This window comes from Schistocerca serialis, chromosome 3, assembly GCF_023864345.2.
Source record: "Schistocerca serialis cubense isolate TAMUIC-IGC-003099 chromosome 3, iqSchSeri2.2, whole genome shotgun sequence".
Classification (NCBI taxonomy): Eukaryota; Metazoa; Arthropoda; class Insecta; order Orthoptera; family Acrididae; genus Schistocerca; species Schistocerca serialis.
This window is the reverse complement of record NC_064640.1, coordinates 196772335-196844423: the sequence shown is the minus strand read 5'-3', so window position 1 is coordinate 196844423 and position 72089 is coordinate 196772335. Positions and strand designations below refer to the sequence as shown.

At 45.9% G+C, this 72089-nt stretch overlaps 1 non-coding gene and 1 pseudogene across 1 annotated transcript; one reads left to right on the top strand and one right to left on the bottom strand.

The window, feature by feature from the left end:
* Positions 1 to 41066: 41066 nt before the first annotated feature.
* On the top strand, positions 41067 to 41141 carry Trnat-ugu (transfer RNA threonine (anticodon UGU)). The gene has a single exon. It is a non-coding gene; the product is annotated as a tRNA-Thr (tRNA).
* A 23452-nt stretch (positions 41142 to 64593) lies between these two features.
* On the bottom strand, positions 64594 to 64744 carry LOC126472229 (U2 spliceosomal RNA; annotated as a pseudogene).
* Positions 64745 to 72089: the final 7345 nt, after the last annotated feature.

Here is a 72089-nt window from a genome sequence, read left to right as displayed (position 1 = left end):
TGCCTTATGAGTATAAAATGTTAGTCCATTGGCGTGCCGCTGTCTGGCCTAGATGTTTGGTGCTCGGACTCTTATATGCCAGAGGTTCTATTCCTCCTCTGGCACTTTTTTTTCTTCTGTTTCATTTTCTTTTGTTATTCCACCAATTATTCAGAAAGTTTCCCTAACCTGCATTATCTTTAACAAATTAGTTACATTATTGAATAAAAATTATTTTTTTTTGTCCAACAACACAATTCATGGCGGTGGATTTTCCATTTTTCATTGTAAAGTATACAAGGAGAATCATTGGGTTTTTAATCAGAATAACAAATTCGATTGGGAAACATTCAATTTTTATACATATAATAATTATAAACAAGAACCGCAGTGGTAATTATTGTAAAAACAAACAAAGCAATAATTTTTGCGACATTTTGCACAATGTATAAAAGCGGATGTTTTACAATCACAGGGCGTTTGCAATAAATCTGTTGAAAAATATGCCCCATTAACATTTACGAAAATGTTTTGATTTTCTGATAATTTTGAGGCAAACCAGGCATACTGAATCATGTCTCGGAATATTGGTGACGATAACTGATGGTGAATTATAGAATGAATTTTTATGGAGTCTTCCCAGGAATTAATTTCACTATTCTCCCGTAACAATGCGCTCCAATTTTGCAAGCAACAGAAGAAAAAAAAAGTGCCAGAGGAGAAATAGAACCCGAGACCTCTGGCGTAAACGTCCGAGCGCTAACCATGTTGGCCAGACGGCGGCTCAGCAATGGTCTAACATTTTATACTTATAAGGCACATAAGAAACTTTGGATCGATTTTTCTCGGGATTTTCCAAGTAGTGCGCCCTAATATTTTAACCATGTGAGGTGTTAGGGGTTCTATTTATCCACACAAAATATCGGAAAAATCTCAGACCCCACGGTCGTGCCGTCTCCTTGTAAGATAAATACCGCTAGCAGAGGCGTAAACTTGTTGGTTCACCAGCTTGCGTCCACTGTGAAGTCGAGCAACCTTGAGTAATCTTTCGCTCAGCTTGTCACAAAAACTAACCATCCTCCATAGACTTGACTGTCCTCCTAAATAATACCGAACTTAGAACCGGAATCGGATGATTTGTCGTAATATTGGCCAACTTCACTATGTAGTAGTACAAATAATTTTGTAGAAAACCTTCTGGTTAAAACTTGATATTGTTATGTTCAGAGTTATTCGATTAAACAGGACGAAATGCTTTATCTTGACAACTGTCTTAACATTGTCAAGTTACAACCTATGTAAATTCGTGTACTTCTGTGACAATAGTCTTGAATTAAAACAATTTGTGTACAGATGTAACTCTTCAGGCTTTCCGGGCGAGATCTTGACATGTGGAGTAATCGGGTCTACTGCCGGATGTTTGTGTCGCTCTGGCACAATATTTCGGCCACGTAACTCTTTGCCTTCTTCAGGTGCTACCTGAGACTGCCGTGTTGGAATAAAGGATGGGGCCCCTCCACGCCCACACCAACGTGGTGACCAAACCAAAAGTTCTACTGTCACCTTCGTAAACATGTTAGTTTTTGAATCAGGCGTCACAGGATGCGGGTTGTGATGTTATCCATGCGTCTGGGTAAGACTACTCATTAACATGGTCCATCAGGAGATAGAAGTGGTCGAAAACGATCGAAGGGTAGCGGTTGTAAGAGCAGAGAAAAAAAAGTGCCAAGGCCAGCGCCAAGGGAAAAAAAACTCTGCGACAGTAGGACGGGTAGTAAGGGCAGTAGCGGCTTGCTAGCTGCGACAGAGCATGCAAGGTGAGGCAAGGTTAGCGTGAGGTATCGTGCATCGTTACCTATGTGCTGCGTGTTTGTTAGCTGGGTCAGTCCGGGTTCTGCGGCTGGGCTGGCTTGTAGTCTCCTGGGCCGGCCGCAGTGGCTTCCTCCCTGTAACATAAGAGTTCGGCGCGGCAACTCATGCGTTGCTGTTAGGCCCTCTGCTGCGCCTTGTCGTCGGTGACTTGGTGCAGCTTCATCAGGCTGGTGCAGAACGGCAGCGATCGGCTACCGTTCAGCGTCCTCCTCTACTGCACGCAACAGCCCTTCCGTAATGTAGCTTCCATGAGCTCCGCTTGTTCGGAGAGCTGCGTCAGTTCAGCGTCGGAGGAAGTATTACCGTTCGCTCGCGCTTGTGCGATGAAGGCTGCCCTTTTGGCTTCTCGATCCCTTGCGGGGCCCGCTCCCGCAGCAGTCGGCGTTGCCACCGGTTCAGCTGGGGCGGCGGTTTTCTTCTTTGCATCTTTCACCTGCGGTGCTGCTGGGGCAACCGCTGGGACAGGCGCGCGAACGTCCTTCTGCGAGGTCGCAGGAGTGTTCGCAGGTACTGCTGCGCTGGGGCCTTGGGCGAAGACTGCACGCAGTTGCCTCAAGGCCTCCTCCGTCTCTGCAGCCACGGCGGCTGCGAAGGCAGCCCTCTCTGCCGCAGTGAGGGCTTTGAGGGCTGCAGTGGCCTCCTTCACGGCGGTGCCGAGTTCGAGGTCACGTATCTTCTCGGGAGCGCGGGCTGCGTCCTGGCCGCCCGTTTCCGAGCGGTCGTCCCTGCCCCTGGCAGGTGGAGCTGCTGCTGCGCCGTCCCTCTGCTGCGCCGGGCTGTTCTGCGCCCTATGCCGTTTCCGACGTCGTCTTCGCTTCTGCCGCTGCGTCGGTGCGGCCGCGGCCGCCTCGCCGCCCCCGGCACGGTTGCGGCTTGAGAAAGCCGCACAACCGTGCCAACTGGCGACGTGCGGGCCACCAGACCGGACACAAGTCGGCAGAACGTTGCTGCCGCGGTCGCAGGCGCGGCTGTCGTGCTCCCCTGAGCACTTGATGCACCGCGCCGCGTTGCGGCAATACTTCGCAACATGGCCCTCGCCCTGGCACCTAAAGCACTGGGGCTGGGGGTCCATGGCGGTCGGGAGAGCCTCTGTCGTCACCGGGAAGCCCAGCAGCTTCTGCAAGTCGAATATGTTGCTCCCGCCGTCGACCGTCTGCACGGTCACGGCATAGAGCGGCACCCTCTTCCTGTTGGTCCGGTTGTGCAACCTTGCGGTTGCATTACCAAACCCGGGGCGCAGCAGCCCTTCCCGGACCGCTGCCTCATCACAGCACCAAGATAGCCCCCTGAGGAGTGCCTTGGTCGTCTTCAACCTTCCTACGGAAGGTGCCATCACATGCGCGGGCGGCGCGTCGACGATGTGGTCGGCCACTGCGACCTTGATCGCCCTGTGGTCGGCCACGTTTGCAGCACAAACGCAGATCAGCGAGTCTGTATCGACAGACTCGTAGACCACCTCGTTCCGAGCGCAATTCGTCATGGTGTCGAACAGCGCTGTCCACCCGCCCTTGCACTTGACGTACAAAGGGGGGACAAGCCGCGACTCGTCTTCTCGGGAGTTCCTTGCATGGTCTGCAGACTCAGTGAGTTGCACAACCGAAGGACCCTTCGTAGCGGCAGGTTTCCTCTGCGCACCCTTCTTTCCCATGCTGCGAGGCGCGGAACACGACAATCTGCACGCGTTGTAAAAACAACGCACGACAATTTGCTCTTTTTGGCGCCCACAGCACAGAAACCTGTTCACGAGCTCTCAATGGCCGAGTAAGCGTAGCGCGCAACGGCAGCGATGCGCTCGCCTCGCTAGCTCAGGCCGCGCCGTGTTGGAGGATCTTGTCCAGTATTTATGCCCAGAGGGCGCTGGGTGTTCTCTTTGCCGTCCGCGCCCGCCTTGCGCTGCTTGTAAGGTGTTGTCTCTTCCCCGGTGTTCCATCGGACGTCCACACCAGACTTGGGCGCCATCTGTGGCAGCTCTCTGAGGCCTGTCCTGTGTCGGGCGTTCCGTTCGCGGTCCGCGCCCACCAGGTGCTGCTCCTGAGGTTTTTCCCCCTCCCTGGAGCTCCCACGGACGTCCGCGCCCGGCTCGTCCACCATCTGTGGTCGTGGCAGTTGTCTGGGGCCGGACCCGCATGTGGCGTTCCGTTCGTGGCCCGCGCCCGCTTGGCGCTGCTCCCGATGTGTTGGCACTTCCCAGGTGCTCCGATGGACGTCCGCGCCCGCCTAGTCCACCATCTGAAGTTGTGGCAGCTGTCTGAGGCCCATCTCGCGTGGAGGACTCTGTTCGCAGTCCGCGCCCGCCTGGCGCTGCTTGTAAGGTGTTGTTTCTTCCCCGGTGCTCCCTCGGACGTCCGCGCCCGACTTGGTCTCCATCTGTGGCAGCTGCGTGGCTTCTTCGCGAAGAAACTTCAGTGTTCGAGTAAAGCGGAGTTCACAACATATACATGTTTTGCCTCCTATTTATTCTGGTGGTGCGTCTTCTAGAGGTGATTGGCTTCTGGTTGTTTCCACTCTGTCGTCTTCTTCAGTTACAGCCTATGCCGTAAGGAGCTGGGGCCAGCGTGTGTTGGCATTGCGCCGTATCTTCTGCCCCAGAGAGCGTATGTACCGGTTCTCGGATTGCCGCGCCTGTTCATAGAAGCGGCGGGCAACCATACGGACATGGTCCTTGACTTTACGGACCTCTGCGGGGTCGTGCAGTAGTCCAGATGGGAAGTCCCGCGGCAGGTGCAGCGCGAGGCGGAGAGCCCTGTTCTGCAGAGATTGTAGTTTCTTCAGGTGGTCGTCTGCCGCATTCCCCCAGACGACAGCCGCGTAATCGAAGACAGGGCGGACTAGCGCCCTGTACAACGTGACGCCCAGTCGCGGAGGAAGAGTCGACGTCGGGTTGAGCAGGGGGTAGAGCTGGAGAAGTCGACCCCTTGCTTTGTTTACGACGCCCTTCACGTGTGGACCCCAGGTGAGGCGGCGATCTATGGTGACCCCAAGATACTGCGCTGTCGGTCGCCAGTTGACAGGACTGCCTCCAACGACGAGTGGGGGCAGAGCGGCTGGGATGACACGACGGGTTGCAATGAAAAATTGCGTCTTGGTGCCATTGAACTGCAGTTTCCACTTGACGGCCCAATCGGCTAGGGTGTCGACAGCGTGCTGCAATCGCTGGCGAAGTGTGTCCGCGCGCATACTTCGTGAGTAGAGCGCAGTGTCGTCGGCGTACAGTGCTAGATGCACACGAGGGACCGTCGGCGTATCAGCCGTGTAGAGCGTGTACAGGATCGGCCCCAAGACCGACCCTTGTGGCACGCCTGCTCTGATGGGACGGACTGTCGACAGGCCAATTTCTGCACGGACGTGAAAAGTCCATCCATCGAGGAAGGACCGTAGCAGACGGATGTGGGATCCAGGGACCCCCATTCCGAGAAGTTTGAAGAGCAGCCCATCGTGCCAGACGCTGTCAAAAGCGCGCGAGACATCAAGGAAGACTGCTCCGAAGTATTCGCGCCTCTCCAGGGAATCGAAGGCTTCCTCCACGAGTCGGAGAAGTTGGTGCTCCGTAGAGTGGCCCTTACGGAAGCCGAACTGGGCATCCGGTAGTAGAGCTTCGGTGGTGACGTGTTGCTGTAGCCTCTTCAGGGAGATGCGCTCGAAAACTGTCGAGATGGCAGGCAGCAGACTAATCGGGCGATAGCTCTTCGGCTGCCGGAGATCTTTTCCCATCTTAGGAATAGCCACAATCTCAGCATGCTTCCACTGCAGGGGAAAGTGACCGGTGCGAAATATCTTGTTGAAGATTGCAGCCAGGTCAGTAGAGGCGTCCTCAGGGAGTTGTTTCAGCATGGCACTGGAGACGTTGTCAGGGCCTGCAGCTCTCTTTGGATTGAGGGCCTTCAGAGCCGCCGAGACTTCTTCAGGAGTTGTGGCCTCGATGTCATCATCGCCCTCCGTTTCCAGATAGCGAGGGAGCCGGTCAGCAACCATCTCTTCATGTTCTGCGTCCAGTGGATCCTCTACAGGCTTGAAGTTCTCTTCAAAAACATCGGCGAGGGCATCAGCCTTCGCGTTAGGTTCACAGACAGTTCCGGTTGCAGTTCGGAGAGGCGGCATACGCTGCGTTCGCCGTAGGAAGTGTTTCGCGGTCCTCCAGGCAGACCCGTCGTCAAGCTGAAGAGTCGCCACACGGCTAGCCCACTCCCGGTTGCGGTGATTGTCCACAGCCACCGCGATTTCGCGCCACATACGGTTGAGTTGCCGTTTGGTGGTGGGGTTCCGTGTACGCTGCCATTCGCGGTACACTCTGTTCTTCTCGGCAATTTGTGCAAGGAGATCGGGGGGCAGCTGTCGAGAGTGGTCCTGGCGCTCGCGTCTGGGCGGAGCCGCTTCATTGACTGCAGCGAGGGCGGCGTCCGTGAAGTGGAGGAGGGAATCTTCAGCTTCTGCGTCGTCTACAGGTGGCATCCCAGCTAGGGACTCGGTCAGAGTGTGGCGAAAGAGATCCCAGTTGACTCCAGAGAGTGACACCCCACGCCTGGGTAACTGCAGTGGGTCGAGGTCGACGTCAAAAACAACTGGCACATGGTCAGAGGAGAGAACATTCCGTGTCGAGGCGAGGATGCGGTGCGGAATGCCTTTCACGACCGCGAAGTCGACGATGTCCGGTTGTCCATTAGCGGGGAAGATGGTGGGATCATAGGGACCCACTACCACGGCGTCATTGCGATCCACGATTCGGAGGACGCGGCGTCCGTCTCTGTTGGTGAGTCGTGAACGCCAAGCGACGTGCTTGGAGTTATAGTCTCCAGCGATGAACAGCTTGCCTCCGATGGAGAGAAGAGATTCTAAGTCCGCATCTACCCATGGATGCGACGGTGGTTTGTAGATGGCAATGAAGGTTATGGCTCCCGCTCACGTGTGCGCGACAACTCCAATCGCCTCCAGAGTCACGAGCGGCGGCAGTTGAATCTGGTGGTGACGGATCCCATTCCATATGTAGATGGCCATTCCTCCGCCGGCAGTTGGCCTGTCAGCACGGTAACAGGAGTAGTTCGGCGCTTTGACGGCAATGCCTGGTTTAAGGCGGGTTTCGCTGAGCAGACAGATGTCCACGACTTCATCACGAAGAAATTGACGAAATTCGCCAGCTTGTGTGCGTAGACAGAGGGTGTTCCACGCGACGACCGTGAGTCCTCTAACACTTCCCATAATGAGTAGTGGTGGAGCGTCTGGTGGCTGCCGGAGCGGCAATCTTCTGTGCAGCGGTCAGGTGCTGCGTGAGGACATCAAGCAGTTTTGTTGTGCTCGCCACAAGTGCGGTGAGTTGAGTAATCAGACTGGCGATGTCCGTGGCGGAGGCGGCAGGAGCCGTATCTTCTCTGGCGCCGATGGAAGTGGCCACCTCTTCGCCATTATGTGTGGCTTCTTCTGGGGCGTTGGTTGTGCGACCCCCCGTCTTGCTCCGGCCGCCGCGGCGTTGGGAGCGCGTACCAGACGTCACGGGTAGGGCAGCAGAGGAGGGGCCTGATTCCGGGTCCGACGAATTCTGCACAGGTGGAGTGGCGCAGTTTAGTGGTGGATGTCGTGCCTCTGCGTCTTCAGAAACATCGCGGGTGTGGGAGTCTTCATTGCGGCGACGTGCCTGTGGGCCTGCATGGTCGGCGTCATCGCTGTTGGGTCGGCGGGGCGCCAGTCCTCTGGCGACAACCGTGGCGTGGGAGATTGTAGGGTCAGCCTTGGCAGACTTCTTCTGTTTCGCGGCGACTGGCTGGCCTCGCTGACGAGCACTGGCGCGTCTCCAAGCTTCACAGCCGCGGTAGCTGGCAACGTGAGCGCCCCCACAGAGAGCGCACGTTGGCTGCTGCTTCTGAGGGATGGGGCAGTCCTTCGCTGGGTGCGCACCGGCGCACTTCACACATTTTTCAGGCATGGAGCAATGCCGGGCGACATGGTTGATGCCCTGGCACCGGTAGCACTGAACAGGGCCTCTCTTGGCGCGCAAGTCTTCTGTGGTCACCGAGACGTTGGCGAGTCGGGTGAGCTGGTAGAGCTTCCTGTTCTCGATGGTATCGGTTGCGATGACTAGAAACAGGGGCATGTAGTCACGTGATTTGGGCTGCTTCATCTTGACCACAGTTCTGACACTGAAGTCGAGCTCTTCGAGTTCTTCTTTAATGTGATCCGGCTCCATGTTGAAGGGCAGATGCCGGATGACAATCTTCAGGACGCGGTCCGGTGTGGTGGCGTGAGTGAAGAAAGGGATTGCCCTTTCAGACGCCTCCTGCGTCACGCGTCGGTAGTCGTCCGCTGAGCGCAGCGTAATCTTGTACATGTCTCGTCCGGCGACCTTCCCATTGTAGACTGCCGTCGTCCAGCTATTGAGAAGCTGTTGCAGCTGCCGGAAGGTCCCTTCGTATTTCAGAACGATCGGCGGAAGTGGCGCATCCCTCCTTGGCGCCGTGGAAGGGCGCGGTGGTTCCTCTGGGGCGTCCTCAAGGGCAGCAAAAGTGTTGGCAGTGGATGCCGGCTCGTGAGTGGACAGCACCCGTCGTCGCGCTATATGGCGTCGCTTCGGGCGAGTGAATCCGTCAGCATCGTCAGCAGGCGTTCGTTTCGATCGCTTCTCAGCCGGTGAGCTGCGCCCGCCGGTAGGGGCCGTATCGTCTTCTCTTCTACTTTTGCCGGATTGCCGACTAGGTGGTGGTACGGCAGACGGCTCGTCTTCTTCCGACTCCGGAAGCGGAACTGTAAGCGCATCCATAGCGATATCCATCATGTCCTCATTCGTTGCGTGGTCCGTCATAAGTGGGGGGCCAGATGGGGCCGCCGACGTAGCAAGCTCCGCCGGACGGCGATCTGCCACACCCTTCGCAATACGTAACTCCGTTCGCTTCGACATCTCTCGCGCGAAACGAGCCGCGGCTCTGCGTGTCCTGACGACGTCTCTGCGCGTCCATCTGTGGCAGCTCTCTGAGGCCTGTCCTTTGTTGGGCGCTTCATTCACGGTCCGCGCCCACCTGGCGCTGATCCTGCGGTGTTGGCACTTCCCTGGTGCTCCGACGGTCGTCCGTGCTCGGCTCGTCCATCATCTGCGGTCGTGGCGGCTGTCAGAGGCTCGTCCTGCGTCGGGAGTTGCATTCGCAGTCCACACCCGCCTGGCGCTGCTCCTGCAGTGTTACTACTTCTTGAGGAGTTTGTTGGTTCATTTCGTTGAGCCCTGATAAGCTCCAGAGCTGGACTCCACGCCGAGCTGAGCTGGTAACCGCTGTCTCGGTTTATTAGATTGTCTGTGACCTTGATCTCGATGGCCTCCTTTATGACACTGTCCCAAAATCTTGGTGTCTGTGTCACAATTTTGGTGTTGTTATAGTCAATTGAGTGGCCGAGCTCCAGACAGTGCTCCGCTATGGCAGATTTTGTTGCCTGTCCGAGTCTGATGTGCCTCTGGTGTTCTTTGCACCTGATGTCCAACGTCCTGGTTGTCTGGCCAATGTATGACTTTCCACACTGGCACAGGATGTTGTAAATGCCTGGTTTACATAGCCCTAGGTCGTCCTTCACATTCCCTAGCATGGTCTCAATTTTGGAGGGTGGACAGAAGATACTCTTTATATCATATTTTGAAAGAATTCTGCTGATCTTTGCAGAAATAGGTCCAGCATATGGCAGGTATGCCACCTTCTTCGCCTCCTCTGGCTCCTCTTGTGTACCCTGTGGTTGACTGGTAGTACAAAGTGCCCTTTGGATGTCTGTGGAGGAGTATCCATTTCTGCTGAACACCAGCTGTAGATGTTCTATCTCTGTGGCCGGACTTTCTGTATCTGACAGAGCTCGAGCCCTGTGAACTAATGTTTTCAAGACTCCATTCTTCTGTGCCGGGTGGTGGCAGCTACTGGCTTGAAGGTATAAGTCAGTGTGGGTGGGCTTATGATACGCACTGTGCCCCAAAGTTCCATCTGCCTTCCTCTTGACCAGGATATCCAGGAATGAGAGTTGTCTATCCTGTTCTAGCTCCATACTAAATTTTATACTTGGGTGGTGTGAATGTAGATGTTCCAAAAAGTCATCTAGCTTCTCCCTACTATGTGGTCAAATGACAAAAGTGTCATCAACATACCTAAGAAAGCACTTCGGTTGGTAAGTGGCTGATGCAAGTGCCTCCTCTTCGTACCTTTCCATGAAAAGGTTGGCTACCATTGGTGATAAAGGGCTGCCCATTGCCACTCCTTCCGTTTGCTCATAAAATTGACCACCATAAAGAAAATATGTTGAGGTCAGTACATGCTTGAACAGGTCGAGCAGGGCACCATCGAACTTCTCTCCAATGATATTGGGTGAATCGGTGAGTGGCACTCATGTGAAGAGCGACACCACATCGAAACTGACCATGATATCAGAGTCCACAATGTGTAGCTGCCTTAGCCATTGTAGGAAGTCCTCCGAGTTCCGAATGTGGTGTGCACATTTGTCCACATATGGTGCCAATATCTTCTACAGGTATTGTGGAGTGAGGTATGTTGCTGCGCCGATGTTACTGATAATAGGTCGAAGAGGGACCCCCTCCTTATGGACCTTGACGAGTCCATAGAGTCTGGGTCGTGCAGGTGCTTTGGGATAAAGCTTCTTGGTGACCTGTTCAGGTAGACCTGTCTCCTTCAGCAACTTCTGGGTCTTCTTGTCCACCTTGTCAGTGCGGTCACCATCTAGTGGTTTGTAAGCAGTGTCATCCAGAAGTTGTTACCAACACCACAGGATCAGTGCCAGGCAGGCATGGACCGTGAATGGAGCGCCCAACAAAGGACAGGCCTCAGAGAGCTGCCACAGATGGAGACCAAGTCGGGCGCAGACGTCCCAGGGATCACCGGGGAAGAAACAACACCTTACAAGCAGCGCCAGGTGGGTGTGGATGGCAAAGAGAACACCCAACGCACTCTGGGCATAAATACCGGACAAGATCCTCCATCACAGCAGTCTCAGGTAGCACCTGAAGAAGGCAACGAGTTACGTGGCCAATATATTGTGCCAGAGCGACACAAACATCCAGCAGTAGACCCGATTACTCCACATGTCAAGATCTCGCCGGGAAAGCCTGAAGAGTTACATCAGAAGACTCTATGGGGAGGAGATGTACCTTAATATCAAGAAGCTGGATAAGCTTCGACAGAGGAAGGGGAGGATGCTGAGTTCTCTCAGTTTCCTTCTGAGATGCCGAGAGGGGGATATAGTTCCTGTCATCGCCAGGTTCAAGCATCATGTTAACACCAGAATGGCGAACAGAATCAAACACCGAGCCAGCCTCGCGCTGGTAAGAGAAAGAGTGCGTGACATGCGCCACCACCTAGATGTCACGTCCAGGGATTTGCTGTATATCCACCTTTCCATAGCGGCCACCCTAACCCGTGAAGACTGGGACCAGGTTGATGGTGCCTCCTGATCCTTGGCGGAATGCACCATGAGGAAATCAACAGCATGTCAACAGGCCAAGTTTGAGCGCCTTAACAAGAACGTACAACAGGATGGGGACACACGGACAGTGGTCAAACTGAGCGACAAGCAGCTCAATGAGACCACCTCAAAAGCACTCAGCAAGGGCCTCAACTTTGCAGTGACTCCCAGAAGCGTACCTGTTGCAGCCTTCATCAGTTCAGTTGAGCGAGTCGTCAACACGCTACCTTCCAACGTGTCTGAAGAGATCCTCAGGGAGACCTGCAGGGTGCTCACCAGGATGAAGCCCCCCAAATCCAACATCTCGAGCCAGGAGAGGGTGGCACTCAGGCAGCTACGGGAGGATGACAGCATTGTAGTTCTGCCAGCTGATAAGGGTACTCCACGGTCATCTTAAACAAGTTGGAGTATGATAGGAAGGTGCAACAACTTCTGGAATACACTGCTTACAAGCCACTAGATGGTGACCCCACTGACAAGGTGGACAAGAAGACCCGGAAGTTGCTGAAGGAGACAGGTCTACCTGAACAGGTCACCAAGAAGCTTTATTCCATAGCACCTGTACCACCCAGACTCTATAGACTCCCCAAGGTCCATAGGGAGGGGGTCTCTCTTCGACCTATTGTCAGGAACATCGGCGCAGCGACATACCTCACTGCACAATACCTGGAGAAGATATTGGCACCATATGTGGGCAAATGTGCACACCACATTCGGAACTCGGAGGACTTCCTACAACGGCTAAGGCAGCTACACATCGTGGACTCTGACATCGTGGTCAGTTTCGATGTGGTGTCGCTCTTCACACGAGTGCCACTCACCAATTCACTCAATATCATTGAAGAGAAGTTCGATGGTGCCCTGCTCGACCTGTTCAAGCACGTACTGACCTCAACATATTTTCTTTATGGGGGTCAATTTTATGAGCAAACGGAAGGAGTGGCAATGGGCAGCCCTTTATCACCAATGGTAGTCAACCTTTTCATGGAAAGGTACGAAGAGGAGGCACTTGCATCAGCCACTTACCAATCCAAGTGCTTTCTTAGGTATTTTGATGACACTTTTGTCATATGGCCCCACGGTAGGGAGAAGCTAGATGACTTTTTGGAACATCTAAATTCACGCCACTCAAGTATAAAATTTACTATGGAGCTAGAGAAGGATGGACAACTCTCATTCCTGGATGTCCTGGTCAAGAGGAAGGCAGATGGCACTCTGGGGCACAGTGTGTATCATAAGCCCACCCACACTGACTTATACCTTCAAGCCAGTAGCTGCCACCACCCGGCACAGAAGAATGGAGTCTTGAAAACATTAGTTCACAGGGCTCGAGCTCTGTCAGATACAGAAAGTCCGGCCACAGAGATAGAACATCTACAGCTGGTGTTCAGCAGAAATGGATACTCCTCCACAGACATCCAAAGGGCACTTTGTACTACCAGTCAACCACAGGGTACACAAGAGGAGCCAGAGGAGGCGAAGAAGGTGGCATACCTGCCATATGCTGGACCTATTTCTGCAAAGATCAGCAGAATTCTTTCAAAATATGATATAAAGAGTATCTTCTGTCCACCCTCCAAAATTGGGACCATGCTAGGGAGTGTGGAGGACGACCTGGGGCTACGTAAACCAGGCATTTACAACATCCTGTGCCAGTGTGGAAAGTCATACATTGGCCAGACAACCAGGACGTTGGACGTCAGGTGCAAAGAACACCAGAGGCACATCAGACTCGGACAGGCAACAAAATCTGCCATAGCGGAGCACTGTCTGGAGCTCGGCCACTCAATTGACTATAACAACACCAAAATTGTGACACAGACACCAAGATTTTGGGACAGTGTCATAAAGGAGGCCATCGAGATCAAGGTCACAGACAACCTAATAAACCGAGACAGCGGTTACCAGCTCAGCTCGGCGTGGAGTCCAGCTCTGGAGCTTATCAGGGCTCAACGAAATGAACCAACAAACTCCTCAAGAAGTAGTAACACTGCAGGAGTAGCGCCAGGCGGGTGTGGACTGCGAATGCAACTCCCGACGCAGGACGAGCCTCTGACAGCCGCCACGACCGCAGATGATGGACGAGCCGAGCACGGACGACCGTCGGAGCACCAGGGAAGTGCCAACACTGCAGGATCAGCGCCAGGCGGGCGCGGACCGCGAATGGAGCGCCCAACAAAGGACAGGCCTCAGAGAGCTGCCACAGATGGCAAGAAACAACACCTTACAAGCAGCGCCAGGCGGGCGCGGACCGCAAACAGAGCCCCCGACGCGAGACGGGCCTCAGACAGCTGCCACAACTGCAGATGGTGGACTAGGCGGGCGCGGACGTCCATCGGAGCACCAGGGAAGTGCCAACACGTCGAAGCAGCGCCAAGCGGGAGCGGACCACGAACGGAACGCCACATGCGGTGCCGGCCCCAGACAACTGCCACGACCACAGATGGTGGACGAGCCGGGCGCGGACGTCCGTGGGAGCACCAGGGAGGGGGAAAAACTTCAGGAGCAGCACCTGGTGGGCGCGGTCCGCGAACGGAACGCCCGACACAGGACAGGCCTCAGAGAGCTGCCACAGATGGCGCCCAAGTCGGGTGTGGACGTCCGAGGGAACACCGGGGAAGAGACAACACCTTACAAGCAGCGCCAGGCGGGCGCGGACGGCAAAGAGAACACCCATCGCCCTCTGGGCATAAATACTGGACAAGATCCTCCAACACGGCAGTCTCAGGTAGCACCTGAAGAAGGCAACGAGTTATGTGGCCGAAATATTGTGCCAGAGCGACACAAACATCCAGCAGTAGACTCGATTATTCCACATGTCAATTTGTGTATAGCTAAACACCGTTGTTCTCTGTCATAAAATAAGGGTCCACTCGTAACTCCAATTATTTAATAGACGATAACGCGCTGACAGGGTGTTTTTTGCTGATGTGTCACGATAGAGAAAAGGAGTGGAGTGTCAGAAACTGTCTGTTTATTTCGAAGAGTCACTAAACGACGTTCCCTATCTAAGTCAGCCCTGGATGATGATCTATAACCAAGTGGACGAGAGCTGCTCTTCTGTCTTCCGAGTAGGTTTCTATCCGTTGTCGTCCGGTTATTGGCGGATTGTATTCGGCCGGCAACTGCCCGAGGCAATGTCGATATCTTCGTCCCCAGCGCCGTACATGGCGCTGGTGGAACTCACGCAAATAGCCAGTCTTTATGCACTGGCACCAGCTCACATCTTTGCGCCTGTGGTCCTTTTCCCCTGGCTGTGTCTTGTCCAGACGACACTGCAGAGTGGGCACACTCTGAATTCATATTGTGAGGCTCTGCACCAATTATGACGCGGTTTTAAGCATATGTCAAGATAAATCTGCCACAACTACAAAAGTATCTATGTGTGAATTAGTTTAAATATGTATATTTCTCTTTCTGTCTTTTCATAGTCTAGGACTGCAGGTCCATAGGTTCATTGCTTTGGAATTATTGATTCAAGTTAATGGGTAGTGACTCATTAACTAAAAAAATTCGATTCAAGACAATGAATCTTACCTATTTAATCTGTACACAACTAAACACACGTCACTATGCTAAACAATAACAGACACACGTGCATTTCGTACTGCTACTCAACGCCAGCTAACTTTCTATCTGGAGCGGTTTTTCTGAAAAAAAAAGAAAAATGCAAAGTCAAAAGATTGTTTAAATAATTTTCGTTTCTAAAGTTTCACGCATTAAGGGATACTCTAAAATTTTAAATAGTGTCACTTGGAGATTGCGAAATAACTGTTTTTAATTATTTCATTGAACTGACATTTTCAATAAGAAGACGATTTGTATGACATTAAAAACTATAAATACCTCATTTTGTCCCAAAATTTAAAAGTGACTGATAACATATTGATTCAAGTCATTTGTTTGGATTGAGTGTGCAAAGGTTATTTCTGTAATCAAAATTTTCCTTTGGTGAATGTTAATGAAATAATTAATGATTTGATGTGACTGATTTAATTAATTGGTGTTGATTTAAAAATCTTTTTGCTTGGAATCAATAGCCTGTGTCGTCTGAAAGAGTTATCTAATAAAAGTTGAGCGAAATGTGGACAAGACGATCAATGTGTCACAGTTACATTCAGTCACGTCGTACTATCAGGGAATAACAACGCTTGGGGATATGAAGTAGATGGCACTGTGATATACTACTGTTGAATTTCCGCTCTTTTTGGACATCTAAGATCGATAGCAGGCCGAATAAATTGCTTCAGATTGAAAGCTGTTCGTTTGTTCATTATAATATAAATTTTCACTGCTCTGATTTAAAACAACAGACAACTTTGGCTACTACATAAAATATGCATAGAATTATCCGTCCCTTTCTCATATTAATCATTTTACTAATATTTACTGAGTCAAGTTCCATTGTGTCATTCAAGTTTTCGTTTTTGATTTACTTTTTAGTTATTATGTTAAAAGCAACTTCGCCCTGTTTATGCCTAGTGTATAATACTGATATAGAATGAAATTTTCACTCTGCAGCGGAGTGTGCACTGATATGAAACTTCCTGGTAGATTAAAACTGTGTGCCGGACCGACACTCGAAAAAATGGTTCAAATGGCTCTGAGCACTATGGGACTTAACATCTGAGGTCATCAGTCCCCTAGAACTTAGAACTACTTAAATCTAACTAACCTAAGGACATCACACACATCCATGCCCGAGGCAGGATTCGAACCTGCAACCGTAGCGGTCGCGTGGTTCCAGACTGAAGCGCCTATAACCGCTCGACCGGACCGACACTCGAACTTGGGATATTTACCTTTCACGGACAAGTGCTCTGCCATCTGAGCTACACAAGGTCGACTCACGCCTATTCCTCGCAGCTTTACTTCCGCCAGTACCTCGTCTCCTACCTGCCAAACTTCACAGAAGCTCTCCTGCGAACCTTGCAATATCCTTTCTTCCAGAAGTGCTAGTCTTGCAAGGTTCGCAGGAGAGCTTCTGCGAAGTTTGGAAGGTAGGAGCCGAGGTACTGGCGGAAGTTAAGCTGTGAGCACTAGCCGTGAGTCGTGCTGCGGTAGCTCAGTTGGCAGAGCGCTTGCTTTCGAAAGGCAAAGGTCCGAATGTCGAATGTCAGTCCGGCACACAGTTTTAATCTGTCAGGAACTTTCAACATTGATTTGTTTATTCGTTCTTCGAAATAAGTTATTTCATAATGTAAAATAATACTGCTTCGATGTTCGCTCATTTCACAACACCAATTACTGCACACATTATACGCTCTGTTTCATAATGTAAGACGCTGGAGTTCCACAGTTCATTTATACTCGTACGTCAATACTAGCCACTACATACACTACACATTCCTCCTGTAAATGTAAGAGGAAGAAACATGCTACAATAAAATGCATCCTCGTCCTACGTCTAGGAATGATTCGTGGAGTACAGGTACAGATGTAGAAAGAAGAGATTATCAGCGTGTTTGGGAGAGCTTGTAGCTGCTTTCAGGAGAGGCGCGCTGCCTGCCGGCGGTACGTGGTGCCCTAGACAATGAAATAAATAGAGCATTTACAATTCTACGTCCTGTCTAAGCCGAAATCGAGGTCATTGCAAGCCGGTCCATGCCTGGAATGAGAAATAATGGAGAAGGAAATCGTATGTGACCTAATTTGGGAAACCAACCTGGATTTCGCTTCAAGAGACATTAAAAAAGAAATGAGGATTTGAATGTTTCTCCAGTTTAGTGTGTTAATCACTGTGTCAGTTGGCTTTCGCTGGACACCAGCTTAGCCGAGCCATAAGATGATACAATTCTTTTGCATGTGAACATAAAAGAATGAAAAGCATCCGTATGAAGTGACACCAAGGCGTACGTTTCTTTTCTCTGTGGAAGATCGTGTTCTTAGGAGTCCAGTAAGCAGACAACGCTTGAGTCATATCAGTGACTTGGAGCACATGTGTCAGCAATCTGTGACGCCTGTGGTACTCGTCGTCTTCAGCGGATGAGTCACAAAGGCGGAAGCAAGAACTCCAGCACGCTGCCATTATATCATCTTGCACTAGTTGTAATAATACAGGCGTAACATCAGTCATGAGTGACACTGGCAAGTTGAATTTAGTCTACAATACATTTGCAATTTTAAAATTCATTTCACAAAATTTCATCAACTGCGGCTGACTAGGTAAAAATAGATACTTACGATTCTGCAGTTTCTTGCTACTGCTTCCACGGATCTAAGGATGTTCACACAGACTGAACCCAGTCATAGAGCACACGACATGTCCCACTGTCACTACAAAATAAAACGTAATTAAGATACTGTAGAGAAATGCCTCCACAGACTCGATAAGACACGTTTTGTTTCAGACAGAGAGGAATTCTATCGGTATTAATTAGAAAGAGTATTATTATTCATCGCCGAGCGTAGGAGAAACAAGTTACTGTAATATTAATTAACTGCAGGAACTTCTATGGAAAGGTCACAGAACGAACCTATTAAAGGTAACAATGTCCACATATTACTAGAGACAGAGACCAGGTTGGTGGGTTGGTTGGTTTGGGGGAAGAGACCAAACAGCGAGGTCATCGGATTAGAGAAGGAAGTCGGCCGTGCCCTTTCAAAGGAACGATCCCAGCATTTGCCTGAAGCGATTTAGGGAAATCACAGAAAAACTAAATCAGGATGGCCGGATGTGGGTCTGAACCGTCGTCCACCCGAATGCGACTCCAGTGTGCTAACCACTGCACCACCTCGCTCGGTCAGAAACCTCGCTGAAACCAGATGTTAATAGCAAAACAATTCGGATCGGAATGTATATGACAAAGATAGGTTGAACGCCGATGGTGGTGACGTGTTTATACCAGTAAAAACAGTTTGATGAAGATAAGTGTTTAAGGTGGATTAAACACGGGCATCGGACGGTTTCGTAGACCGCCCGCCTCAGGAGCAGTAGAGCGAAACATGTGAGGGGAAACTTGGTAACGTTATAGTACTAGGTGGAGATTTCAACTTACCAACTATAGACTGGGAGATAAAAGTAATCAAGGCGTGTAGTAGGGATAGGGAATCGAGTGAAATCGTTCTAAATGACTTATCTGAAAATAATCCCGAACAGCCAATCGTAGAATCAACCCGCGAAAATAACATATTAGGTCTCCCGGTCACCAACGGACTCAGTGTACATCAGGGAATGAGTGATTAGAAGGCCATTACAGCACCGCTAACACGCCTGTAGAATGGAATATAAGGAAACGTTGGAAGATATTTCTACTTAGCAAGAGTTACAAGAAACAGATTTAAAATTACATGAAAATTTCATCTCCAGCACGGACACCGATGAGTATCAATGAACAAAGTTCAGGAGCATTGTATAATATGCCATACACAGGTACGTATCGAGCAGTTATGAGGGATGGGAAAGACCTGTTGTGCTTCGACAGCCATGCTAGAAATCTTCTCCGAAAGCAGAGAGAGCTTCACTCCAAATTTAACCACAGCCTCACAGATAAAAAAAAAAAATTGAATGAAACTGAATTTAAGGCAAGAAAAGCCATGCGTGAAGCGTTCAACGAATACGAAAGCAAAATTCTATCTACCGACTTGACAGAAAATCCTAAGAAATTTTGCTCTCTTTTTAAATTAGTGGACTGATCGATCGTCTACATCCATTCACTGTGTGACAATAGTGACGTCGACACGGAGGATGGCATAGAGAAGGCCGAAATACTAAATGCTTTCTTTCAAAATTGTTCCTCTGAGGAAGGTCGTACTAAGGTTCTTTCTTTAGATCGTCGCACGAACGTCAGAATGACAGATTTGGAAGTAAATGAAAACGGGACAGAAAATCAACTGAAAGAGTTCAGCCGAGGAAAGACCATTGGACACCTATGCGACTGTGCTTATAGCACGTGAAATAAATGCTCCTCTCCTAACAGTAGTGGACCGTTGGTCGCTGGAGGAGCGAACGTTCCCAGTAATTTGAAAAAAGCGCAGGTCATTCTCGTTTTGAAGAAGCTCGTCGAACAGACGCTCAAAACTATAGGCCTATGTTGATGACGTCAGCATGTTGTAGAATGTTGGAACATGTTTTATTCTCGCATGTTAGGTCATTTTTCTGGAGACGAGAAAGCTACGGTGTAGGAATCGACATGGTTACCTCAAACAACACTCTTGTGAATCCCAGCTCTCTGTATTCGCCCACGAAACCCATAGTACCCATAGACGACCAGGTTGACGCCGCGTTCCTTGACTACCACTAGATCGGTACTCTCAACTCATGAACAAAACGCGAGCGTACCGAATATCAGACCAGCTGTGTGATGAGTGGACTGAAGAATTCTAAGCATACAGCACATAGCTAGTCGTTCATAACGGAGAGATATTTTCAGACGAAAAATTAACTTCAGGCGTACCTCAGAGTAGTTTTAAATGACTGTTAATTTTCACAATATATGTAAATGACCTAGTGGATAATATTGGAAGTAGGTTCGATGAGGAGTTTCCTGGATGATGCTATTGTATACAGAAGTGGCAACGCTAGAAAATTTTAGCGAATAGGAATAGCAGGAAGTCCTGTAGAGGATCGACACTTGCTGCAGAGATTCCAAGTTCACCCCCACCATTAACGAATATAACGTACTTCACATAAAAATCTAGGAGTATCCATTATTGTATCATTACACGGCTGGAGAACAATCTCTCGAAGCAGTCACATCCATAGAATACCTAGGGGAATGCGTACTGAGCGATTTATAGTGTAACGACCCCATAAAACTAATCCCAGGTAGATGCGACACTGTCTTTCGTTCGAAGAATCCTCAGGAAAGTGTAGTCCACCGACAAAGGATGTAGCTTTCAAAACCATCTTTCGCTGTATGTCTGCAAATTTCTCGTCAGTCTGGGATCTGTTCCAGATAGGATTGATAGAGGAAATAGGAAAGATCCAAAGAAGAGGAGCGCGTTTCGTTAAAGCTTCATTTAGCAAGCGGTATAGTGTCACAGTGACGGTCAGCCACCTTCAATGGTAAACGTAGCAACACAAGCGTCCTACGTCACGCTTACTCTAAAAATTCCGAGAGCATACTACTCTGAAAGTGTCAACCATTATATTGCGTACTCCTGTCTATATCTCGGGAAAAAATAATGAACGTAAAACAGAAAGATTCGAGCTCACATGGAAACTTACAAACAATCGTTCTTCTTGCGAATCATTCGCTCCCGCAAAAGAAAGGGGAGTGGGAGGGGTGGGGGGACAGTAGTGCACGAAATACCCTCCCCCACACACCATAAGGTGGCTTGTGGAATATGGATGTAGATGCAGATATTTTATCGGGATTACCATAAATCTCCGAAACTCTTCCAAAACACACACTAACGTTGATGAAAATCCAAATCCAAGATGGTTACACGTGATCTAAACCCTATGTACACCATAAAATATAGCATGACGCTATACAAATGATCAAAGTTGCAGAGATATACGGTGATCCGTGAATATGAGAATTCTGGTTGGATTAAGCCGAGCCCCTACCCCCTCCCCCCCCCCCCCCTCATTTCACTACATGTTACAAACAAAGACTGTAGATAATAGTCCTACATTACATCCGGCGTACCCATGGCCATGGATCCCGTGGAAAACTGTCCCTGGCATGTGGAAACAAGTGAAGATGCACTCTTTAGTTATGTTCAATAAATTCAAATGAATCAACATTATGAAATATTATTGTGTTACACAGCTACTATTAACTATAATATCATAAGGTATTACCTGTGAGAGCTTAAGTGAAGATACTATTCAATGGAATAAATGAAGTTACCCAATAGAATGTCCTTTAATTCAGCCTTAAAATTCATCGTAGGCTGAGGTGACGTAGGTCATGGGATAGCGATATATACAAATACAGATGGCTGTTGTATCTCGTACACAAGCTATAAAAGGGCAGTGCATTAGTGGAGCAGTCATTTGTACTCATGTGAAAAGGTTTCCAGCGCGATTATGGCCGCACAACGGGAATTAGCAGATTCCGAATGCGGAATGGTAGTCGAAGCTATAAGCATGGGACATTCCATTTTGTAAAGCGTTAGGGAATTCAGTGTTCCAAGATCCACAGTGTCAAGAGTGTGCCGAGAATAACACATTTCAGGTATTACGTCTCACCAAGGGCAACACAGAGGCCGACGACCTTCAGTTAACGACTGAGAGCAACGCCGTTTACGTAGAGTCATTTCTAACAGACAAGCAACACTGCTTGAAATAACCGCAGAAATCAATGCGAGACGTACGACGAACGTATCCGTTAGGACAGCGCGGCGAAATCTGGCGTTAATGGGCTATGGCACCAGACGACCGACACGAATGCCTTTACTAACAGAATGACGTCGACTGCAACGGTCATATCGGTTGGACCCTAGACAACTGGAAAACCGTGGTCTAATCAGAAGACTCTCGATTTCAGTTAGTAAGAGCTGATGGTACGGTTCGAGTGTTACGCAGACCCTACGTAACTATGGACCCAAGTTGTCAACGAGGCACTGTGCAAAGATGGTGGTGGCTCCACAATGGAGTAGGCTGTGTTTACATGGAATAGACTGGGTCATATGGTCCAACTGAACCGATCATTGAATGGAAATGTGTGCTACTGCTTGGAGACCATTTTCAACCATTCATGTACTTTACATTCACAAACAACGACGGAATTTTTGTGAATGGCAATGCACCATGTCACTGGACCGCAATTGTTCGCGACTGGTTTGAAGAACACTCCGGAAAGTTCGAGCGAATGACTTGGCAACCCATCGAACGTTTATGGTACATAATCGAGAGGTCAGTTGGTGCACAAAATTCTGCACCGGCAACACTTTCGCAATCATGGACGGCTGTAGAGACAGCATGGCTCAATATTTATGCAGGGGATTACCAACGACTTGCTGAGCCCATACCACGTCGAGTTTATGCGCTACGCCGGGAAAAAAGGAGATCTGACACCATATTAGGAGACATCCCATGACTTTTGTCACCGCAGTGCATACCCGCATCGGAGTTGCCCTACACTGCATACACGCTGCAGCAACGTCCTGAAACGGGAACTTTTTGATAGCCCCTTATAAGAAATTTAACGTGGTCTGGCAGGTTTTTGAATACATGTGAACGAATGTTTCTGTCTCCTTTGTGGACTAGTGTCAAGTCGTTGAATTCTTGGATCCATGCTTTGCACTATTTTTTGAGAAAAGAGAAATTTCGGCAACAACATATGATGTTGAGGAATAAGACACGTCTTGTGAAACAGTTGTTCGTATACCAAGTCTCCTGGAGGGGTCTCTACAGGATGCTCTAGAAAGAACACCAGACAGAATTCTTATACTACGAGTCCATTCTTACAAGAAAGGAAAAACAGCATGCAGCCACTGTTAACAACGCTATTTATTAAGAACAAATAGCGCCATTACCGGTTTCGAGCCAACAGGTTCGTCTTTAGACAGCCGTTCAAATTTAAGATTTCGTCATGATGTACGTGTGATGTTTGCTGCTTGTGGAGAAGAATTCTTGCTGTGATGGTCCAATAAATAGAAAAGACGATGTAAAACGGCATTCTAATGAATTATAACATACAACAGCTTCCTTAATGAAACGAAATAATCAATAGTATCTACAGCCGGAAGTCCTCACCTGGGGAAGTCCGGCCGCTGTGTTAGAGGTCTTTTCACTTGTCGCCACATTGGGTGACTTGCATGTCAGTCATGATGAAAACAGAACACCTAGTCCCCGAGCGGAGAAAAACCTCCGCCGCGGCCGGGAATCGAACACGGGCCTACTGCAATGACCGTCACACGCGCTGATCACTGAGCTAAGGACAACTGTTTCCCTATGTAAGAACTAAATCAATCATCTAAACGTGTCAATCGTCGAAAGCGGTAATAGCAAGGAAAATCAATGGTTTGACGAAACTGTAATTTGCCGTCATTTATCTTCTCAACGTTATATGAGGAGCTTATTTCAATAGTGGTACAAGTCCATTACCTCCACTTTTCTGTCTATAATGCTTCTGAAATTAATGATCCTAACAAACAGAAAGAAAGGTTCATCTCTAGCAAGAAGCCATATACTTGAATATTTCTGGTATCTCAACTGCAGATTTTTCAGCGTTCATTTAACTTTAGGACCCTAATAATAAGTAAGAGGAGTATTTTCCAGCAAACACGGGCCTAGTAATACTAGGCCCCGTGTTCCATTGCACCGTCAGAAAGCGGAAGTCCCTATCAGCGCTCATTAAAAACCGGAAGTTAATTTTCTGGAATTATTGCGTATCAAGAGTGTAATCTCCATAAGAATAACATTGGCGGAAGTGAGTTTTCCAGCAACACAGGATAAGTAATAATATTGGACGGTGAAAATTTCTAAGTCCGAATCAAGGTCACGCGCTCTCAAAATGAACAAAAATGAACATGTACCACTATTGAAATAAGCCCTTCGTATGGAACAGGAAAGTTACAGTAGCAGCCTCAAACATATATACCACTGAAACTTCGACTACTTTCTGAACAACTAGAAAACACGTTTTCGAATTTGGCAGCTCCACATGCGCACTTACAAGATGTTCAAGCTGCCATCTGGAGTAGCTAAAAATTGCTGAACTAATTAGAAAAAACATCAGCTGCGTATCTGTAGACTGTAGTGCCCTTTAGTAGTAAAACGATAGACGCCTTTTATATATGCTCCTGTGGCTGAGAGAGTTGAATATCCGCTGCCTGCGCCATATTGAGATAACTAACTGAAGTAACAGCAGAGATCTTTTGTGGAAGAAGCAATGAGGTATTTAACGGTGTATTTTCAAACAAATAGAGAACATAGTGGCTTCGTAGAAGACATTAATCTGCTTAATCAAATCAGATCTCCTCCAGATTCTCGCGATTTAAATGGCGAAGAAAGATAGTATAAACTTTGCGATTAACTGTTAAAAGCAACAAATGATATCACAACATTTCGATATCAGTTGAAAAAATACAGAACTGAATGTTCGCGGAAGAAAGAGACTTAAGAAATGGCATATTATATACTCCTGCTGAATTCGTACATAACTTTCGTTTATGGAAAAATACTGCTTCGACGAGCCAATTGTCCGCAGCTGTTTGTTCTGGCTGTCAGTGCGGCCCGTCCTTTACTGTAAATCTGTGTGTTATTAACTCCATTGGCCAATCCGGTTACAGTCAAGGACCTTCGAGAAGTATTTCCTCTCGTGCGTTGCGCAAGCTTCCACGAAGGACAACAACTTCTTCGGATCCAGAGAACTGGAAGCATCTAGCGTACTACTGCACGTGGTTGTTACTAGCAAGCAGTGCTAAAATGATTTTAATGCGATACTGTTTATGTTCGTGTTGCAATTTCCCGGCGTGCTCGGGTTACTCTTCAATATAAAACGATGCAGCTACTGCTACGGTGTCGTGTGAGGTATTGGTCTCGCCTTTTGGGAGAGTGAGGTTCAAAATCTCTGTTTTGCCATTATGATTTAGGTTCTCCGTGGTTTCGGAAAATAACTGCTGTGAAACAAATGCTCACTTAAACGTTCTATCCCCGCTTTCTTCTCCCACCCTCTTTTAAACAAGCTAGTGTCACGTCACGAATGACCTAACAGTCGATGACACGTTGAACTCCAAACTTCCTTTTGTTTGACATAAAGAGACAGGAGAGCAATAGTTTCAGTTAAGAGGTCGTAGCTTGTTAAGCAGTCTTCTTCACCGCAGTCTACTTCCACCGTTGTGTGAAGCCTTTCGACTAATCCGTTGGAATTCGATTACTCGATAAATAGTACAATTCTCAAGGCTGTCAATTCAACTAAGCACCTGGGTGTTAAAATTACGAACAACTTCAGTTGGAAAGACCACATAGATAATATTGTGGGGAAGGCGAGCCAAAGGTTGCGTTTCATTGGCAGGACACTTAGAAGATGCAACAAGTCCACTAAAGAGACAGCTTACACTACACTCGTTCGTCCTCTGTTAGAATATTGCTGCGCGGTGTGGGATACTTACCAGGTGGGATTGACGGAGGACATCGAAAGGGTGTAAAAAAGGGCAGCTCGCTTTGTATTATCACGTAATAGGGGAGAGAGTGTGGCAGATATGATACGCGAGTTGGGATGGAAGTCATTAACGCAAAGACGTTTTTCGTCGCGGTGAGATCTATTTACGAAATTTCAGTCACCAACTTTCTCTTCCGAATACGAAAATATTTTGTTGAGCCCAACCTACATAAGTAGGAATGATCTTCAAAATAAAATAAGAGAAATCAGAGCTCGAACAGAAAGGTTTAGGTGTTCGCTTTTCCCGCGCGCTGTTCGGGAGTGGAATGGTAGAGAGATAGTATGATAGTGGTTCGATGAACCCTCTGACAAGCACTTAAATGTGAATTGCATAGTAATCACGTAGATGTAGATGTAGATGTAATCACTTGTTTCCACGGAGGTTGTTAACTTAAACATGATCACGTACACGCATTTGGAACCTTTTTCCATAAACCAGTTGCGATACTCTAGAAGTTAGCACACAGTTCCAGATCCAACATTTGTGTCTAACCCTACATCTGCGTGCCTTTCAGCTTTAGCTTCTTTCTAACATACTTTTCACAAAAAGTTTCAATGCAAACATTAATGAGCGTTATATCAGTGAACTCATATTTTCAAGAGCTTTGGAAATCCGTTAAAAAGTATCTCGTGCCAATTAGGAAACCATATTTGCTTAAATATTGTGATTCTTACAAAAATTGAGAGTATTACACATATTATAAAACTGCATGGCAATCTTCGTAATATCTTTTGCCTGAAGTCTGGTTTCGATAACCCGAACCGTTCACCAAATAAAAGCAGTGTTACATAATACACGATTCGTACTGAATATAGCGAGAGATGATTAAATTCAGAGATGTGCAATTTGAAACATTCCCGGCGTACTCAGTGCTCCATAAAATTTCTAGAAAACTGCCGGATGTCTAAAAGCTTGCTGTCGCGATATTACTCGTCAGAGTCTTCTTACCATCTTAAGTATAGTGTAAAGTGAAGAAAATTGCTTGAGTTCTACGTTATTTTTTACTGGCGTGTGCGCGGTGATCTCACAAATTGTTGTGCAAGCCTTGTTTGGGCGCGTGCGCTTTCTATATCAGTTGGTGGGTAGAAACGCAATGTACTGTAATAGCGGATGTGTTGGTTTGATAGTGGCCTTATATCGTGTCGGATCTCCTTTTGCCCGGAGTAGTGCAGTAACTCGACGTCATATGAACTCAAAAAGTCCCCTTCAGAAATACTGAGCCATGCTGTCTCTACAGGGTGTTACAAAAACGTACGGCCAAACTTTCAGGAAACATTCTTCACACACAAATAAAGAAAAGATGTTATGTGGACATGTGTCCGGAAACGCTTAGTTTCCATGTTAGAGCTTATTTTAGTCTCGTCAGTATGTACTGTACTTCCTCGATTCACCGCCAGTTGGCCCAATTGAAGGAAGGTAATGTTGACTTCGGTGCTTGTGTTGACATGCGACTCATTGCTCTAAAGTACTAGCATCAACAGATTAGTGTTCATCACGAACGTGGTTTTGCAGTCAGTGCAATGTTTACAAATGCGGAGTTGGCAGATGCCCATTTGATGTATGGATTAGCACGGGGCAATGGCCGTGGCGCGGTACGTTTGTATCGAGACAGATTTCCAGAACGAAGGTGTCCCGACAGGAAGACGTTCGAAGCAATTGATCGGCGTCTTAGGGAGCACGGAACATTCCAGCCTATGACTCGCGACTGGGGAAGACCTAGAACGACGAGGACACCTGCAATGGACGAGACAATTCTTCGTGCAGTTCATGATAATCCTAATGTCAGCGTCAGAGAAGTTGCTGCTGTGCAAATGTTCTCTTTACGGATGAGGCTTCATTCCAACGTGATCAAATTGTAAATTTTCACAATCAACATGTGTGGGCTGACGAGAATCCGCAAGCAATTGTGCAATCACGTCATCAACACAGATTTTCTGTGAACATTTGGGCAGGCATTGTTGGTGATGTCTTGATTGGGCCCCATGTTCTTCCACCTACGATCAATGGAGCACGTTATCATGATTTCATACGGGATACTCTACCTATGCTGCTAGAACATGTGCCTTCACAAGTACGACACAACATGTGGTTCATGCACGATGGTGCTCCTGCACATTTCAGTCGAAGTGTTCATACGCTTCTCAACAACAGATTCGGTGACCGATGGATTGGTAGAGGCGAACCAATTCCATGGCCTCCACGCTCTCCCTACCTCAACCCTCTTGACTTTCATTTATGGGGTAATTTGAAAGCTCTTGTCTACGCAACCCCGGTACACAATGTAGAGACTCTTCGTGCTCGTATTGTGGACGGCTGTGATACGATGCGCCATTCTCCAGGGCTGCATCAGCGCATCAGGGATTCCATGCAACGGAGGGTGAATGCATGTATCCTCGCTAACGGAGGACATTTAGAACATATCCTGTAACAAAGTGTTTGAAGTCACGCTGGCACGTTCTGTTGCTGTGTGTTTCCATTCCAAGATTAATGTGATTTGAAGAGAAGTAATAAAATGAGCTCTAACATGGAAAGTAAGCGTTTCCGGACACATGTCCACATAACATATTTTCTTTCTTTGTGTGTGAGGAATGTTTCCTGAAAGTTTGGCCGTATCTTTTTGTAACACCCTGTATAGCCGTCCATAACTGCGAAAGTGTTCCAGTGCAGGACTTCATTCACGAACTGACCTCTCCATTCTGTCCCAAAAATGTTCGACAGGATTCATGTCGGGCAATCTGGGTAGCCAATTCATTCGGACGAACCAGAATGTTCCCCATACCAATCGCGAACAATTGTGCTCTGGTGATATGGCGCACTGTATTCATAACATGAATGGCTGCAAATCGTCTGCAGATAATCGAACGTAACCATTTCTTGTCAATCATCGATTCAGCTGGACCTGAGTACCAAGTTCATTCCATGTAATCGCATCTCACACCGTTATGGAGCCACCACCAGCTTGCACAGTGCGTTGTTGACAACTTGGTCCATGGCTTCGTGGGGTCTGCACCACACTCTAACCCTGCCGTCATCTCTTAACAACTGAAATCGAGACTCATCTGACCAGGTCACGGTTTTCCAGTCGTCTAGGGTCCAACTGATATGGTCACGAGCTCAGGAGAGGCGCTGCAGTACATGTCGTGCAGTTAGCAGAAACATTCACAGCAGTCATCTGCTGCCATCGCGCATTAACGTTAAATTTCGCCACGCTGTCCTAATGGATACGTTCATCGTACGTCACACATTGTTTTCTGCGGTTGTTTCACGCAGTGTTGCTCGAATTTTAGTACTGATAACTCTACACAAACGCCGCTGCTTTTGATGGTTAAATAGAGGCCGTCGGCCACTGTGTTGTCCGTGGCGAAAGGTAACGCCTGAAATGTGATGGTGGTGGAGGTAAGTTCCTATGGGACCAAACTGCTGTGGTCATCGGTCCCTAGCCTTACACACTACTAAATCTCACTTAACGGGAGACGGAAGGCAAGTGAGCTTCAAAAATTTGATTTTTAGATTTTTAGCATGTTTTAAATGCCTCGTCTTTCCTGCGTGAAACAGTTTTTGTTTTATATAAATACAACAAGTTTTTCGTGAGATATGATGGTTTTCCTGACGCTCTCTCCAACCTGGCATTTAAATGCCACGCCCTCCTTTTTGCACCTGCAGAGATAATGCACAGCATTTAATTAAATGAAATGAAATACAACCCATATTTAGAGACCTTTGTAAAGATACCTTGGTGAAGAAATGTCTTCATGGGAAAACCCAAAATTTAAATGAATGTGTGAATTCTGTCATTTGGAACCGGTTACCGAAAACTGTATTTGTTCAGCTTACAACCCTCAAATTTGGTGTTTATGATGCTATTTTATGCTTCAAAAAAATGATTCAAATGGCTCTGAGCACTATGTGATTTAACATCTGTGGTCATCAGTCCCCTAGAACTTAGAATTACTTAAACCTAACTAACCTAAGGACATCACACACATCCATGCCCGAGGCAGGATTCGAACCTGCGACCGTAGCGGTCAAGCGGTTCCAGACTGAAGCGCCTAGAACCGCACGGCCATTTTCTGCTTCAATGATGGTGTAATTAGAAAACTGGATGTTTTGGAATTATTGGGTATATAATCTAGTGGAAATACTACAAAATCCTTGGTGCAAATAGGTAAAGAGACAATCCGCAAAGCAGATATTGCTAATTTAAAATGCACAAAAGAAGCCACACAGAAAGGAAGAGGGACCAAGAGAAGAAAAGAAGATCACTATGATTCTGATGATGCTCAGTATGGTGCAGGAAAATTTTAGTGGTAAGTAATTCTCATCAATAACTATAATAGAATTACAATATTAAACTTTAAATGGGTTTTTCTCAAAACTACTTTTTTTTTGCTTTCAGGCACCATTATTCGATAAACAAATGGAGTTGTAAACATGAAATATGGTCAATTTGTACTGCAGATGGTAATAAGTTATTGCAAGTAAATTGAGAACCACCAAACAATCAGAAACTGTTTTATAATAATTAATGTACAAAAAAAGTTAAATTTTACTAGTGAAAGACTAGTTTTTTTTATTCAAAACCGTTACATGTATTATGTTCATTTTACTTGTAAATTGAGGTATATATGTTATATATATGCAGTAAAAATTTCATTGTTTTCTCACTTATAGCTCTTTTGAAAAGTGTACCTATTCAAAGGGTAAAATAGCATCGGCTGAATAGGGATAAAAATTGCCTTCCTTCTCCCATTAAACTAATTTACGCTAAGGACAACATATACACCCATGCCCGAGGGAGGACTCGAACCTCCGACGGGTGGAGCCCTGAAATATGGTATACTCGGTACAATAGTGACACTGTGGATCTCAGAATACTGAATTCCCTAACAATTTCCGAAATAGAATGTCCCATGCGTCTAGCCCCAGTTACCAATCCGCATTCAAAGTCTGTTAATTCTCGTCGTACGGTCACAATCACGTTGGAAACCTTTTCACACGAGTCACCTGAGTATAAATGACAGCTCCGCGAATGCACTGCCCTTTTATAGCTTGCATACGCGATATTACCGCCATCTGTATACGTGCATACCGCCATTCCCTGACTGTAGTCGCATCGTTGCATGTGTCCTGTGCTCCTAAAGAGTGAGTGAGGCTTATCTACAATATACTTGCAACAATCACATATAAACCAGTAAACTTGTGTTACACTAAATCATCTTTGACAACACACTTTCCTCCTTTAAACCAGCAAGTCTCCGATTCTAAAACATCGCATTACAAGGGCCAAAACAAAATGAAAATTGTGGTGCATCCATTTAGGCGCTGCAACACCACAGGAATCAGTGGAAATACATATGTTGCAAGATATAAGCGATAGATTCTATGGTTTTCTAGCAGGATACCACATGGCATCATTTCGTTAGCAAATCCCATTCTCTACGTAGTCGATTGTTTTCTGTTAGTTAAAAGAGCAAGAATCAGATTAGATTAGATTTGATTAGTTTTTCGTTCCATAGATCCATGCTGAGGAGATCCTCGTGGATGTGGAACATGTCAATATTTTTTTTAAGCTGAAATAACAATACTAATAATATGAATATATACAATACATCATTTGTTTCTATTAAAAAATTCGTCAATGGAGTAGAAGGAGTTGGCCGCTAGTAAGTCTTTCAGGATCCTTTTAAACTGATCTTTATTTGTAACTAATTTTTTTATGTTTGCTGACAAATTATTGAAGATGAATGTTCCTGAGTAGTGGACCCCTTTTTGAACTAAAGTGCTTTTAAGTCCTTGTGCAGATCATTTTTGTTCCTGGTATTGTATGTATGAACTGAACTGTTTGTTGGAAAAAGAGGTATATTATTTAGGACAAATTTCATTAAGGAGTAAATATACTGAGAGATGTCGAAAACAAGAACCTGCATTACGCAGGATGCTCAGGTCACCACCATCGACGTAGTAAGTGCATAAGTTCGAGAAAAGGTTGCGCAGCAACTTGGAGTGTTTCACTCACGCACGGACACGGCCCTCGCCAGAAACTTAATGGACATTTGACATTTTTCCCGAAATTTTATAGACCAAAATTTAGATGTATTTGCGTTTTGATGAAGTGCGCTGTTTTAAATTTGTGTACACTAACAGCCTGTTGCCAACCTTTGCATCATGATGATACTTGTGTAGATTTCAGTGGATATTAGTTAAATTGTTATCGGGTAGCACTTCCTTATAGATAACTGCGACATTTGAGAAAATGCCTGAGGTGCCAGCGACACTAATCACCGATCATCGATATGTAATTATGAATAGCAGTGGTCATTTAACACTTTCGTAAGGCAAAATTGAAATTATTTTGGTGTCTGTGGCTGACTATCCCTCTAGATTAAACGTTCTGATTTCTGCTGTCAAGAAGTCGTCAAATCAATCGCAAACCCAGCTATGTGTTCCGTTCGCATCTGTTTTCTTCGACAGGTGTCGGAGTTGTATGGAATCTAAAGCTTTTCAAAATGAAGAATTACTGAAAGACTCGGATAGCTTTGCCCATGCCTTTCAGGATATCAACCCGAGGAGTACAAGGTGGGTTTCGTATAGCACCTGATACTATGCTGATTGTCATTCAGACTTTCATTTTGTTCTGTGTAAGTCATACTGTTGGAAATCAAAATATGCTTTAGACTTCTACTGGTGAGAGAAGGAAGGAGGGAAGATTAGGATTTAACGTGCCATCGACTACGAGGTTGTACGAGACGGATCATATGCTAGAATCGGGGAAGGATATAAAAGAAAATTGGTCATGTCCTTTTCAGAGGAATAGTTTCGGCATTTATCTCAAACAGTTTAGGGAAAACAGAAAATCCAAATCTGGATGACCGAATGGGCACTTAAAGTGTTGTCTTCCCGAATACGAGCCCAGTGACTTACCACTACCTCACCCCGCCTGCTGCTAGTCGTGGAGGTGAGTTACATTGGACATATATGCCATCGAGCACTGCTACCTTCTTTTTACTACGTTTTTATTAGGTCTCTTTCTTGCTTCTCTGTCTGTTCGGGACAAATTGTGCAATTGACTTTAAAATAACTTCCTGATGAGTTAGGGGCTTGAAATTTGAAACATAGCTCAGATCTGGATAACAATGCAATATTCACTCGCTGACTTGACTGGTGTGTGGCAGAGGGAATTCTTTTTTATTACTTACAAGAGATTTGATACTTACAGCATAGCTCAGAGCTGGATGAGAATGCAGCATTAACTCGCTTTCTTGTCGGATGTGTGGCGGAGAATGCCTTGTGTATCATTGCCATTTTCCCTTTCTCCTGTTAGTCGCGAAGATTCACAGGAAGAACAACTGCTAGTAAGCCTCCATGTCAGCTCGAATCTCTGTGATTTTTATCTTCGCGGTCTTTTCACAAGATATACGTGTGAGGAACCAACATATTGGTTGAGTCAGGTCAAGAAAAACCGAAATAAACCTAAAATTTACCACATGTCTCTCTTGTAATCTCACCACGTTTGAAATCGATTGAAAAATTTCTCACATATAAGACTAACAGAGCAGAAATTAATTATTTAAATAAAAAGAATTTTTAATGTGCTACATTTTTAAATCAGACTAAAAAGTGTGAAATAATTTTTCTCGTAGCCCCAAACAGATTTCTCTCCCCACCGATATAGTCACGCAAATTTATGAATGTGAATTTAAAATAGCTATGGAAATAGTTGTACGATTTAAAACACAAAACGTGGTTTGCTTGCAATATATAATTGATGCATGAATAATTCATCTCTCTGTTATTATCTACTGCATGCGACCCACGTTTTTCGTTTGAAATCTTACAAGTACTTTCATAGCTATTAAAAATCACAGTCATAAATTTTCAGGACAATCTGTATGTGGTTAGGAAACTATACGATCTAGAAGAAGATATTATAATAATAATACAGATTTAAAAACGTGATATATTAAAAAATTGGTTTTATTTAAATAATTATTCTGGGCCTGTATTCTCCTCCTGTTGGTTGGATCATTTCTCTGATTATGTGATACGTAACAAAGAACGTTAAGTGTGGAGCCAATTCAATTGCATATTATGTACAGAACGTCACAGAGACTCTCTCGAGGCACGGAGAGTTCTTGAGGTCTAACATTTTCAACTGATTTCCTACGGTAAGAGGACTAATAGCCACTAGGTGCTCCAGTAAAAGCGTGATCATTTTAAACTGTAAATGATTGCTTTACATTTATCATTTAGATATGGGGAACATCTGGATTGTAAGGCAAGTCAAATGAGATTCGGACATAAATATTCAGCCAATCAAAGATGTGTTAGCTTTTCGCCTTTGGAAAAAAAAGTTTGTGAGACAAGTGAAATGCGGTAAAAGTATACATATGGTTCATTAAGAAAAAGAAAACAGATCCGGAGGCTGTAAAATGAAAAACACTAAAGGGATCGTAGTGCCATTACCCACGGAAAGAAGGGTGGCCCCTATAAGAGTTCTAAGGCCTCAGACTCACCGCTAGAGGGAGATGAGCGCTCAACTTCGTGATGACAGAGTGAACACGTGCACGTGTCGAACATCCGCTGCACTCAGTCGTGCTGAAAACAAAGAAATGAAAGCTTCAAGCGAACAGCGGAAGGAGTATGCGGAACGGAAATTCATTAAAGTACGGCACAAGTGCGCAGAGCGCTCTGCATCTCCTTTACAATTCCAAAGCTCAGTCCGACCTCTGGGGCAATCGCTGACACCGTAACTCGCCTGTCAACACTAATCAGGGCATCCCCCAACTGGACAACCGTACCGGTAACCCTGTGTGACGTTCCAGTTCGTGCCTCATCGGCCAACGATATCTGTCCTCCCTCAAATCTCTTGTGCCACGTCTTGATCCTTGCGACGGATATGCCGTGCCCTTCGTTCACTCGTGTAATTTTTCAATGAAATTCCGTTCACCGCACCCTTCCGCTGTAAGGAAACGATCTACACCCCTTAGCTGTCCTTTTGAAGCCTGAATATCTCTGTTTTGAGCACGACCGAGTGTAGTGGACGCTCAACGCGTGCACCTGCTCGCTCTGAACTTCCAGTGGCGAGTACGGAGCCTCACAAGGGAACCTCCCCATCGCACCCCCTCAGATTTAGTTATAAGTTGGCACAGGGATAGGCCTTGAAAAACTGAACACAGATCAATCGAGAAAACAGGAAGAAGTTGTGTGGAACTATGAAAAAAATAAGCAAAATATACAAACTGAGTAGTCCATGTGCAAGGTAGGCAACACCAAGGAGAGTATCAGCGTAAGAGCGCCGTGGTCCCGTGGTTAGCGTGAGCAGCTGCGGAACGAGAGGTCCTTGGTTCAAATCTTCTCTCGAGTGAAAAGTTTAATTTTTTATTTTCAGGTAATTATCAAAGTTCAGGCACTCACACATAATCAACTTCGCTCTCCAAAATCCCAGGACATGTTCAGATTTGCTTATACATATGCAGGATTTGACGGTGTACGCACGGAAACATTTGAAAACGTACAAAACATATGTTTTGACAGAGCAGGGGGAAAACTGTGCGACTGTGAAGCTGTTGCATTCATTTGTTGCAGTTTATGTGACAAACTCTTCTGTTTTCATCACTTTTTTGGGAGTGATTATCACATCCTCAAGAAAACCTAAATCGGGCAAGGTAGAAGAATCTTTTTATCGATTCGCCAAGTGTGCAAGTTAGGTGGGTCGACAACATATTCCTGTCATGTGACGCACATGCCGTCACCAGTGTCGTAAATAATATATCAGACGTGTTTTCCTGTGGAGGAATCGGTTGACCTATGACTTTGCGATCAAATGTTTTCGGTTGCTATTGGAGAGGCGCGTCTACTAATCGCACGGTTTTGCGGTGCGGTCGCAAAACACAGACACTAAACTTATTACAGTGAACAGAGACGTCAATGAATGAACGGACAGATCGTAACTTTGCGAAAATGAAGAAAGTATAATTTTCGCTCGAGGGAGGACTCGAACCAAGGAGCTCTCGTTGCGCAGTTTCTCACTCTAACCACGGGACCACGGCGCTCCTCAGCACACGTTGTCCTTGATGTTACATATCTTGCACATGGACTACTCAGTTTGTATATTTTGCTTATTTTTTCATAGTTCCACACAACTTCTTCCTGTTTTCTCGATTGATCTGTGTTTAGTTTTTCAAGGCCTATCCACTGTGTCAATTTATAACTAAATCTGAGGGGGGTGCGATGGGGAGGTTCCCTTGTCAGCACTCTTACGGGCGCCACACCTTTTTCCGTAGGCAATGACTTTACGATGCCTTCAGCGATTATCATTTAACGGCGTCCGCCTCATTTCTTTTTGAATGACCCTAATATGTAGATAATCGAAGATGTGTTTGTGGTTCACCTAACGCCAGAACGGGTAAAGTGCTGTCACCACAGCATCTCTGCACATGCGTGTGATAAGCGACAGACATAATTTCTTCCGCGAATTCGCAGTGTCGGGCCGGAAGGCGATAATGTATTCAGATTCGCATAGCAGATATCCACCCCTCTTACCTAGCAATACCCTCGAGGCAGAAAGGCTGTATGAGGAACCCCCTACAAACGCCATCCATCAAATCTAGTGATTACATCTGTTGGTGGAAAACTGCTTCGTCGCAAGCGCAGAAAGAGCTACTCGGTAACATGAGGACAATTTGTATTCTCACCTCTGAAGAGGAGATGATAGACCTGTCGAAGCAGACGTACTGCATTACGGCGTCGTATTACACGTGTAACCAGTATCGTAAGGAGGAAGAAAGCTAGGGCTTAACGTCCCGTCGACTATGAGATCACAATCAGACTGGAAGGAAATTGGCGTTGTCTTTCTCAAAAGAATCAAATCTATATCTGCCTTAATTTTGGAATTTGGAAATTTGTGGTAAGGTTCCATGGGACTAAATTGCTGAGGTCACAGGTCCGTAGGCTTACACACTAATTAAACTAACTTACGTTAAGGACAACACGTACACCATGCCCCAGGGAGGACTCGAACCTCCGACGGGGGGAGCCGCGAACCGTTTCGAGGCGCCATAGACCGCACGGCTACCCCTCGCGGCTTAATTTAGAGAAACGATGAAAATCGAAATCCTGGACAAGTGACGGGGATTTGAAGCATATTCCTTCCCAGTGAGATTCTGTTCGTAAGGACGCTATACTATTCATAGCACAGACTGGTTCAGAAAGATTCAGCCGCTTTCATAAGACTATATTTTCTACATGACTGAAGAGAGAAACTTGGTGTGAATTTTAACTTACCCATAGAAATTTAAAGTTTTGCTTGGCGCTAGTTGTTAAGTAGTGGATATGGATGTCCCTAGTGCCGTTCGCCACTCCCTCATTCATTACTCAATGACGATAACTCAGCAACAAAAAGCGTTTTCGTCCTCTCATTTCAGCAGGTACAACTTAGTTGATGCGGTGTGATTTTTATCAAGAACACGACCTGAACGATAGATTGGGTGCAAGGGGCGTACGGATCTCCACTGGCCTCCAAGATCGCCTAATCTCATCGTGCATGATTTTTTTTTAATTTATGTGAAAGGCAGTGACTATGTCCCTCCATTTCTAATAGCTTTGGCTGAAATGCGACGCCGCATACAACAGCAATGAATACAGTAAAACAGACAAGCTTGCAGGTTGGCTGTCATCGCTCTTTATAGTTCTATGCGTAAGAATTCATTCCAAGATTCTATCTTCTTTCATGTAGAAGATACAGTCTTGTGAAATCGGATGTATCTTTTTGAAACACTCTGTGTTATTGCTGCAGTGAGGACGAGCAGCGAAACAAAACAAGCAAAGCTCCACGTTCTGACTCTGGTGGGTCAATCGGGACCGACCGACGAAAGTGTCAACCTCGACCAAATGCAACTTGAGGATATGGTATGTGTGTGTGTGAGTGGGGGTGGGGGGGTGGGGGTGGGGGGGCATGATGTCAGCATATCGCTCTCCCAGCTATTGTTGCTGCCTTCACGTTGGAGCCGCTACCTATTACTCAAGTTGCTCCTCAGTTGTCCGCAGCTCGTGGTCGTGCGGTAGCGTTCTCGCTTCTCGCGCCCGGGTTCCCGGGTTAGATTCCCGGCGGGGTCAGGGATTTTCTCTGCCTCGTGATGACTGGCTGTTGCGTGATGTCCTTAGGTTAGTTAGGCATAGGTAGTTCTAAGTTCTAGGCGGACTGATGACCATAGATGTTAAGTCCCACAGTGCTCAGACAGCTCCTCAGTTTACATGACGAGGCTGAGTGCACTCTGGTCCAATTGTCCCACCAAGAGAAAATCTCTGTTAGTAGCAGGAATCGAATCCGGGTCCTCTGCGTAACAACCAAACACGCTGACCATTGGGCAACGAGTGAGAGTGGCCGACTTATAAACTACTGGCCATTAAAATTGCTTCACCAAGAAGAAATGCAGATGATAAACGGGTATTCATTGGACAAATATATTATACTAGAACTGACATGTGATTACATTTTCACGCTATTTGGGTGCATAGATCCTGAGAAATCAGTACCCAGAACAACCACCTCTGGCCGTAATAACGGCCTTGATACGCCTGGGCATTGACTCAAACAGAGCATGAATGGCGTGTACAGGTACAGCTGCCCATGCAGATTCAACACGATACCACAGTTCATCAAGAGTAGTGACTGGCGTATTGTGACGAGCCAGTTGCTCGGCCACCATTGACCAGACGTTTTCAATTGGTGAGAGATCTGGAGAATGTGCTGACCAGGGCAGTAGTCGAACATTTTCTGTATCCAGAAAGGCCCGTACAGGACCTGCAACATGCGGTCGTGCATTATCCTGCTGAAATGTAGGGTTTCGCAGGAATCGAATGAAGGGTACAGCCACGGGTCGTAACACATCTGAAATGTAACGTCCACTGTTCAAAGTGCTGTCAATGCGAACAAGAGGTGACTGAGACGTGTAACCAGTGGCACCCCATACCATCACGCCGGGTGATACGCCAGTATGGCGATGACGAAAACACGCTTCCAGTGTGCGTTCACCGCGATGTCGCAAAACACGGATGCGACCATCATGATGCTGTAAACAGAACCTGGATTCATCTGAAAAAATGACGTTTTGCCATTCGTGCACCCAGGTTCGTCGTCGAGTACACTATCGCAGGCGCTCCTGTCTGTGATGCAGTGTCAAGGGTAACCGCAGCCATGGTCTCCGAGCTGATAGTCCATGCTGCTGCAAACGCCGTAGAACTGTTCGTGCAGATGGTTGTTGTCTTGCAAACGTCCCCATCTGTCGACTCAGGGATCGAGTCGTGGCTGCACGATCCGTTACAGCCATGCGGATAAGATGCCTGTCATCTCGACTGCTACTGATACGAGGCCGTTGGGATCCAGCACGGCGTTCCGTATTACCCTCCAGAACCCACCGATTCCATATTCTGCTATCAGTCATTGGATCTCGACCAACGCGAGCTGCAATGTCGCGATACGATAAACCGAAATCGCGATAGGCTACAATCCGACCTTTATCAAAGTCGGAAACGTGATGGTGCGCATTTCTCCTCCTTACACGAGGCATCACAACAACGTTTCACCAGGCGACGCCGGTCAACTGCTGTTTGTGTATGAGAAATCGGATGGAAACTTTCCCCATGTCAGCACGTTGTAGGTGTCGCCACCGGCGCCAACCTTGTGTGAATGCTCTGAAAAGCTAATCATTTGCATATCACAGCATCTTCTTCCTGTCGGTTAAATTTCGCGTCTGTAGCACGTCATCTTCGTGGTGTAGCAATTTTAATGGCCAGTAGTGTATTTAGGGCATTCACGAGATCGGTTGAATCCAAACTTGTGGAGCTGTAACTACACAAACCGTGTGCAGCTACTTGAAGCGGAAAAAAAATTGAATGTACATTGTAGTTAAGAAGTATGGGCATGGATATGTTATATTTTACAAGCGAAACGTGTTGCAAGTACTAACAATAAGCTGTGTTGCTGACGTTTACGTGAGATCCGGAGATGAGCATTATTAGTTGAACTAAAACGACTTAGATTGGTCAGTCAAGTAATATTCAGTAATATTCCATCTGTGAGAATAATAGCAAAGATGGCGAGCTATGGACTGGTGATGACAGTGTGTGATAGACTCATAGTATTAAGCGGTCCCGTGTAAAGATTTTTTAAGTTGTGAAGAGTGCAGTGCCCTTTGTTTCCAGAAGAAAAAAATGGCTCTGAGCACTATGGGACTTCACAGCTACGGTCATCAGTCCCCTAGAACTTAGAACTACTTAAACCTAACTAACCTAAGGACAGCACACAACACCCAGCCATCACGAGGCAGAGAAAATTCCTGACCCCGCCGGGAATCGAACCCGGGAACCCGGGCGTGGGAAGCGAGAACGCTACCGCACGACCACGATATGCGGGCATTTTCAGAAGATTTGTGCAGTACTTGTCAGAACTTAGAGACAGTCATTCGCACGAGTGGATCCCATCCAGTATCGGGCAGCTAATTACAGCAACACCGACTTAAAGGAAGGCCTCGGCGCTTGTTCGTGACGTCACGTCAGCTAGGCACGGCGAACGCTAGGTCTGTTGCTGGCATACTCATAATGGTGGTGTCTCCCTCCCTGACACAGGAAAGTGTGAAACTATTGGCGGTAGTTGACCAACACACATTGTTCTGAGGGATTTCTGCAATCGATTAATAGTGCAGTTCATTACACTTCTTAACAAATAGTGTACTCCTGAACTTAAATTTCCACCTGTTTTAAGGATTGACATACAAAAACAACTTCATGGTCGAGCAGCAACAGAATTCGTGCTTCTTTACCTTATTTGTAAATCTGAGGAGGTTACGTTTGTACTGGGTTGCTTTTACAAGAAACTGTGAACATATTGGTGCTCTTCTTTAGGTATCTTGGTTGACTACGGGGTGAGGAGCACTGAATGCTAATGAAATATCTTGCGATTGCACACGTTGAGGGAGAGGGTGGAGGACAGAAGAAGAGGCAAAAGAGAGATACTTGTTTTATCAAATAAAATTTTTTTTATCTTATAAAGTTTCTCCTTTCAGTTGCAAGAGGGGAATATTTATCTTTTCTAATGTGAATGTTTAAAAAAGTTTAAGCTCAGCGGTATTTTCGATGTATGAAGCTATTTTGTTTCCTGTTTAGAATTCCTTTCGTTGAAAACGACTGTAATCTAATGACTGGCAACAGTTGGACATTTACACATGTAAATTATATGATAATTAAATGGACACCCTAGCTGCAAGCAGGCGTTGACACACTTCATTGGGGACATGTTGGAAATGTGTGCCCCAACCGGGACTCGAACCCGGTATCTCCTGCTTACATGGCAGATGTTCTATCCATCTGAGCCACCGCGGGCACGGAGCATAGTGTGTCTGCAGGGACTTATCCCTTGCACGCTCCCCGTGAGATCCACATTCCCAACATGTTCACAACACTACATTCGTAGTGCGCCTAATAGATGTTTGCCCATCATACTCATTATTCGTGGCAGATTAATCTACCAAGTCCCGTACGAGTTCGGGCATAGCGTGTGCGTTCGCACAAGAAGGTCAAAGGCCGGGAACCCATGTTTTTAACTATATATGACGGTAGTATCTGTTCCTGAAAGAACACTACGAATGTAGTGTTGTGGACATGTTGGGAATGTGGATCTCACGGGGAGCGTGCAAGGGATAAGTCCCTGCAGACGCACTATCCTCTGTGCACGCGGTGGCTCAGATGGATAGAGCGTCTGCCATGTAAGCAGAAGATCCCGGGTTCGAGTCCCGGTCGGGGCACACATTTTCAGCATGTCCCCAATGAAGTGTATCAACGCCTGCTTGCAGCTAGGGTGTCCATTTAATTAACATTTCATTTCTAGCAAAGCTGCGCGGTCATCTACGGTAACTGTTCTTTCAGGAACAGATACTACCGTCATATATAGTTAAAAATACATGTAAATTAGTTCACATTTCCAGTGACGATGTCAAACGAAAATAAATAAATAAAAGAAAGGGGTTCATTGTAAGGGGGTTGGGGTAAGTTTCGATAACAAAATGGATCAAGTAATTATAGTTTCTTGAATGTAAAATTTCCGAAGCTTGCAATGGGACAAAGCATTTTCTCATATTGATCTACGTTTGTTTCGACAGATTCAGTAATACAGAACTGCGACCTTCATTTGTAGCTTTACGATAGTAAGAAAATCTTTCATGTAAATAAAACTGCAGAATCCAAAACAATACCAAACATTTTGTCGAAAAATAAGAGATTTATAGTGATAAGCACGCCCAGGCGTTTCTGCCTGCAACAGACCTGGCGTTGGCCGTGCCTAGCTGACGTGACGTCACCAACAAGCGCCTAGGCCTTCCTTTGAGTCGGTGTTGATTACAGGCGCTGGAGAACGTTATAGACGCAGGAGAAGCGGGGTAGCAGAACGGTGACGTAACCAATGGCTCACAGGTTCGTGAAATTGGAACCGGTCGACAGACTGTTCTGAATCGCTTATTTACGTAACAGGACGCCACGTGCCTATTAAACTCGGACTGCCGTATCGAGAACGGTTGTGGCCAGATTTTGTGCAGACCTATAGCCTCTCCCTCTGCAGCCCGAATGTTTTGACACGTTGTCTCAACAACTGCGTAGGCGTGGATCTGAGGGGGAGGGGTCGTCTCGGTCACGAACTATTCCATCCCCCTCCTCTAAAGAACAATTTAGTTAAAAGTTATATACTCCTACATAAACAATTTCCACATATTTCAGCTGAGTTTTGGAGACTAAAATAGGATGAAAATTATGCCTCGGAAATAGCAAGGATTCTAGGGAGTACAAACAATGCTTAAGAAGGAGTGCTTTTTATTTGCTTGCGTGACGGCTCGTTCACCTGAATTAGCTAGACGCCACAGGCTTCAGAACTTTCCAGTCGGGAAGAAGAGCCCACCGTGCCTGCTGTCAACAGATAGAAACAGTAAACCACAGGAAGCTGAGACAGAAACGAAAAGACCCTCCAGCGACCAAAAATAACAGAAATACCATTCCCGAACTTATGTGGGACCAAAAATAACAAATGCCATTCCCGAATAAAGGCGGGCACAACCCAAGGAAACAGCGTAGCCATAGTCTGCACACGTGTGTTGACAATTACAGTGCTAAGTCAAATACCGATGATGGTGAATGCACACTTCGATTTTATACCGTCTAAATTACCACTTTGTCAAAATTATGACAATTTATTATTACTATAGTTCTTAAATAAATTGCACGACACATGTCCTTCTAAAATTTTCAGACAAATAATTTTCAAACCCTGTAATTATCTGAAATACATTGTCTTTGAAACGAAGACAATTTATTGCGCATTGATATAACTAAATTATTAAACTTATATGGAAATACTGTATGTATTTTTTGCAGGTAAACAATTTATTATTATTACAAAAAAAAATGGTTCAAATGGCTCTGAGCACTATGGGACTTAACTTCTGATGTCATCAGTCCCCTAGAACTTAGAACTACTTAAACCTAACTAACCTAAGGACATAACACACATCCATGCCCGAGGCAGGATTCGAACCTGCAACCGTAGCGGTCGCGCTGTTCCAGACTGTAGCGCCTAGAACCGCTCGGCCAACCCGGCCGGCATAATTATTACATAAACCGTTTATAAATATGCAGTTATTATTATGAAAATCGTAGGCATCTGTGACACGCTAAAAGCCTGGGTGACTGCGAGTTATTTTCGAAGAAATGGGCAATAATAAACTTTGCCCTTCGAAAACAGGGCCCTATCGTGCCACCGCGTCGGTATCAGTAGCGCATAGCAAGTGCTTCACGCCCATGCCATATCCATGCACTGCGTATAGGAGCTCCGTGTCTGTGATTGCTGCAACAATGCACAGAGTGGCGTAATGTTGGGCAAATAGCGGTTTATCTGTAGGCAGATATTTCGCACCATTTCACAGGAGTCTCCGACATCTAGTTCCTCATAAACCGCGAGAATTTCAAACCGGCGGATCGAGTTGACAGTCTTCTGTTTTCATGAGATGTTTTTGATACATGTACATACATATTTTTATAAATTTTCGATTTTAAGTCCTTCAGAGAGGTCAGTTGTATAGAGAATTAGAAATGACTCCTAAGATTCACCGCTATGTTTTGAACACAAGATAATAGAATGTCAAAATTCGTAATAGTGAATTCTGAATAAATCTTGCTTGGTGGTTAATATGATTTATGCAGATTATGTTATCTACAATACAGAAACTGCCAGAATGCTAGAAGAGTATGGAAGGTCCGTTCATTGTGACTGAGTAATTTTATTAATTTTTACGTGGTGAACAGGAGAAAAATACTTCAACAGCACGCAAAAAGAGCAAATAAGTTAAAAAATACTAATACATATTCTGTTTCGTACTAGCAAACAACTTATTCTGAACAAGTAACTGAGGGATTGTTCTGCCGCCTAATCGGAGTGGTTTCTTCCTCTGCAGACATTGGATTCCTTCCACGTGATGTGTGACAGTTGTGTCTATAGAACTATAGAATATCTGTTGTGTGTGTGTGTGTGTGTGTGTGTGTGTGTGTGTGTGTGTAATGCGTGAGTGGTGATATATTTGTATTATATGACGATTAAGGGAGGGCCGGCCGGAGTAGCCGAGCGGTTCTAGGCGCTACAGTCTGGAGCCGCGCGACCGCTACGGTCGCAGGTTCGAATACTGCCTCGGGCATGGATGTGTGTGATGTCCTTGGGTTAGTTAAGTTTAATTAGTTCTAAGTTCTAGGCGACTGATGACCTCAGAAGTTAAGTCGCATAGTGCTCAGAACCATTTGATTAAGGGAGGGGGAGGGTGGGAACATATCGACAAGTAGCCTATTACTCTCGAAGAGCATCAAATTGGGCAGCCATCAACAGTCCTACACGTCCTCACCTCTCGAGCCACTGGGGACGGGTTTAAAATGAATCCAAGACGTTAGCACAAAGTACTGTGTTCAGGAATTGTAACCCATCACACCTTCTCTCGTTGCCGGCCAAATACTAACTGGTGAAATTTTGTGCTATTCTAGGATCCGTGCTGGCTACCTCAAACGGAGCCTCACTGGGCAGGCGTGAGTTACCGACCTCCTTATGGAGACGGGTATATTGAAAAACAGTTTTACTCTTACTAAAATCGAATTAACTCATAAATACCCGGACGGAGCCCACTACTGAGTACTTCCCAGCCTACAGAAAAAAACTAAGGCACATAACTGCTGTGACAGACTAATAATGGTTCCCACCGGATACACACAAGCTTCAGCCACTGGCCGGCTGGTGTGGCCGAGCGGTTCTAGACTCTTCAGTCTAGAAGACAAGATACTATGAAAGTAGTCAAGAAACTGGTACACCTGCCGAATATCGTGTAGGGCTCCCGCGGACATGCAGAAGTGCGGCAACACGACGTGACATGGACTCGACTAACGTCTTAACTAGTGCTGGAGGGAACTGATACCATGAATCCTGCAGGGCTCTCCATAAATCCGTAAGAGTACGGCGGGGTGGAGATCTCTTCCGAACAGCATGTTGCAAAGCATCCTAGATATGCTCAATAATGTTCATGTAAGGGGAGTTTGGGGGCCAGCGGAAGAGTTTAAACTTAGAAGAGTGTTCCTGGACCCACTTTGTAGCAATTCTGGACGTGTGGGGTGGCGCATTGTCCTGCTTGAATTGCCCACAGTGGACATGAATGGATGCAGGTGACCAGACAGGATGCTTACGTACGTGTCATCTGTCAGAGTCATATTGAGACGTATCAGGGGTCCCATATCACTCCAACTGCACACGCCCCACACCATTGCAGAGCCTCCACCAGCTTGGACAGTCCCCTGCTGACATGCAGGGTCCATGGGTTCATGAAGTTGTCTCCATAGCTGTACACATCCATCAGCTCGATACAATTTGAAACGAGACTCGTCCGACCAGGCAAGATGTTTCCAGTCATCAACAGTCCAATGTCGGAGTTGACGGGCCCAGACGAGGCGTAAAACTTTGTGTTGTGCAGTTATCAAGGGTGCACGAGTGGGTCTTCGGCTCCGAAAGTCCATATCGATGACGTTTCGTTGAATGGTTCGCACGCTGACACTTGTTGATGGTCCAGCATTAAAATCTGCAGCAATCTGCGGATGGATTGCACTTACGTCACGTTGAGCGAGTCTCTTCAGTCGTCGTCGGTCTCGTTCTTGCAACATCTTTTTTCCGGTCGCAGCGACGTCGGAGATTTGATGTTTTACCGAATTCCTGATATTCACGGTACACTCGTGAAATGGTCGTACGGGAAAATGCCTACTTCATAGCTATCTCGGAGATGCTGTGTCCCATCAGTCGTGCGCCGACTATAACAATACGTTCAAACTCACTTAATTCTTGATAACCCGCCATTGTAGCAACAGTAACCGATCTTACAATTGCACCAGACACTTGCTGTCTTATATAGGCGTTTACGACCGCAGCGCCGTATTCTACCTGTTTACATATCCCTGTCTTTGAATACACATGCCTATACCAGTTTCTTTGGAGCTTCGGTGCTTATGACGTCATACTATAGTGCGCAAAATGTTAAGCGAGGGACTCCAATGCTCTCAGGCAATTTTTGCTCTACATTAAAGAACACGACGTTATTATAGGACTACCACATTTGATTTGGCACTGTACGCATATGTAAGCCTCATTGGTAACGTATCTTTAGAATGCCAGCTGAGCAGTGTATTATTTTTTGTGAACGTTGAGATAACGTGTAATACGGCGTAAATATGCTAACGAATGGCATGTATTCAAACACCTACACAGTCGGGACTGCATCATTTCCTTAGCACAGCCCCACCTTGGCGTGCACTTGTTTCCTCACAGACATTGCGAGGCGTCCTTTGAACTTGGGAGAGACGCCGTCGGCGTGTGACAGCCTCGCCGTGTGTCATATGAACACGCACTGGAACGGCATCTGACAGCCATGCAGACCGCGCGTTTTTCGATCTAAAAAGCAAATCAAAATGCAACTAAACTTAATTACAGACCACTGATGATGCTCTACCTCAATAAAGGGAAAAGTGTCTGGTGAAAAATCACGCATTTTTGTAGTTGCAACAACGGATCAAAAATACCCGCATGAATAATAAAGCAACTATGGACACTATGGCCACACAAATGAAGAATAAAATGCTGATTATATGATATCACAATAAAAACGTGAACCTATTAAAAAACTGGAAAGCCAGTACCAGATATAAGGAGAAAATGATGACATATGAGGGTTTAGATACGCCCTCAGTATGATGAATAGTTTCTAACTTACTTTATATTAAATGGTTTGTGAACAGTATAAACTTTAAAAATTAATAAATTGACGACACTTTTGCCGATTTTTATAAGCGAAGTGTCTATGAATAGGTCTCGTAGAGATCTGAAAGAGAACTGAGACAGAATTGTTATACATATCACCAGTTTTGAAACAAAGACTGGGATGTGTATTCTGCGTGGGAAAGTAGTGAATTTGAGCCCTAAGGGTAATTGATATGATGAAAGCAACGGCAGTATTACAAAATAAACATAGTCAGGGAAGTATGACTATGCTTACCGTTAATTGTTTATATCTATTAATGACAATATAACAACAAATAACGTTTTCCATGATAGAATTAAAATTTACGAGAAAACTGGCGAATGTAACGAAAAATTGAAGCCAGCAATGAAAAACAGAAAATTTACATGCAAATTCATGTATAATACATGTATATAGCGAAATATTTATGATTTTTATATTTTCCAGAAGAAAGTAAGTGTATGTTTTCACCAGGTGCGACTTATGGTTTCCATACTGTGAAAGTCTGCGACATTAATGTAATGTACAGATCGTATTTGTCTTGCTTACACTTGTGTGCATTTTAAGTGATATAGCGTACACAACAACTCAGCTGTATTGTACACTGCTCTGTTAAAATTGCATGTATAGGTCTATCTTTGCCTGAATTTACACTGTTTTTGTTCTTGATGCATGTTTACATTGAATCTGGGCGCACCAAGTTCCTCCACTTTCTTCCTAACCGCATGTTGTTCCTGATAAATTGCACACGCAATTCTCATTGTGTTGTTTTCGGACTTCTAGTACGTTGCTGTTGTTCGTAAGAAAGTAAAACTCACTAAACTCATACATAACGCACTCACAAAAAGAAATTTGCTCATAACGCACGTTACCTGAAATCAGCAAGCAAGGAAACTAAAGTAATGGGACAGTCTTCGCGCAAGGGGTATATTTCGCGCGCTCTTTACTCAAATTTTTCGTGAAACTCTTGCTATGTGGTGATACTTACACTACCGTTGTCTAGTGCACTCAGCGAGACATCTGCAAACTTATTCCAGCGGTTGATTGAAAAGCCAATGGCAGAAGCAAAAACCCTGTCTACAGCTCTATCAAAACAGTAATACTGAACGTCGATTACAGACATATCAAAGCAGACTACAGATATATAGAGACAGGAATTCGATAGCGAAGTTTCAGCAACTCTGTTAATTCCCTTTTCGTGTAAGCAATACGCAGCTTGGTATGACAGCCTCAGGCTGGAACACCAGAGCCTTCGGGAAGCTCATACGAGCTATATTCTGCGGAAAACATGGCGCCAACTTCTGCTACATAAAGCTAAGCGGGAGTTCAAGCAGCAGCCTTAAGACTAGCTACTACCTGTTCGAAAAGCATAACGTGACATTACACATCAACAGTTTCAAAAACGTTGACTGGCATTATTTAAATCCGTTTGGAAATTATACGAAATGCTTTCTGATAACTTAAATTCTGCAATACATTATTCCGAAATTTATTTATACTTTGGGGGGCTACGCTTCAGAGCCTTTAATTGCGAGCCGCGCCTGGTTTTGACTGCTGTTACAATGCGAGGATATTAACACTCCGTAGCCATTTGGCGCGACAGACTGATTTTGACGAGGCGAGGATGCGAATAGAGCTCACACCTGCACCCCCTCCCCACCCTCACTTCCCATGACGTAATAACTGTCAGTACCAAGGAATGGAATGGAGTGCGGTACATTAGACACTGTTTTGGGTCGTCCCCCTGTGTGCCTGTCTTGGCGCCACCAGGCATCGGGAGGAGCGCCGAGCGTGCAGCTGCATGCAGTGGAGGTCGAAAACCGCCCAGTGTCGTAATTACAAATCATGATACTAAATACCACCAACCGCGGACCAGAAGTCAGCGTCCTTTGATATTCGATACCTGTCAATGAGAAAACACCTCCACTCTCCCTCAAGGGTCTACTTCCTGTTCTACCACCGGCGACTCTTACCCAGCTATCTGCATGGCACACTGCTGGCCATTAAAATTCCTACACCAAGAAGAAATGCAGATGATAAACGGGTATTCATTGGACAAACATATTATACTACAGCTGACATGTGATTACATTTTCACGCAATTTGGGTGCACACATCCTGAGAAATCAGTACCCAGAACAACCACCTCTGGCCGTAATAACGGCCTTGATACGCCTTGGCATTGAGTCAAACAGAGCTTGGATGGCGTGTACAGGTACAGCAGCCCATGCAGCTTCAACACGATACCACAGTTCATCAAGAGTAGTGACTGGCGTATTGTGACGAGCCAGTTGCTCGGCCACCATTGACCAGACGTTTTCAATTGGTGAGAGATCTGGAGAATGTGCTGGCCAGGGCAGCAGTCGAACATTTTCTGTATCCAGAAAGGCCCGTACACGACCTGTAATATGCGGTCGTGCATTATCCTGCTGAAATGTAGGGTTTCGCAGGAATCGAATGAAGGGTACAGCCACGGGTCGTAACACATCTGAAATGTAACGTCCACTGTTCAAAGTGCCGTCAATGCGAACAAGAGGTGACCGAGACGTGTAACCAATGGCACCCCATACCATCACGCCGGGTGATACGCCAGTATGGCAATGACGAATACACGCTTCCAATGTGCGTTCCCCGCAATGTCGCCAAACACGGATGCGACCATCACGATGCTGTAAACAGAACCTGGATTCACCCGAAAAAATTACATTTTGCTATTCGTGCACCCAGGTTCGTCGTTGAGTACACCATCGCAGGCGCTCCTGTCTGTGATGCAGCGTCATGGATAACCGCAGCCATGGTCTCTGAGCTGATGGTCCAAGCTGCTGCAAACGTCGTCGAAGTGTTCGTGCAGATGGTTGTTGTCTTGCAAACGTCCCCATCTGTTGACTCAGGGATCGAAACGTGGCTGCATGATCCGTTACAGCCATGCGGATAAGATGCCTGTCATCTCGACTGCTACTGATACGAGGCCGTTGGGATCCAGCACGGCGTTCTGTATTGCCCTCCTGAACCCACCGATTCCATATTCTGCTAACAGTCATTGGATCTCGACCAACATGAGCAGCAATGTCACGATACGATAAATCGCAATCGCGATAGGCTACAATCCGACCTTTATCAAAGGCAACGCCGGTCAACTGCTGTTTGTGTACGAGAAGTCGGTTGGAAACTTTCCTCACGTCAGCACGTTGTAGGTGTCGCCACCGGCGCCAACCTTGTGTGAATGCTCTGAAAAGCTAATCATTTGCATATCATAACATCTTCTTCCTGTCGGTTAAATTTCGCGTCTGTAGCACGTCATCTTCGTGGTGTAGCAATTTTAATGACCAGTAGTGTATATTTCTAAAGTATATATCTGTCAGGGCTGAGAAACCATGTCTCTTACGTGAAGATGACGATGTGATGGCAGTAGGAATACCGTGTAAAAACAGAAAGAAAACATGTTCTGATGGAGCTGATATCTGGAATATCGCAGTAGCTGCCAGTTCTTACAATTATTTTTCCTATAGCTTATGCTTGTTTTCTGACAATTATAAACATCTATTCATCACCTCATCGGTAATCCACCTTCCTGGCAGCGACTGTGTCATAGAGTCTTTCCACTGTTGTAGGAATGCGATAGGAAGATCCTTGATAATGGTCATATGTTGGAAGAAATTTTAACAAGCCGTCCCGTTCTTAGATCTTCAGGGGTAGTGGTACAGAGGTGGATGGAGGTCAGAAGTAGCATGCTTCGTCTAAGTGGTCGGGACGTCGCATGTGAATTACAAGCTAGAAAAAAGTGATAAATCTAACTGCTGTTGTAGCAGCTGCACTATTAAATTCCACCTCACTTAAAACGTGGTACGATGAAAGAATCTAAAGACCCTCGATCAAACCACACAAATTGGAAATGATTGCGTTGACATAGCTCACTTTTTTACACCAGGAAGGGACCGTATACCGCAGGAAGCGCGATACGTTTCCGTTTATTATGTCCACCCGTACTCGAAGTAAACGGGTTTTAAGGGTTGGGTAGACAGATAGACGGTCAAGAAAGTGAGATTAGTAGGGTTCCATTTTTACTAATTTACGTGACGTAATCCTAACAACGAAAATAGCTCGGCCGGCCGCGGTGGCCGAGTGGTTCTAGGCGCTTCAGTCCGGAACTGCGCGACTGCTACGATCGCAGGTTCGAACCCTACCTCCGGCATGGATGTGTGTCATGTCCTTAGGCTAGTTAGGTTTAAGTAGTTCTAGGGGACTGATGACCTCAGATGTTAAGTCCCATAGTGCTCAGAGCCATTTGAACCATTTGAAAATAGCTCCCACAAGTACTGAAGATGAGGGCCGCATAATAATTTCCCCTACTCTTTATTCGAAATGTTCCAGTTGCAGTCGATACATCAGCATATTAATCGTAGCTACGCTTTCGATCCAAATCACGTTTGCGACAGTAGAGAAAGAAATTCAAACAGATCCCCCTATAGTGGACAGATGTATACAAACTGATTTCTCGGAAAAGATCACAGCTCCCCCTTTCCAAAACCGGGGAGTAAGGCCGAATAAAGATCTACAGCGGCAGAAGCATCCTGTGGTGGTGGCGGCCTCCCTGGCCCCTACCCATGAACCTAAACATACTGAACGACAGCCACTCCAAGAAAGCATAGTTACTAACACCAGTGCATATCCAACTGTGGCAGATACCGCAGTAGTCAGGTTACCGCCTGTAGACCCGGTTAGGGTGTATCCTAACATTGAATATACAATGCAATTGGCAAGATAGGAGTAGCCGACTATCCTGACCACTGCCTTACGACATGTGGTCCCGGTAGGACATGAGAATGGAAGAAAGGTCACCTTCTCGGTAATGGAGGCTGTAGACAGAATACAACTAAAGTCAGTGAACCTTCCCACTGACTTCCAGCCCTGCGAGACTTACTCAAGAAAGTGTTTGAAAGACATGGGGAGAAATTTGACTTAGACGACATCTACACCCAGTCAGTCCTAGCTCTCGGTCGAATCGCCTTTGATTGGAGTAAGACTTGGCCTGACGATAGAATACATACTTACTTCCCATAATGACTAAACTAACTGTCGGACAACTAAACACGCATAACAGCAGACTTGTGATGCAGGAGCTCCGAAGGGAGGTGGAGGAGAGGAGGCTTGACGTACTCTGCCTACAGGAGCCGTACTCTCAAGCTGGGAAACTTTCATTTGCAGCCGCTACATGGCAAATAGCTAGTAGTGGAGATGCCCCCAAAGCGGCAATTGTCATTACGAACCAGTCTCTACGAGTAACAGCACTCGCACAATTTTCCACCAGTCACTGCAACGTCGTGGAGATACAGGCTCCCATGGGAATTATAACCTTCATAAATATGTACTTCCAATATGGAGACAATATAGAACAACATCTGGATCAGCTAACAAGAGTAGCCACGGCGTTGCGGGGACGCAAACTGGTTATAAAAGCTGACATAAATGCAAAATCCCCCCCCCCCCCTATGGTACAGTGGCACAAGAGATGACAATGGCGAAAAAGTGGAGGATACGATCATGGCGTTACAACTTGTAGTGGCAAATAGACCTGGCAACCCTCCCACCTATGCGGCGGGAGGGGGCCTTGGCACCAACATAGACGTAACGCTAGTTACACCAAATACTGCCAACATCATCCAGAACTGGGAAGTTAAAGAGAACGCTACAACAAGTGACCATAATCTTATTATGTTTAGCCTAGGAAATAGAGGGAGCCACTGGGCCATGGGGTGGTAGTTGCATCTGAACTGAGCTGAGAGAGCTGACTGGGAGAGACTAGCGAGAGAGTGCGACATTCCTCCATTGCCAAAAGGTGACGCACAACAGGACCTGGACATAGACAAGCGGGCCGAAGAACTGGTGGGCACAGTTACCAGAGCGGTAAAGGCAGTTGTTCCAACCAGGAGGAGGGCCATGGCGGCCTCCCCGTCACCATGGTTCGCTGAACTTGAGGAAATGCGTCAGTCTGCCAGAAGGCTGAGGAGGCACTACCAGCGCAGTGTCGTCTGGTGGGAAAAGCAAAGATGGTTACTGCAATACCGGGAGGCAAAAGAGAAATTCCAAAAAAAAACTAAAAGAAGTTAGAATACGAAGTTGGGAAAGATTTGTACTGGACCAGTTGGCCCTGGACCCATGGGGAGTACCCTACAAATTAGTTAGGGAAAAGATCCGATCCCCAATGATGCTATCAACGGTCAGGCACGGGGATGCGATGACGGATTCCTGGCAGGAGACTGCCGAAGTCCTTCTCTGGTCCCTGCTGCCTGATGACGATGAGACTAGCGACACTGAAGGCCAGTCCCAGCTACGAAATGAAGATCCAGACAGAATAGCAAACGATAGGGCAGTCTACCCCTTCTCTGAAGAGGAGGTGGCTGGCCACATCAAATCATTAAAAACAGGGAAAGCCCCCGGCCCAGACGGCATTGTGGCGGAGGTGGTGCAGTTCCTGGCACCCCAACTGGTGGCGCCACTAACCCAGCTATACAATGAGTGCCTAAGACAGGAAAAATTCCCAAAAATTTGGAAAGAGGCAAATGTTATGATCATCAAAAAGGGACCCGACAAGGACCCAGCGGATGTCAAGTCCTATAGACCGATCTGCCTACTGGACATCTTTGGGAAATTACTCGAGAAATTGCTAGCTGGCAGACTGACTGCACACCGAGTGCTGTGCGGGATGAGTGGCAGGCAGTTCGGCTTCAGGCCGGGGCGATCGGCAACCGACGCGATCACTCTGGCGGCTGAGGTCTGCGGCTCTACCCCGTAGAAGTACGTTGTTGGCATCATGGTTGACATCAGTGGCGCCTTTGACAACCTGTGGTGGCCTTCGCTCTTCTCCTGCTTGCGGGAGAAGGAGTGTCCAAGGTCGCTATATGGTTGCCTGAGGAGCTATTGTGAAGGACGGAAGGTCTGGCTATCATCCCCTAGCGGCAGAGTAGGAAAAACTATAACTAAGGGATGTCCCCAGGGTTCCGTCTTAGGTCCCCTGTTCTGGGACATCCATATGGAACCACTTTTAGATAGTTTGCAGCAGAGTGAAGAAGTGCTAGAGGTGATAGCCTACGCAGATGACCTCCTTCTGCTGGTCGGCGGCCGGAGCCGCGAAGTCATCGAGCCAAAAATAGACAGAGCTATGACCAAATTACAACTGTGGTGTACAAATACTAAGATGACGATCTCACCAACAAAATCAACGTACTTATTGCTGAAGGGACAGCTAGTAAGGAACCCTACAGTCAGAATCGGAGGCTCACCAGTTATAAGACGACAAGAGACTCGCTACTTGGGTGTCATCATCGATGAAAGGTGGAACTTTGGAAGGCACATTGAGTCCGTAACCCAAAAAGCAATACAAGTACTTAACAACCTTACTTCCATAGGGCACAAACGATTCCACCTTGCACCACACCTAATCAAGCTATATCACAATAGTATACTAACTTCAATAGTGGGTCACGGATCGGGAGTCTGGGCACACAGGCTCACAAGGGTGGTGCTTGCCATGGCAGTGAGAAGGGTACAGAGAAACATGCTGTTAAGATCTATAGGGGCGTACAGAACATCCCCAGGAAGTGCCCTATTAATAATAATTGGGATCTGTCCTTTAGATATAAAAATACGAGAGCAAGCAGCATGTTATTGGGTTAAGAAGGGGAATAACATGAAAATAGAGAATATCCTGGGAGCTCTGGTGAGGGACAAGGGAGAAATACGTAGAAGGGGTGAGGACTTATGGCAGGAGTCTTGGGAAACGGATGAAACTGGCAGAAGAACCTTTGGGTTCCTGCCAAATGTAAAAGAAAGGTTAGGGATGAAGTATTTCGAGCCAACACGGGGTCTAATACACTTTCTCACTGGTCATGGGCCCTACCCGACATACTTGTGTCGGTTTGGGAAAAAGGTTACACCCGAGTGTGACAGTGGTGCTTCGGAGGGCACTCCCGACCATGTGGTTTACGAGCGCCCCCTTTTCGATGATGTAGCAGTGACATTAAGACAACAACTTCCACATAACAATACATACGACCTATTAAGACATGAAGAGACTTTTGAAACTCTAAATAGTTTGGCAAACGAGGTATCACGGAAAGTACTGACAGCATACTTGAGGGACTTTCATGACTAAAGTCAAATACTGAACGTGTCCAATTACCCTGATCCTATACCGCCTGTGCGTGGACAGGTCGACTTTTAGTTGCAATCCGCCACGTGCAGGACTAGGGGGACCAGGGTACACTAATCTAGACCAAAAGCACCGGAATTGATGTAGGTTAGTACAGTAGTTATAGCATTAGATATAGATATAACGTTAGGAACCAGCAGCGACAAACAATCTTGGCCTGCCCAGTGTCAGGGGCACGCTCATCGGGATTAGCTCGATGAGCAGGGCCTAAAGTATTAGGTTTATATCTACGCTGACACTCCTGTAACGCTGCAGGCAGTTAGGAATTAACAGGTAGGTAAGAAAACTAACAATTAGCTAGTAGTGTAGATCAATAACTGTAGTCTGCCTATTACCCTGTATTGTATCCTGTCTGTAGCTCACAATAATAAACATAGTACCATTGTAATAACAATAAAAATAGCTGCTGAATATATAACACTGTAGTATTATTATGACCCACTAATCACTAAGGTGGTGGGTTCATTTTGTATAAATATTATAGATGTTGTCAATAAAGATTTTTTTTAAATAAAAAAAATCACGTTAACAGGAATGCAAATAAAAACCATTTGCCTATACACGTGGTAATTCAGATCCCACTATAAATGCCACCGCGTTTTAGATGCGCGAGCATTCCCACTGCTAGCTACCTAAGGAACACTTCGGCTAATCAACGTTTTCTGGCTGTGGCACGTCTAATGGAGAATTCGAAACATTGTAGAATACGTTTGGCAGCTACGTCGTCGTTTATTTCCTGGGGTGGTGCAGAATTATCCTACTAAATTTACTCGCTAATAACAGTTTTTTGTTATTTCGATAAACATACCGAATGATTGCCACATAAGCGGTGACATAAAGGTAGACCATTCATGTTTTTGAGTTCAGAAAGCTCTTTGCAACAGAAACTGAAGATAATTTTGCTATTTTCATTGCGAATTTTTCGGTTTATTCATCTCTGTGGTAATAATAGAGGGCTGTTTGCCTGGGTTGTCTGCTAGCGTAGTGAAAGGTGTTTGCTACTGCAAGGGAGGTCTGGTTTGCTTTCGGTTCTAATCTAGATGGAGGCAGATAGACTATCAGTAAAGGAATTTTAAGAAGTTCTCGCACCCCCAATACGTTTTATTGCTACCTTTATTCTGTACCGGCGCCCCGTGGATGTCATTATGAAACTCTTGTAGAATTTCATACTTGTTACTGTCTACTTTTTCCGCTTCTGTCAATAACTGAATTGACTTAAGTGTGGCACTGAATGATTTTTAACTGAATCTTCACGCATTGCTAAATTTGCACACTTTCATGGTAGGTCAGCAACGGTAATCCAGTATGACTGGTCTGAACCTTTACACAGACCATTTCGCGGCCGAATGCGCATAATATTTTGCTAATTCGTAACGATCTGGGATACTTTGTCTTACTAAAACAGTTATGTTATCTCGATAAGCTGAAATTCATTTTTATTAGTACAGTTCATACTAATTAGCGTTTCTTCTTTCATTTATATCTTATATTCAGGTGTTGTGGTTAAGACACTAATCAGCATTGATATAGTCTTACACATGGTTGAAAACAGTCTGACAAATTTCGGATAGGTTTTCAGTTTCACGCCTGTGCATAGTATGTTGGTAGCACTTCGTCGCCTTGCCTGTTATGCTGTGTGGCAGACTTTAAAGCTGTGCGGATCAGCATAACGAAAAAGCGAGAGTTTTCGCTCGTTTTGTCCACGACTGTACCTACCCGGCAGTGACTGTATTGCAGACTCTTCCCACTTCTGTAGGAATGTGATAATAAGAACTCTCTGCTAAAAGAACCTGGTTTTTAAGCTCAGATTTATGTATGAAAATGGACTGTTCGAGGCTCATCCTGTCTAAATGCTAGCGACATGGAAGTACACTTCAAAAGTCAGTATGGGGCGTATACGGTGCTGTACTGTAGTTTCAATGGAACATTTGTTATTATGGGAGGGAGTACCCTATACAGCATCACTGTATTTAAATACCCCTGACAAACGTTTGGTGTCTATGCTACAGACATCTGATTCCATTGCTTCGCTGTATGGGCTGTATTTTCATCGTAAGACGATTACATTTCGAAATTAGGATGAAGTCTATATGCAGGTATATGGCGCGGAAGACTAGTGTTAATGGAACATTTGTTAGTGGTGGGAGGATACACCATGCACAGCATCATTGTACTTAAAAAGCATCGACTGACGATTGGAAACTATGCGACAGTATTTCGCAAATAATTAATTTTGTATGCTTTGAATTCCACATTTATTGCACGCAAAACCAGTCAGAGTAGGTATACCATGTTACACTGAACTTTCGTTGATCTTGGAATGATTGAGTGACAGAGATCGCGAACAGCACATCTCCATCTTAATGCTCCCACTATCTCAAGCAAAAGAATATCACAGATCTACTCTTTCTCCACTGCACCACATACCACTTCCTGCAGACCTTGTGTGTGTTCACGGCTCAATGTTGCTTTAGAAATACATCCTGTGATGAATATTGAGCTGTTGATTTTAAAATACCAACACCAAGCACAATAAAGGAAGACTGGATTTAACGTCTCGTCGACACTGAGGACATTAAAGACGGAGCACAAGCTCGGAATGTGTCAAGGATGGGAAAGTAAATAGGCCATGCCCTTTCAAGGGAACCATACTGGAATTCGCCTGAAGCGATTGAGGGAAATCGTAGAAAACCTGAATATGGGTAGTCAGACATGGATTTGAACTATCGTCGTCCTGAATGAGAGTCCAGTGTGTTAATCAAGCACAAGGAGTATTCTTGGACTAACATTGCTACTGTTGCAGATGGGAAGCCTCAGATGGAATGTGTTGCACTTTCCATCAACCGCTTCTCGATATATGTCAGTTTTCCGCACAGCTTCTCCCACTCTGTTTGAATTAGTTCCATCATCATACGTCATTATGTACACATTCTCAATTTCCAATATAATTTTGAGATTATTGTCAGCTGGTATGCCGACATTAATACACATGGACCCATTTGTGGTTAAATGATACGTACTGGTGATCAGTGTCTTCGACTCGACAGCTCAACACTTCATAGTCGCTGTCTCCCAATCCTGTGAGCCCATATCTGTTCGTGCTACGTAACTAATCTGCAAAGCAAAAGCATCATGTTGATGTTGCTAGGTTCGTGTAGGTTGGCATATCCATTCGAATATGTGACAGAAAATAAATCTCCGCGAAAGACGACGTATTTCTCCTGGAAACAAAGGGTGGATTAGGGTATGTATGGAACTATATAGGAAATTTTTTACTCGATCAGCGTGTGTGATTTGGATAGATGGGTAATCGATAATACTGGTGCGATGCACCCTCCACCGTGTACTGTACAGCTGCTTGCAGTGTATTTCTTTTAGATGTGGGGAGTTCGTAGGTGATGGAGTTGTATGCAAGCAGGTGGGAAGACCTATCGTAGAGTTCGTAGTTGACCTGAATGCAACTAAGTCTACTGCACATTAATAGGACTAGAAATCCCATACACTGTCATCGGTAGCGTTAACTGCCATAAAATGCCTATCACTACATGTCTGGAGTGATCTGAAGTAGAATGCATATATGTGGTTCAGATTCATTTGTTGGAATCTTTAAGGAAGCAATCAAAACACTATGAACTGGCAAGTCGGTCAGCTAAAGCAGAAGAATATGTCAGGCTCAAATTCATCTGCATGTATTTTTAACGAGGGTGCGATGTGACAGTGCAGGAAGCGAGTGACCGTGTGACAGTGCAGGAAGCGAGTGACCGTGTGACAGTGCAGGAAGCGAGTGACCGCAGATCCCGCCGTTATGTCACCTAGAGACTACTGCACTACAGTTTGGGTCGAGGTGTAAGAGGTACTAAAATGACTACTGTTGCTGTTGGTCAATTGGATCTCCATATACGATAGTTGGATAAGCGTGTAAGTACTTAGCTTGCTTCTAAATAAACACATGTGTGCACAAGTCATTCTGATACACTCTGCTCTAGACGGAATACAGTATTATGGCCAGTCCACTATCAAACAACGCATGAGGGTAAAAAAAAAGAGCAATGCTGTGATTTAGTCTTGAATCTCCCCCTACTCTTGCAGTAGCTCTGAATTATGTGTGGTGTTGTAAGACTGTTGCACCAATGCAAATGATTCAATGTCTAGTGTACCCGAAGCTCTGTGATACTGTTAGATTCGTATTATTGGGGTATGCTCTGTTTGGAAAAAAAGGTGATGTAGTTCTCACGAAACTATGCTATCAACAAAGACCCCGACACCACTACACGGTCGTGTTTCTAGCGTAGTAATCGTAGGAATACGATGAGGAGACTAGGACATGTGCAGGGGGACATTTATAGACAACCATTCAGTTTCTTTGTGCAGTCCACGTGTTTTCTCCTCCTGTACGTTAGTGTGTTATTTTTCTCGTTGTCACTGCCGTCTACTAAGTCAGTGATGGGTGGAGGACTAGACAGCTTCCTAACTAATGGAATACTGCTGTCGGAAAGTGATGGTATTTCGAGATAATTAGCATGGAGCTGTGACATTGCAGGGGACATCTCTTACTCGTAGAAATCAGGTGGATTCAAATGCTGTACATAGAAGACTGGAAGATTCGTGAGAATATGACAAGTAATCGAGACCCTGACGAAACTGGAGTTGAGAGGTGAGCTCTATACCACTTTCCAGAATGAAATTTCCACTCTGCAGCGGAGTGTGCGCTGATATGAAACTTCCTGGCAGATTAAAACTGTGTGGCGGACCGAGTCTCTAACTCGAGACCTTTGCCTTTCGCGGGCAAGTGCTCTACCAACTGAGCTCTGCAAGGTATGCAGGACAGCTTCTGCGAAGTTTGGAAGATAGGAGACGAGGTACTGGCGGAATTAAAGCTATGAGGACGAATCGTGAGTCGTGCTAGGGTAGCTCAGCTGGTAGAGCACTTGCCTGCGAAAGGCAATGGTCCCGAGTTCGAGTCTCGGTCCGGCACACAGTTTTAATCTGCCAGGAAGTTTCTATACTGCTTGTTCTAAATGTTGTGGGCCAACATATTAAAACCTCTCACATATGTCTCGCAAAGTGACTACAATGAGAAAATTAGGGGCTAATACGAAGATTTTTACTGAGAGACAATCAGCAGCAGAAGGTCCATCTTTTGTTTTCTCAATAAATGTGAGACAACATTGTTCCATGAGTTTTGTGTGCCTATAAATGGATGGAGTGACATCTCAATAGCAAGACTAAATTTACATCTACATCTACGAGAATACACTTACTTCATAAGCTATCATATGGTGTGTGGCGAAGGGTATCCTCTACCACTACTAGGCGTTTCCGTCCCTGTTCCACTTGCAAATCGTGCGAGGAAAAAGGGATTGTCTATTTGCCTCTATATGAGCACTTATTTCTCGTATCTTCCCTTTTTTGGTCTTTATGTGAAATGTATGTTGGCAGCAGTAGAATCCTTCTGCAGTCAGATTCAAATGTCGGTTCCCGAAAATTTCTCAATATTGTTCCTTGAGAAGAACATCCAGGGATTCCCATTTGAGCTGTCGATGCATCCAGTCACTAATTTGGCTACAGCCAATACGAATGCTTCTACAAGGCTGTATTCTGAGGGAAACCCAGGTCTGCAGGCCTATACATGTTTGGTGTTGACGGCGGTGGCTACTGCTTGCATGCTGGCCAGGGTAATGCGGGGAAGTGGCGGAGGCATCGCAGGGCTGGAGAAGAGAGTGAAACATCCTACTGACTCCATAGACCGACGGGTCTCAGCAGGATTAGTTCAGGAGCAGTATGCCAGAATTCTAAATGACTCACTTCCAGCAGCTTGACAAGGCAACCAACAGATAGAACGTGATTAGTGTTGAATATCTTCAGCTATTTGACGATGGTTGCCAACCATTTCGGTATCGGAGGAAGTGACTACCTATCCTGTGGGAAGCCCCCACAGACATCAGAGAAGCGTCTGTAAGAGTTACCTGGCAAGTATAATCCGACCGCAGGAAACCAATTACTCACCATGCAAAGAGACTCTCACGATCAATTTAATTAATTAGCAAATCAGTTTGATATCAATGATGTGCTGCTGGGTGGGTGGAAGTGAGGGCGATATCACCACAGATATGATTCGCGAGTTGGAGTGATAAGCAGTAGTTTTTTCGTTGCGATGAGATATTTTAACGAAATTTCAATCCCTCACATTCACAGGGAGAGATGACCATTGTAATAAAATCAGCTATATTACATCATCATCATCATCATCATTTAAGACTGATTATGCCTTTCAGCGTTCAGTCTGGAGCATAGTCCCCTTTATAAAATTCCTCCATGATCCCCTATTCCGTGCTAACATTGGTGCCTCTTCTGATGTTAAGCCTATTACTTCGAAATCATTCTTAACCGAATCCAGGTACCTTCTCCTTGGTCTGCCCCGACTCCTCCTACCCTCTACTGCTGAACCCATGAGTCTCTTGGGTAACCTTGCTTCTCCCATGCGTGTAACATGAACCCACCATCTAAGCCTGTTCGCCCTGGCTGCTACATCTATTGAGTTCACTCCCAGTTTTTCTTTTATTTCCTCATTGTGGACACCCTCCTGCCATTGTTCCCATCTACTAGTACCTGCAATCATCCTAGCTACTTTCGTATCCGTTACCTCAACCTTATTGATAAGGTTCCCTGAATCCACCCAGATTTCGCTCCCATACAACAAAGTTGGTCGAAAGATTGAACGGTGCACAGATAACTTAGTCTTCGTACTGACTTCCTTCTTGTAGAAGAGAGTAGATCGTAGCTGAGCGCTCACTGCATTAGCTTTGCTACACCTCGCTTCCAGTTCTTTCACTATGTTGCCATCCTGTGAGAATATGCATCCTAAGTACTTGAAACTGTCCACCTGTTCTAACTTTGTTCCTCCTATTCGGCACTCAATCCGTTTATATCTCTTTCCCGCTGACATTACTTTCGTTTTGGAGATGCTAATCTTCATACCATAGTCCTTACATTTCTGATCTAGCTCTGAAATATTACTTTGCAAACTTTCAATCGAATCTGCCATCACAACTAAGTCATCCGCATATGCAAGACTGCTTACTTTGTGTTCACACATCTTAATCTCACCCAGCCAGTCTATTGTTTTCAACATATGATCCATATATAATATGAACAACAGTGGAGACAAGTTGCAGCCTTGTCTTACCCCTGAAACTACTCTGAACCATGAACTCAATTTACCGTCAACTCTAACTGCTGCCTGACTATCCATGTAAAGACCTTTAATTGCTTGCAAAAGTTTGCCTCCTATTCCATAATCTCGTAGAACAGACAATAACTTCCTCCTAGGAACCCGGTCATATGCCTTTTCTAGATCTACAAAGCATAGATACAATTCCCTGTTCCATTCACAACACTTCTCCATTATTTGCCGTAAGCTAAAGATCTGGTCCTGACAACCTCTAAGAGGCCTAAACCCACACTGATTTTCATCCAATTAGTCCTCAACTAATACTCGCACTTTCCTTTCAACAATACCTGAGAAGATTTTACCCACAACGCTGATTAAAGAGATACCTCTGTAGTTGTTACAATCTTTTCTGTTTCCATGTTTAAAGATTGGTGTGATTACTGCTTTTGTCCAGTCTGATGGAACCTGTCCCGACTCCCAGGCCATTTCAATTATCCTGTGTAGCCATTTAAGACCTGACATTTCACTGTATTTGATGAGTTCCGACATAATTTCATCCACCCCAGCTGCTTTATTGCACTGCAATCTATTGACCATTTTCACCACTTCCTCAAATGTGATCCTATTTCCATCCTCATTCCTATCCAACTGTACATAGAAATCTGAAACATTACTGATCGTATTTTCACCTACATTGAGCAACTCTTCAAAATATTCCCTCCATATGCCCAAGGAATCCACAGGATTCACAAGCAGTTTTCCTAACCTGTCCAAAATACTTGTCATTTCCTTCTTACCTCCCTTTCGAAGACTGCTAATTACACTCCAGAATGGTTTTCCAGCAGCTTGACCCAAAGTCTCCAACCTGTTTGTTTCCAAAGTCTTCCCAAGATTTCTTCTTGGATGCTGCAATTATCTGTTTGGCTTTGTTTCTTTCTTCAACATAATTTCCTCTGTCTACCTGAGTTCTTGTACGTAGCCATTTTTGATACGCCTCCTTTTTGCTTTTAGAGGCTGCCTTCACTGTGTCATTCCACCAAGCTGTTTGCTTCATCCTACCTTTACACACTACTGTTCCAAGACATTCTTTAGCCACTTCTAGTACTGTGTCCCTGTACCTTGTCCATCCCTTTTCCAATGACTGTAATTGACTACATTCAACTAACTGGTACCTTTCTGAGATCACTGTTATGTACTTGTGCCTGATTTCCTCATCCTGAAGTTTCTCCACTCTTATCCTCCTACATATGGACCTGACCTCCTGCACTTTCGGCCTCACAATACCAATTTCGCTGCAGATTAAATAATGATCAGTGTCATCAAAGAATCCCCTGAATACACGTGTGCCCCTCACAGCCTTCCTGAATTCCTGATCTGTTATTATATAGTCAATGACAGATCTGGTTCCCCTGCCTTCCCAAGTATACCGGTGAATGTTATTATGTTTAAAAAAGGAGTTTGTGATTGCTAAGCCCATACTGGCACAGAAATCCAAGAGTTGTTTCCCGTTCCTGTTGGCCTCCATATCCTCTCCAAATTTACCCATAACCTTTTCATACCCTTCTGTTCGATTTCAAATCCTGGCATTAAAATCACCCATGAGCAGAACACTGTCCTTGTCCTTTACTCTAACAACTACATCACTGAGTGCCTCATAAAAACTATCCATCTTATCTTGATCTGTCCCTTCACAATGCGAATATACTGACACAATCCTAATTTTCTTGCTAGACACTGTCAAATCTATCCACATCAGTCGTTCGTTTACATACCTTATTGCAACTACGCTGGGTTCCATTTCTTTCCTGATGCAAAGCCCTACACCCCATTGTGCTATTCCTGCTTTGACTCCTGACAGGTAGACCTTGTATTCTCCCACTTCCTCTTCTTTCTCACCCCTTACCCGAATGTCACTAACAGCTAAAACATCCAGCCCCATCTTACTTGCAGCCTCTGCCAGCTCTACCTTCTTCCCAGGGTAGCCCCCATTGATATTAATAGCTCCCCATCTCATTACCATTTGTTTGCTGAGTCGTATCTTAGGAGTCCCTGGTTTGTCAGTTAGAGGTGGGACTCCGTCACCTCCAAAGGTCCGAGGCATTTTGCTCTGATTGTTGCCAGCATTATATTTAAAGTACCAGGGAAGAAGGTTGCTAGCCTTACTTGCCCCGAGTCCCATTGGGTTTTACCCCTAACGGCTGAGGGACTAACCGGTGGATTTGGTAGTCTTTGCCGTATGAGTACAAAGGTGACCACAACTCAGAATATGTCCGAGATGCCCAGCCTTATTCCAAAGTAACTGGTATCCCGACTGTCGGGACCACTTACTTGGCCACTCATACGTTGCCCGTGGTTCATGAACTAGGACATGGCTACAGGATCCCACACCATGAACCACAGCTATATTACAGAATTTATAAATTGATACGTAGTATTAACCTGATATTTCCAACTCCTCTGTTCTGCTGCCTTAAGAGACTTTGTAGGTGATACGGCATTTGACTACTTTAAGAGAATTCGAAAGTGAGGAGACATCCTGTGACTGAGACAGAACATGCTCTTAGAACTCCGTCATGAGCCAAAAGTGAGTTTAATATTCTAGTCCTGTGATGCAGGGCACAACAGATACTAAGCTGATGAGTACAGATATTCTTTTATCTGATAAGAGATTGCTTAGGGAAAATATAGCCTATGCCATACTGTTGTACATGATTTTCACGAAAGGTAGTGATGCTTCAGCGATGTTAAAACGCGTGTGTGCGGTACAGAATAAAGGTTCACGTCCACGCTGTCGCGGCATGCTACCAGTGTTAAAGACCGCGCTGGAGCTCCGTATGCCACGGCAAACTGGCTGACACTGACGGCGGCGGTGCACAAATGCTGCGCAGCTAGCGCCATTCGACGGCCAACACCGCGGTTCCTGGTGTGTCCGCTGTGCCGTGCGTGTGATCATTGCTTGTACAGCCCTCTCGCAGTGTCCGGAGCAAGTATGGTGGGTCTGACACACCGGTGTCAATGTGTTCTTTTTTCCATTTCCAGGAGTGTATGAACTGACATTTTAAGTCAGGACCAAGATAAAGGTTGAAAATAGTAGTCAAAGATGTTAACTGTCTACACGAAATCCTAAGTTTAGCCAAACCCCTGAAATGACAAGTTATAGCTATAAATTACATGGTGTATCAGGTTCTTCGGAAGACGACTAGATCAACTAAATGAAATCTGTTCCTCATAAGTACCTACCTCACCAGCTAGGGACGTTGAGATGAGGGAACCTGAACCCACGTCGTTCGAGATAGTCCCACTTCCCTCCTGTCGGTGCAACAAAAGTTCGGGTGATTCCAACCTTGTGTGCCGTCTCAGGGGCAGGGTATGGTCCATCTGTTAACGACAGTAAGATCAACTTGGATGAGAAGTTTTATAAGATCATACCTTGCATCGGCTGGTCCCGGCGGAGGTTCGAGTCCTCCCTCGGGCATGGGTGTGTGTGTTTGTCCTTAGGATAATTTAGGTTAAGTAGTGTGTAAGCTTAGGGACTGATGACCTTAGCAGTTAAGTCCCATAAGATTTCACACATTTGAACATTTTTGAACACCTTGCATGAAGAGTGGTGCTCCAGGCTGCAGACACGCTGCCTGGCTCCTTGCACGATTACGAGGCACCAACCAGTGATTTCCTGGGAGCATAAGTAGTTCCACAGAGAAAGCCACGCGCAGATGAATGCGTTTTCTTGCTAGATGTTATGTCGCTATGTAGTGGCCGTATTACCTCTAAGACGAAGTCTTACTTATTCCATCTACTCTCTAAGAACTGTTGTGCTGGACGATTCTTGGTTGTTGTTTACCGACGGATACACATAGACTTTGATCTGTGCATTGAACTTGTGCTTGTGTAAACAGTTCTTGTGCCCTATGTTCAATAAACGTGACATTACAAGTCACAAAATGAACACGTCGTCTTTTAAATTTACATGTTTGTAACAAATTTGATATTTATTACCTTTTAAGTGAAAATTAGTTACAAATCCTTTGACTTATTCCACATCTATGACAATCATTTCACTATATGCACAACTTAATTTTAGATGAGAAAGTAAAATTACTCCTTCCACATTATTACGAAATACCGTGAAAAATGGTCCATGACACATGGTGTTGCAGGGAGGTTGTGCTGAGAAGCAATTGTTAACAAAAAATTCGATACGTTGCTCCCTTTCTGAGTTAGTTAGCAATGAAGTTAGCCAAACGGGTCGTCACGTGTGCAAATTCCAGAAAACTGCCAGAGACGGTATCGCCAAATATGTTCTTCATTTAGTTACCTCTAATTGAACAAACATAGTAATTACTCACCTAGGTCAAACTTATCACTTACAAAAAAGGCACATTTTAATTGGTAATGAGTACTTCAACAAGTGGTAACTCAAGCACACACACATGTCTGTGCATTAGAGTATTTTAGTGCACGCAGGTGCTTGAACTTGTGCGCGCTACTGTCTGACTGGCTAACTTCAGTACTAAATAACTCGGTAACAAAGCACAACGTATAGATTTTTTTGTTAATAATTATTTCTCAATACAACCTCCCCTGCAACAACCATGCAAGTTTTCTGGACTGTCTCTGATCGCCCTGTACAATCTCGGTTTATGAAATGTTCTTAATCCTTGAGAACCCTTACCATGGAGCTATGGAATAAAAGTTTATCCACTTTCTCGATGGGCTATATCATTTTGTTTCAATTCTTCTGATGAGATGCTGTGGTACTGTAGTGTGGGAATTTCAGTGTGCACCAAGACTGCAGACATGTACCTGCAAACTAACAAAAAACAACCACTAACCGATCACTACTATTTTCGCCTCTAGTCATGAGCCCCACCTACAACACTCTTGCCGACAGTACACCTACATTGTCAACACATATCGTGAGATAAACTTCGTTATAGAATCTTAACTAATCATTGGTAATCCTAGTTAAACTTTCGAAATTTTTATTATTTATTTTGTATGTAATAGTAATTTTTTTAAAAAACTTATCCATTAAATATTTTTCTTTTTCTTCTGTGTTATGTTCCCACGGCAAATACTGTATTTTGTACCTAGTTTAAGACAGCAAGTTGTAATGGGGAAACTTCTGTACTCAGTGTCCACAGTTGTCTCGTGAAAATAAAACCAAAAAATGCAAAAAGTATCAAAGCTGCAAGAAACGTCGTAACCCTATATGGTCAATAGAGTGGCTCCTTAAGGCCAGTTCAAGCTATATAGCAATTGAACAGAGCGGCAGTTGACGTCACCCTCAGATAGCGCAATGTTTACAATGGAATGGACGGTAACACAACAATTGTCCGCTTAGTTTCGTAACAAACGGTAAATGCGATGTTATGGGATACCCTCCATGATACAAAGTCTGAATATAGCTACAGAATTAAGGACATAGCAATGATAAAGTTTATTGATGGTCAAATCAAGTTTCATAATGGATGTTGTTGACAATGTTAGTACGGTAATTTTATGGAAAATGAAACAATAAGAAAAGTATCATCTAAACATTTCGAGAGATTGACATCTATTTTATAAAGGAAATATACTCTTAAAAACACATAAAACAATATTTGCAGGAAAATTCATAACGTTTTTACCTTTTCCATTGTGTTTTATCTTTCTAAGTGCCAAATACTGACAAAAACAACTACCAGGCGATCAAAAAGTCAGTATAAATTTGAAAACTGAATAAATCACGGAATAATGTGATAGAGAGGTACAAATTGATACACATGCTTGGAATGACATGGGGTTTTATTAGAACCACAAAAATACGAAAGTTCAAAAAATGTCCAACAGATAGCGCTTCATCTTATCAGAATAGCAATAATTAGCATAACAAAGTAAGACAAAGCAAAGACGATGTTCTCTGCAGGAAATGCTCAATATGTCCCCCATCATTCCTCAACAATAGCTGTAGTCGAGGAATAATGTTGTGAACAGCACTGTAAAGCATGTCCGGAGTTTGGTGAGGCATTGGCGTCAAACGTTGTCTTTCAGCATCCCTAGAGATGTCGGTCCATCACGATACACTTGCGACTTCAGATAACCCCAAAGCCAATAATCGCACGGACTGAGGTCTGGGGACCTGGGAGGCCAAGCATGACGAAAGTGGCGTCTGAGCATACGATCATCACCAAACGACGCGCGCAAGAGGTCTTTCACGTGTCTAGCAATATAGGGTGGAGCGCAATCCTACATAAACATCGAACGTTCCAGCAGGTGTTTATCAGTCAGACTGGGGATGATGCGATTCAGTAACATATCGGCGTACCTCTCAGCCGTCACGCTAGCAGTTACAAAACCAGAATCACGCATTTCCTCGAAGAAAAAAGGACCGATAACGGTAGATGTGGTAAATCCAACCTGTACCGTGACTTTCTCGTCGTGCAATGGAGTTTCCACGACAGTTCTAGGATTTTCGGTAGCCCAAATTCTGCAGTTGTGGGCGTTGACAGACCCTCGGAGCGTGAAATGAGCTTCGTCGGTGCACAACGCGCTACTCAACCAATCGTCATCCTCCGCCATCTTTTGAAACACCCACACCGCTAATACCCTCCGCTTCACTAAATCGCCAGGTAACAGTTCATGATGCCGATGGATTTTGTACGGATAGCATCGGAGGGTACGCCTAAGTGCCAACCAAAGAGGAGTGTATGGAATGCCGGTGCGACGTGCGACTGCACGAGCGCTGACTTCCCCGTGCATAGACGAACCCGCTACAGTCTCCATTTCTTCCTGAACTGCCTCAGCAGCATTACGCCTTGTGCTCGGTCGGCCACTACGGGGTCTATCGTCTAAACAACCCGTGGCTTCGAACTTCGGAATCATTCTCGCCACAGCTGCATTTGTCAACGGACCTTTACCTGTTCGAATCCCCTTCCTATGGCGATAGGATCGTATCGCTGAACTAGCACATTCCCGATTCTGATAATACAGCTTCACTAAAAGCGCCTGTTCAGGTAACGTCAACATGCTGCGACTTCTAGCGCATCTGATTCTCTCTCTTTTTTTTCTTTTCGTTATTGTATTTCAATTCCCCATCGGGGCGGGCTGGCAGCAGCATATGCGCTGCTCTTCAGCCGAAAGACATAGAACAAACAAGAGAAGACATTTAAAAAATAACAAAGGAGAGAATATGGTGAACATAGATATAAAAAAGGGGGAACATCATGGAAGGCAACAGACAAAAAAAAAAAAAAAAAAAAACGGGGTGACTGTAAAATGGAAATAAAAAACTGGTTGAAAGTAGCACACACAAAAAGCCACACACTGCGACAATTAAAAGAACACAAGGTACAGTATGACTGGAGCATAAAAGGTATCGACAGATGGCGTAGCACATAACAAACACTGACGGCGAACCTCAAGGCAGTACACAATTAAAATCACACCTCTTGACGCACAGGAGAAACGGCACTAAACACAACACTGATGTGGCACACTGACGATGATCAAAACAGAGTATCTGCCAGGTGCAAGGATATGAGGAAGACCGGAAGAAGGGAGGGAGGGGAAGAGATGGGGGAGAAAAGCGGGGGGCGCGCTGAGGAGGGCCAGGTAGGGAGGGATGTGGGAAGGAAAGAGGCAAGTAAGGGGTGCAGGGTCTCAGGGGAGGGGGGGGGGGAAGGAGGAAAATCCGCTCTGGGAGAAGGAGGGAAGAGGAAAAAGGGGACCCTGGGGAGGGGGGGGGGGACAAGGCCAGGTTATAGTTGGAAGGAAGGGTAGATGTCACGGCGAAGTTCGTCATCTGGGAGGGGGAGGTGTTGGAAATTGCCCTGATGAAGGAGATGGAGGGTGTGGAGGTGGAGAGAGGGAGGGATGCAGCGATAGAGGCGCGGCAATGGGCGGGGGGTGGAGAGGAAGGAGGAAACCAGAGGGTGGGGGGGATCAAGCCTGCGGACAATGTAAAGGATGCGGAGATGTTGGAGGAACAGGAGGAGGTGGGGGAAGGGGATCAGTTCATACAGGACCCGTGTGGGGGAAGGGAGGCAGATACGGAAGGCAAGGTGGAGCGCATGGCGTTCAAGGATTTGGAGGGCCTTGTAAAAGTGGGTGGGGGCGGAGATCCAGGCAACGCTGGCATAACAGAGGATAGGACGGATGAGGGATTTGTAGGTGTGGAGGATGGTAGAAGCATGCAATCCCCATGTCCAGCCAGACAGGAGTTTCAGAAGGCGGAGGCAGGAATGGGCTTTCTGCTGGACAGTCTGGAGATGAGGGGTCCAGGTGAGGTGTCGGTCGAGGGTGAGGCCAAGGTATTTCAGGGTGGGAGTGAGCTGGATGGGACAACCATAAAGGGTGAGGTAGAAATCATGGAGGCGAAAGGAGCGAGTGTTGCGGCCTATGATGATTGCCTGGGTTTTGGAGGGGTCGAGACGGAGGAACCACTGGTTACACCAGCATAATGGAGAAGGTGGACTGGTGGGGGTGGCTTGGGCATATCAGCTGTATACAAGAGATAAAGGAGAGGGGAGAGGACAGAACCCTGGTGAACACCAGCTGTGGGATAAAAGATATGGGAGTCGCTGTTGTGGAGGGTGACATAGGAAGGACGGTGCGAGAGGAAGGAAGCGACCAGATGGAAAACATTTATAGGCAGGGCGTAGGTTTGGAGTTTAAAGAGGAGACCGGGATGCCATACACGGTCATAGGCATTTTGGAGGTCAAGGGAAACAAAAATGGCGGAGCAACGGGAGTTGAGCTGGAGGGACAGAGGGTGAACAAGGTTAAGGAGTTGGTCTTCAGCAGAGAAGGAGGGTCAGAAGCTACACTGGGTAAGGGGGAGGAGGTGGTGTTGAGCAAGGTGCTGATGGATACGGTGGGAGAGGAGGGATTCAAAGACCTTACTGAAGATGGAGGTGAGGCAGATGGGACGATAGGAAGAGGCGGCAGAAGGGGGTTTGCTGGGTTTGAGGAATAAGAGGATGCGGGAGGTCTTCCACAGGTCAGGGTAGAAGCCAGTAGAGAGGATGACATTATAGAGATGGGCGAGGACAGTCAGGAAGGAATAGGGGCTTTCTCAAAGGTGACGGTAGGTGACACAGTGGTGACCAGGGGCCAAGTTGCGTTTGGACCGGAGGATAAGTTTAATGTCTTGTGCTGTGATGGGAGTGTTTATGTCGGAGGGGGGCAACTGCCCCAAGTACTGGAGACTAGGAGCAAGTTGAGCGACCGAGGTATCGGCACGTTCCATGACGGTGGGGAAAAGAGAATAATCAAAGTGGGGATCATCGGGGATAGAGAAGACCTCGGAAAGGTGGGAAGCGAAGTGGTTGGCCTTACGGAGATTGTCAGGAAGGGGGCGATCGTTATGGAGGAGGGGGTAGTGGGGAGCAGAAAGGGAGCCAGTTAGGCGATGGAAGGCGGACCAGTACTTGGAGGAGTTGATAGGGAGGGTGGCGTGTGCAGGTCTGGCGCCAGTCTCGGCGTTTCGTTGCTGTCATAAGGTTCCGTACGTGTTGCTGTATTTGCCGGTGGCGTTGGAGCGTATCCCTGTCACGAGTGCGCAGGAAGGAGCGATAGAGGCGGCGGGATTCACGGAGGAGGAGGACAGCCCACGGAGGGAGAGTGGAACGGTGTGGGTGGATGGTTTTAGTAGGAACATGGGCCTCCACGGCATCAGTAATTACCTTCTGAAGGAAGGACGAGGCGTGGATGATGTCGTCAGGATGGCGATAGGTAAGGGGGTGGCTTTCGACCTAGGTGGAGATGGAGTCCCAGTAGGCATCCCAGTTGGCACGGTGATAGTCATGGACGACCTTGGGAGGGTGTGCAGGGTATGGAGCCAGAGGGGGGCGGTGAGCAGACGTTATGGTGAGAAGGACAGGGAGGTGATCGCTACCTGTGGGGTCAAGGACGGCGACAGCAATACACCCGAGGAGGTTGGCGGAGGCAATGACAACATCGGGGGTGGTGTCACTTTTCGGTCGGGTGTGCTGGGGAAGGGGAACAAGGTCACCTTGGATTGTGGAGAGGAACT